The following is a 72,089-nucleotide window of genomic DNA, read 5'->3' as shown; positions in this document are numbered from 1 at the left end:
AATAATGATATAGTTTTAATAATAGCAAAAATGATAACTTTTGTAAAAATGATGATAATACTTTTTAATAATAATAATACTGATAAAGATAGTCATATTAGTAATAATAATAATGATAACATTAATAATACTTATAAATATAAAATGATACTAGTACTAATAATAATAATGATAACAACAATTTGTATTGTTAAAATAATAATAATAATAATTTTAATCATAATAATGATAATGATATTTAAAATGATAATAATAATGATAGTTTTAATAATAATACCAATAATTATAATGATAATACTAATAATTATAATAATAATATTAGTAATACTAATAATACTTTTAATACTAGTAACAATAATAATAATGATAATACTAATTAGATTAATGATAATAATAATAATAATAATAATAATAATAATAATAATAATAATAATAATAATAATAATAATAATAATGATGATAATAATGATAATAATAACAATAACAACGACAATAATAATAATAATAATAATAATAATAATAATAATAATAATAATAATAATAATAATAATAATAATAATAATAAAAAAAAATAGAAATGCTACCTCAAAAGATTAGGCTTTAAAAAAAATAAACGCCCACGCCGGGGCTCGAACCCGAGACCTCTCGCTACCCGACAACAACCTTAACCATTCCCTCTGCCTTGCTTATCTGTTTTATACCGATACTTATATTTATTTAACTCGATTTATGTGTTCTTCTTTCTTCTTCCTAGTAACAGTCGACCAGGGATGGAATTATCCACAACACTTAATTATTTAAACGATTTAGATTTCTTGAATGGAACAAAATTAATCAGTAATAAGTTTATGAGAAAAAGAAAACAAACGAGAAGAAAAAAATAAAAAAAATAAACCTGCTGCTGTTCGACGCATATATAAAAAAAATAAAACTTGATTTCGATTTTTTGAACGTTTGAGACCTTGATGTCAAAATGAAATATCTTTTAAATTATCAATATAATGTATTGGAATCATCAATTTAACTTGAAACATTAAAACGAACTCGAATTTAATCATGGAAAAATGTTTGACTTTTTACATAAAAAACTTTGACTCGCGAATTAAAGCTTGATATAATGAACTGGAATTTGAAAACTTGCAGATAGATTAAATACATGATTCCAAACATTACTGCAATTAAGGATTTTAAAATAGTTTTCGAAACTGGGTTTTTGGAAAAATGAACAAGAACGGGTTGCTTGAGCTGTTTTCATTATTTTCTGTTTTAATTTTAATCATTTAGCAGTAGTTAAATATAAGTATAGGAATGAAAATCGAACGTGTAAAGTATTAATCATGCTTGTTTTTTTAATGATAGTGATCGATAAATTACAAAATCAAAACCAGTAGATAATAAAAAATTAGATCACGATCCATTAGAATAAATAAAAAAATAATATAGCAGCTAAATAAACAAGAAAAATGGATCGTGGAAAAAATATAAAAAAATATAAAAAAACTTGCTGATTCATGATTTAAAAAAAATAAAAGCAGGTACCCTTTATTTGACTTTTCAATTTATTTATTTATTTATATTTTTTTATTTATTTATATTAATAATTAATAATAATAATAATAATAATAACAATTATATTAATAATAATACTTTTAATATTATTAAGAGTAATAAAAATACCAATAATAATATAAATGATAATGATAATAATAATTTTTAATAATAATGTTAATAATAATAATAATAATTATATTAATGAAAATTTTAATAAGTTGTTTTATAATGGTAATAATAATATTGATATTAATAATAATGATATTTCATTATATTAATATAAATGTTAAGTACTAATACTAATACTAATAATATTAATAATATATTAGTAATTATATTAATGATAACGATAATTATTAATAATAATAATTATAATACTGATAATAATAATGATTGTAAATGATGTATATACACACACATATATATTTACATATCTTTTTATAACCGGTTGTTCGTGAATCGTTGGAAACAATCGAAGTTAAATGAAATCATATATAGATTTTGTTTAAATTTTGTCGAAAATTTCCGGGTTGTCATAGTACCTACCCGTTAAAAGAAATTTCGTCCCGAATTTTAGTTGTTGCCATCAATCGGCGTTGTTCGTACATAGATGAGGATATTTAGGTTTTATTTGGTCTTCACGTTCCCAGGTATGCTCGAGGCCTTTCGTGAATTCCAACAGATAGAATATTGTTTTGTTTTAAGCGTTTAAGTCATACGAACCATAATTTCTACAGGTTCTTCTACGAAGTGCATTTTATCATCAATGCGGTGGTTATCTAAAGATTAACAAGAGTGTCATTTGACTAGGTTATCCTCAAAAGGGATCATTGAAATGTCCTGTTCTTATTGATTAAAAACGTTCCATATTAATTGATTTCGTTGAGAGGTTTTGACCTCTATATGAGACGTTTTCCAAAGACTGCATTCATTTTAAAACAAACCATAACCTTTATTTCATCAATAAAGGTTTAAAAAGCTTTACGTAGATTATCAAATGATGATAATCTAAAATATCCTATTTACACACGACCATTACATAATGGTTTACAATACAAATATGTTACAACGAAATAAGTTTCTTGAATGCAGTTTTTACACAATATCATACAAGCATGGACTCCAAATCTCGTCCTTATTTAAGTATGCAACAATGGAAGCTCTTAATAATCACCTGAGAATAAACATGCTTAAAACGTCAACAAAAATGTTGGTGAGTTATAGGTTTAACCTATATATTATCAAATCATAATAATAGACCACAAAATTTCATATTTCAATACACATCCCATACATAGAGATAAAAATCATTCATATGGTGAACACCTAGTAACCGACATTAACAAGATACATATAAGAATATCCCCATCATTCCGGGATCCTCCATCGGACATGATATAAATTTCGAAGTACTAAAGCATCCGGTACTTTGGATGGGGCTTGTTGGGCCCGATAGATCTATCTTTAGGATTCGCGTCAATTAGGGTGTCTGTTCCCTAATTCTTAGATTACCAGACTTAATAAAAAGGGGCATATTCGATTTTGATAATTCAACCATAGAATGTAGTTTCACGTACTTGTGTCTATTTTGTAAATCATTTATAAAACCTGCATGTATTCTCATCCCAAAAATATTAGATTTTAAAAGTGGTACTATAACTCACTTTCACAGTTTTTTTACTTCGTCGGGAAGTAAGACTTGGCCACTGGTCGATTCACGAACCTATAACAAATATGTACATATATATCAAATTATGTTCAAAATATATTTACAACACTTTTAATACATTTTGATGTTTTAAGTTTATTAAGTCAGCTGTCCTCGTTAGTAACCTACAACTAGTTGTCCACAGTTAGATGTACAGAAAATAAATCGATATATATTATATTGAATCAATCCACGACCCAGTGTATACATATCTCAGTATTGATCACAACTCAAACTATATATATTTTGGAATCAACCTTAACCCTGTATAGCTAACTCCAACATTCACATATATAGTGTCTATGGTTGTTCCGAAATATATATAGATGTGTCGACATGATAGGTCGAAACATTGTATACGTGTCTATGGTATCTCAAGATTACATAATATACAATACAAGTTGATTAAGTTATGGTTGGAATAGATTTGTTACCAATTTTCACGTAGCTAAAATGAGTAGTTTTTACCAATTTTGTTTTGCTCGCTATTTCTTCGTTTCTAATCCGTTTTGAGTGATTTAAGCGGCCACGGTTTCGTATTGAACTTGACTTTATGAAACTAAACAGAAAAGGTATAGGTTTATAGTCAGAAATACAAGTTACAAGTTATTTTTGAAAAAGGTAGTTATTTCCGTCGAAAGAACGACATCTTGATGACTGTTTTGAAAAACATACTTTCACTTTGAGTTTAACCATGATTTTTGGATATGGTTTCATGTTCATAATAAAAATCATTTTCCCAGAAGTATAGCTTTTAAATCAAAGTTTTTCATAGTTTTTAATTATCCAAACCAAAACAGCCCCCGATTGTAACTACGACGGCGTAAATTCGGTTTTATGGTGTTTATCGTGTTTCCGGATTTTAAATCATTAAGTTAGCATATCATATAGATATAGATCATGTGTATAGTTGATTTTAAAAGTGTAGTTAGAAGGATTAACTTTATTTGCGAACAAGTTTAGAATTAACTAAACTATGTTCTAGTGATTACTAGTTTACCACTTCGAATATGATAGCTTTTTATGTATGAATCGAATGATGTTATGAACATCATTACTACCTTAAGTTCCTTGGATAAACCTATTGGAAAGAGAAAAATGGATCTAGCTTCAACGGATTCTTGGATGGCTCGAAGTTCTTGAAGCAGAATCATGACACGAAAACAAGTTCAAGTAAGATCATCACTTGAAATAAGATTGTTATAGTTATAGAAATTGAACCAAAGTTTGAATATGATTATTACCTTGTATTAGAATGATAACCTACTGTAAGAAACAAAGATTTCTTGAGGTTGAATGATCACCTTACAAGATTGGAAGTGAGCTAGCAAACTTGAAAGTATTCTTGATTTTATGTAACTAGAACTTGTAGAATTTATGAAGAACACTTAGAACTTGAAGTTAGAACTTGAGAGAGATTAATTAGATGAAGAAAATTGAAGAATTAAAGTGTTTGTAGGTGTTTTTGGTCATTGGTGTATGAATTAGATATAAAGGATATGTAATTTTGTTTTCATGTAAATAAGTCATGAATGAGTACTCATATTTTTGTAATTTTATGAGATATTTCATGCTAGTTGCCAAATGATGGTTCTCACATGTGTTAGGTGACTCACATGGGCTGCTAAAAGCTGATCATTGGAGTGTATATACCAATAGTACATACATCTAAAAGCTGTGTATTGTACGAGTACGAATACGGGTGCATACGAGTAGAATTGTTGATGAAACTGAACGAGGATGTAATTGTAAACATTTTTGTTAAGTAGAAGTATTTTGATAAGTGTCTTGAAGTCTTTCAAAAGTGTATTAATACATATTAAAACACTACATGTATATACATTTTAACTGAGTCGTTAAGTCATCGTTAGTCGTTACATGTAAGTGTTGTTTTGAGACCTTTAGGTTAACGATCTTGTTAAATGTTGTTAACCCAAAGTTTATAATATCAAATGAGATTTTAAATTATTATATTATCATGATATTATGATATATTAATATATCTTAATATGAAATATACATTTAAATGTCGTTACAACGATAATCGTTACATATATGTCTCGTTTCGAAATCCTTAAGTTAGTAGTCTTGTTTTTACTTATGTAGTTCATTGTTAATAAACTTAATGATATATTTAATTATCATATTATCATGTTATATATAATATAACAATGTATTAATATGCTTCATATATATTTAGTAAGACGTGGTTATAACGATAATCGTTATATGTATCGTTTAGAGTTTCATACGTCAATAGTCTCTTTTTAAGTATATAACTTATTGTTACTATTTTTAATGAGATACTTGATGATCATTATATCATGTTAAACATATATATTTATTCATTTATGTATCATCATGTCATATACAACTTATAGCGTTCGTGAATCATTGGTCAAACTGGGAAATCAGACGTTTACAAAATTTCCGTTTCAATTAACCAAGTCTTAACAAGTTTGATTGCTTAACATGTTAGAAACATTTAATCATGTAAATATAGATTTCATTAAACATATAATCATAGAAAGGTTCAGAAAAGTTCAGGTCACTACAGTACCCACCCGTTAAATAAATTTTGTCCCTAAATTTTAAGCGATTGGAGGAGTTGGCTCATCTTCTGGAAATAAGTGCGGGTACTTCTTCTTCAACTGATCTTCTCATTCCCAGGTGAACTCGGGTCCTCTATGAGCATTCCATCGAACCTTAACAATCGGTATCTTGTTTTGTATAAGTCTCTTAACCTCACGATCCATTATTTCAACGGGTTCTTCAATGAATTGAAGTTTTTCATTGATTTGGATTTCCTCCAACGGAATAGTGAGATCTTCTTTAGCAAAACATTTCTACAAATTCGAGACGTGGAAAGTGTTATGTACAGCCGCGAGTTGTTGAGGTAACTCAAGTCGGTAAGCTACTGGTCCGACACGATCAATAATCTTGAATGGTCCAATATACCTTGAATTTAATTTCCCTCGTTTACCAAATCGAACAACACCTTTCCAAGGTGCAACCTTAAGCATGACCATCTCTCCAATTTCAAATTCTATATCTTTTCTTTTAATGTCGGCATAGCTCTTTTGTCGACTTTGGGCGGTTTTCAACCGTTGTTGAATTTGGATGATCTTCTCAGTAGTTTCTTGTATTATCTCCGGACCCGTAATCTGTCTATCCCTCACTTCACTCCAACAAATCGAAGACCTGCACTTTCTACCATAAAGTGCTTCAAACGGAGCCATCCCAATGCTTGAATGGTAGCTATTGTTGTAGGAAAATTCTGCTAACGGTAGATGTCGATCCCAACTGTTTTCGAAATCAATAACACATGCTCGTAGCATGTCTTCAAGTGTTTGTATCATCCTTTCACTCTGCCCATCAGTTTGTGGATGATAGGCAGTACTCATGTCTAGACGAGTTCCTAATGCTTGCTGTAATGTCTGCCAGAATCTTGAAATAAATCTGCCATCCCTATCAGAGATAATAGAGATTGGTATTACATGTCTGGAGACGACTTCCTTCAAATACAGTCGTGCTAACTTCTCCATCTTGTCATCTTCTCTTATTGGCAGGAAGTGTGCTGATTTGGTGAGACGATCAACTATTACCCAAATAGTATCAAAACCACTTGCAGTCCTTAGCAATTTAGTGATGAAATCCATGGTAATGTTTTCCCATTTCCATTCCGGGATTTTGGGTTGTTGAAGTAGACCTGATGGTTTCTGATGCTCCGCTTTGACCTTAGAACACGTCAAACATTCCCTTACATATTTAGCAACATCGGCTTTCATACCTGGCCACCAAAAATGTTTCTTGAGATCCTTGTACATCTTCCCCGTTCCACGATGTATTGAGTATCTAGTTTTATGAGCTTCTCTAAGTACCATTTCTCTCATATCTCCAAATTTTGGTACCCAAATCCTTTCAGCCCTATACCGGGTTCCATCTTCCCGAATATTAAGATGCTTCTCCGATCCTTTGGGTATTTCATTCTTTAAATTTCCCTCTTTTAAAACTCCTTGTTGCGCCTCCTTTATTTGAGTAGTAAGGTTATTGTGAATCATTATATTCATAGATTTTACTCGAATGGGTTCTCTGTCCTTTCTACTCAAGGCGTCGGCTACCACATTTGCCTTCCCCGGGTAGTAACGAATCTCAAAGTCGTAATCATTCAACAATTCAATCCACCTACGCTGCCTCATGTTCAGTTGTTTCTGATTAAATATGTGTTGAAGACCTTTGTGGTCGGTATATATAATACTTTTGACCCCATATAAGTAGTGCCTCCAAGTCTTTAATGCAAAAACAACCGCGCTTAATTCTAAATCATGCGTCGTATAATTTTGCTCGTGAATATTCAATTGTCTAGACGCATAAGCAATTACCTTCGTTCGTTGCATTAATACACAACCGAGACCTTGCTTTGAGGCATCACAATATATCACAAAATCATCATTCCCTTCAGGCAATGACAATATAGGTGTCGTAGTTAGCTTTTTCTTCAATAACTGAAACGCCTTCTCTTGTTCATCCTTCCATTCAAATTTCTTCCCTTTATGCGTTAATGCAGTTAAGGGTTTTGCTATTTTGGAGAAATCTTGGATGAATCTTCTGTAGTAACCAGCCAATCCTAAAAATTGACGTATATGCTTCGGAGTTTTTGGGGTTTCCCACTTTTCAACGGTTTCGATCTTTGCCGGGTTCACCTGGATACCTTCTTTGTTCACTATGTGACCGAAGAATTGAACTTCTTCCAACCAAAATGCACACTTTGAAAACTTAGCGTACAGTTTTTCTTTCCTCAATACTTCTAGCACTTTTCTCAAATGTTCTTCGTGCTCTTGATTATTCTTTGAGTAAATAAGTATGTCATCTATGAAAACAATGACAAACTTGTCAAGATATGGCCCACACACTCGGTTCATAAGGTCCATGAACACAGCTGGTGCGTTAGTCAATCTAAACGGCATAACCATAAACTCGTAATGACCATAACGCGTCCTAAAAGCAGTTTTTGGAATATCATCCTCCTTTACTCGCATTTGATGATATCCATAACGTAAATCGATCTTTGAATAAACCGACGAGCCTTGTAGTTGATCAAATAAGTCGTCAATTCTCGGCAGTGGATAACGGTTTTTGATGGTAAGTTTGTTCAACTCTCTGTAGTCAATACACAACCTAAATGTACAATCTTTCTTCTTGACAAACAAAACAGGAGCTCCCCATGGTGATGTGCTTGGTCAAATGAAACCACGTTCTAATAGTTCTTGCAGTTGGCTTTGCAGTTCTTTCATCTCGCTGGGTGCGAGTCTGTAAGGAGCACGAGCTATTGGTGCAGCTCCTGGTACAAGATCTATTTGAAATTCAACATATCGATGTGGAGGTAGTCCCGGTAATTCTTTCGGAAATACATCGGGAAATTCTTTTGGAACAAAAACATCATTGATGCTCTTTTCTTCAGTTTGTACTTTCTCGACATGTGCTAGAACAGCATAGCAACCTTTTCTTATTATTTTTTATGCCTTCAAATTACTAATAAGATGTAGCTTCGTGTTGCCCTTTTCTCCGTACACCATTAAGGGTTATCCTTCTTCTCGTACAATGCGAATTGCATTTTTATAACATACGATCTCTGCTTTCACCTTCTTCAGCCAGTCCATGCCAACTATTACATCAAAACTCCCTAACTCTACTGGTATCAAATCAATCTTAAATATTTCGCTACCCAGTTTAATTTCTCGATTCCGGCATATATAATCTGCTGAAATTAATTTACCATTTGCTAATTCGAGTAAAAATTTACTATCCAACGGCGTCAATGGACAACTTAATTTAGCACAAAATCTCTACTCATATTGCTTCTATCCTCACCCGAATAAAAAAAAACGTAAGCAGATTTATTGTCAATAAGAAATGTACCCGTAACAAGCTCCGGGTCTTCCTGTGCCTCTGCCGCATTAATATTGAAAACTCTTCCGCCACCTTGTCCATTCGTGTTCTCCTGGTTCGGGAAATTTCTAATAATGTGGCCCGGTTTTCCACATTTATAACAAACTACATTGGCATAACTTGCTCCGACACTAATTGCTCCACCATTACTCGTTCCGACACCATTTGTTCCTTTCGTTCTGTTAACCCCTGGTTTGTAGACCTCACACTTCGCCGCGCTATAACCATTTCTTTTACACTTGTTACAAAATTTGGTGCAGAACTCCGAGTGATACTTTTCACACCTTTGGCATAGCTGCTTCTGATTATTGTTGTTGTTGCGGTTGTTATTGTTGTTGGGATGATTGTTGTAGTTGTTGTTGTTGTTGTTGTTGTTGTTGGGCCATTTGTTGTAGTTGCGATTGATGTTGCGTTTGTTGGGATAGTTGTTGAGATTATTGTTATAATTGCTGTTGTTGTTGTATTGGTGATTCTTATCACCGTTTTCCTCCCACTTTCTTTTGACTTGCTTCACATTGGCCTCTTCAGTCGCCTGTTCTTTAATTCTTTCCTCAATCTGGTTCACTAGTTTGTGAGCCATTCTACATGCCTGTTGTATGGAGGCGGGCTCGTGTGAACTTATATCTTCTTGGATTCTTTCCGGTAATCCTTTCACAAACGCGTTGATCTTCTCTTCCTCATCTTCGAACGCTCCCAGACACAATAGGCACAATTCTGTGAATCGTCTTTCATACGTGGTAATATCAAATCATTGGGTTCGTAACCCTCTAAGTTCTATCTTGAGCTTATTGGCCTCGATTCTGGGACGGTACTTCTCGTTCATCAAGTGCTTGAATGCTGACCACGGTAGTGCGTAAGCATCATCTTGTCCCACTTGCTCTAGATAGGTATTCCACCATGTCAACGCAGTACCTATGAAGGTATGCGTAGCGTACTTCACTTTGTCCTCTTCAGTACACTTACTTATGGCAAACACCGATTCGACCTTCTCGGTCCACCGTTTCAATCCGATCGGTCCTTCGGTTCCATCAAATTCCAAAGGTTTGCAGGCAGTGAATTCTTTGTAGGTGCATCCTACACGATTTCCTGTACTGCTAGATCCAAGGTTATTGTTGGTATGTAGCGCAGCCTGTACTGCGGCTATGTTTGAAGCAAGAAAGGCACGAAATTCCTCTTCGCTCATATTCAAGGTGTGTCGAGTAGTTGGTGCCATTTCCTTCAAAATAGTCAAATGAAACAAGTTAATCATACAGAATATTAAGAGTAGTCAATAGTATCTCGTAGCATAATATGAACTCATTTATAAAAGCTTTTTCTTCATATTAGCGTTTTATAAGTTTAAATTCGGGTAGTACCTACCCGTTAAGTTCATACTTAGTAGCTAATATACAATTCAACTACTACAATTCTATATGAAAAACTGATTATAATAATATTTCGCGTTCAAACTTTTACACAATATTTTACAAACTTACAATACCGCTTATTTTACATATAGCATGAAATATAGCACACAATAAATTTGATACAAGATGGTTGTGAAGATAATTCTAGCTAGTACACAATTCGTTCAGCAAAGGCAATAAAGACACGTAATTCATACGTCCAGAAACAAGTCATGCATTCTGGTTTTACTAGGACTACTTCCCGTCCTTGGTCTTGTGGAACATAACCGTTATGGCCGTTGATAAGACAGCGTGTTGTAACGTCATCAAAGGGATGAGGGTTACGTAATGTCCAACAGTCCCGTAACAATCTAAAAACCTCATTTCTTACCCCAATTACCGACTCCGTCACTTGTGGGAACGTTTTGTTTAATAGTTGTAGCCCGATGTTCTTGTTCTCACTTTGGTGAGAAGCGAATATTACTAACCCGTAAGCATAACATGCTTCCTTATGTTGCATGTTAGCCGCTTTTTCTAAATCACGAAGTCCTATATTCGGATATATTGAGTCAAAATAATTTCTTAACCCGTTGCGTAAAATTGCATTTGGGTTCCCCGCAATATATGCGTCAAGGTAAACACATCGTAATTTATGGATTTTACAATGTGATATCCCCCATCTTTCGAACGAAAGCCTTTTATAAACCAAGGCATTCTTGGAACGTTCTTCGAATGTCTTACAAACTGATCTCGCCTTAAATAGTTATGCCGAGGAATTCTGACCGACTCTAGACAAGATTTCATCAATCATGTCTCCGGGTAGGTCTCTTAAAATATTGGGTTGTCTATCCATTTTGTGTTTTTATACTGTAAAATAGACAAGAGTTAGATTCATAAAAAAAATACTTATTAATACAAGTAATTTTTACATATATCATAAAGCATAAGCACACTATATTACATATATTACACCACATGAATACAACTATCTTATTCCGACTCGCTCGTTTCTTCTTCTTCGGTTTTGGTTCGTTTTGCCAAGTTTCTAGGGATATATGATGTTCCCCTAATACGATCCGTCGTTTTCCACATTGGTTTAGAAAAACCTGGTGGTTTAGAGGTTCCCGGGTTATTGTCACAACTTAAGAAATACGGGTGTTGACGATACATATAAAGTTCATCGGGTTTAGAATCAAATTTCTCTATTTTTATGCCCTTTCTCTTATTGTTCTCTTTTGCCTTATTAAATTGTGTTGGGGTAATTTCTATAACATCATCGGAATCCTTGTCGGGATCCGATTCATCGGAGAATTGGTAATCCTCCCAATACTTTGCTTCCTTGGCGGAAACACCATTGACCATAATTAACTTTGGTCGGTTGGTTGAGGATTTTCTTCTACTTAACCGTTTCATTATTTCCCCCACTAGTTCTATTTCTTCTTCCGGTTCCGATTCTTCTTCCGGTTCTGACTCTTCTTCCGGTTCCTCTTCGGGAACTTGTGAATCAGTCCACGAATCATTCCAATTTACATTTGACTCTTCATTATTATTAGGTGAGTCAATGGGACTTGTTCTAGAGGTAGACATCTATCACATAATATCAAACACGTTAAGAGATTAATATATCACATAATATTTACATGTTAAAAATATATAGTTTCCAACAAAATTTGTTAAGCAATCATTTTTCAAGTAAACACGGTCGAAGTCCAGACTCACTAATGCATCCTAACAAACTCGATAAGACACACTAATGCAAAAATCTGGTTCTCTAAGACCAACACTCGGATACCAACTGAAATGTCCCGTTCTTATTGATTAAAAACGTTCCATATTAATTGATTTCGTTGCGAGGTTTTGACCTCTATATGAGACGTTTTTCAAAGATTGCATTCATTTTAAAACAAACCATAACCTTTATTTCATCAATAAAGGTTTAAAAAGCTTTACGTAGATTATCAAATGATGATAATCTAAAATATCCTGTTTACACACGATCATTACATAATGGTTTACAATACAAATATGTTACAATGAAATAAGTTTCTTGAATGCAGTTTTTACACAATATCATACAAGCATGGACTCCAAATCTCGTCCTTATTTAAGTATGCGACAGCGGAAGCTCTTAATAATCACCTGAGAATAAACATGTTTAAAACGTCAACAAAAATGTTGGTGAGTTATAGGTTTAACCTATATATTATCAAATCATAATAATAGACCACAAGATTTCATATTTCAATACACCTCCCATACATAGAGATAAAAATCATTCATATGGTGAACACCTGGTAACCGACATTAACAAGATTCATATAAGAATATCCCCATCATTCTGGGATCCTCCATCGGACATGATATAAATTTCGAAGTACTAAAGCATCCGGTACTTTGGATGGGGCTTGTTGGGCTCGATAGATCTATCTTTAGGATTCGCATCAATTAGGGTGTCTGTTCCCTAATTCTTAGATTACCAGACTTAATAAAAAGGGGCATATTCGATTTTGATAATTCAACCATAGAATGTAGTTTCACGTACTTGTGTCATTTTTGTAAATCATTTATAAAACCTGCATGTATTCTCATCCCAAAAATATTAGATTTTAAAAGTGGGACTATAACTCACTTTCATAGTTTTTTTACTTCGTCGGGAAGTAAGACTTGGCCACTGGTCGATTCACGAACCTATAACAAATATGTACATATATATCAAAGTATGTTCAAAATATATTTACAACACTTTTAATACATTTTGATGTTTTAAGTTTATTAAGTCAGCTGTCCTCGTTAGTAACCTACAACTAGTTGTCCACAGTTAGATGTACAGAAAATAAATCGATATATATTATCTTGAATCAATCCACGACCAAGTGTATACATATCTCAGTATTGATCACAACTCAAACTATATATATTTTGAAATCAACCTCAACCCTGTATAGCTAACTCCAACATTCACATATAGAGTGTCTATGGTTGTTTCGAAATATATATAGATGTGTCGACATGATAGGTCGAAACATTGTATACGTGTCTATGATATCTCAAGATTACATAATATACAATAGAAGTTGATTAAGTTATGGTTGGAATAGATTTGTTACCAATTTTCACGTAGCTAAAATGAGTAGTTTTTACCAATTTTGTTTTGCTCGCCATTTCTTCGTTTCTAATCCGTTTTGAGTGATTTAAGCGACTACGGTTTTGTATTGAACTTGAGTTTATGAAACTAAACAGAAAAGGTATAGGTTTATTGTCAGAAATACAAGTTACAAGTCGTTTTTGAAAGAGGTAGTCATTTCCGTCGAAAGAACGACATCTTGATGAATGTTTTGAAAAACATACTTTCACTTTGAGTTTAACCATGATTTTTGGATATGGTTTCATGTTCATAAGAAAAATTATTTTCCCAGAAGTATAGCTTTTAAATCAAAGTTTTTCATAGTTTTTAATTATCCAAACCAAAACAGCCCCCGGTTGTAACTACGACGGCGTAAATCCGGTTTTATGGTGTTTATCGTGTTTCCGGGTTTTAAATCATTAAGTTAGCATATCATATAGATATATATAATGTGTATAATTGATTTTAAAAGTTTAGTTAGAAGGATTAACTTTATTTGCGAACAAGTTTAGAATTAACTAAACTATGTTCTAGTGATTACTAGTTTACCACTTCGAATATGATAGCTTTTTATGTATGAATCGAATGATGTTATGAACATCATTACTACCTTAAGTTCCTTGGATAAACCTACTGGAAAAGAGAAAAATAGATCTAACTTCAACGGATCCTTGGATGGCTCGAAGTTCTTGAAGCAGAATCATGACACGAAAACAAGTTCAAGTAAGATCATCACTTGAAATAAGATTGTTATAGTTATAGAAATTGAACCAAAGTTTGAATATGATTATTACCTTGTATTAGAATGATAACCTACTGTAAGAAACAAAGATTTCTTGAGGTTGGATGATCACCTTACAAGATTGGAAGTGAGCTAGCAAACTTGAAAGTATTCTTGATTTTATGTAACTAGAACTTGTAGAATTTATGAAAAACACTTAGAACTTGAAGTTAGAACTTGAGAGAGATCAATTAGATGAAGAAAATTGAAGAATGAAAGTATTTGTAGGTATTTTTGGTCGTTGGTGTATGGATTAGATATAAAGGATATGTAATTTTGTTTTCATGTAAATAAGTCATGAATGATTACTCATATTTTTGTAATTTTATGAGATATTTAATGCTAGTTGCCAAATGATGGTTCCCACATGTGTTAGGTGACTCACATGGGATACTAAGAGCTGATCATTGGAGTGTATATACCAATAGTACATACATCTAAAAGCTGTGTATTGTACGAGTACGAATACGGGTGCATACGAGTAGAATTGTTGATGAAACTGAACGAGGATGTAATTGTAAGCATTTTTGTTAAGTAGAAGTATTTTGATAAGTGTCTTGAAGTCTTTCAAAAGTGTATGAATACATATTAAAACACTACATGTATATACATTTTAACTGAGTCATTAAGTCATCGTTAGTCGTTACATGTAAGTGTTGTTTTAAGACCTTTATGTTAACGATCTTGTTAAATGTTGTTAACCCAAAGTTTATAATATCAAATGAGATTTTAAATTATTATATTATCATGATATTATGATATATTAATATATCTTAATATGATATATACATTTAAATGTCGTTACAACGATAGTCGTTACATATATGTCTCGTTTCGAAATCCTTAAGTTAGTAGTCTTGTTTTTACTTATGTAGTTCATTGTTAATACACTTAATGATATATTTAATTATCATATTATCATGTTATATATAATATAACAATGTATTAATATGCTTCATATATATTTAGTAAGACGTGGTTATAACGATAATCGTTATATGTATCGTTTCGAGTTTCATACGTCAATAGTCTCTTTTTAAGTATATAACTTATTGTTACTATTTTTAATGAGATACTTGATGATCATTATATCGTGTTAAACATATATATTTATTCATTTATGTATCATCATGTCATATACAACTTATAGCGTTCGTGAATCATTGGTCAAACTGGGTAATCAGACGTTTACAAAATTTCCGTTTCAATTAACCAAGTCTTAACAAGTTTGATTGCTTAACATGTTAGAAACATTTAATCATATAAATATAGTTTTCATTAAACATATAATCATAGAAAGGTTCGGAAAAGTTCGGGTCACTACAATGATGGTGTTATACAAGTATTTCAGTAAACTGGACACATGAAATGTGTTATGAATAGTATTGAGTTCATTTAAAACCTTGAGCGTTTATGCCACAATATTAGGGCAGACGAATAGAGAGATGTACGTGAAAATCACAGTCATGAAATTTGATGCGTCATTGTTTACAACAAGAATGATGAATATGAGTTGAAAAATAGAGTTTTATCAACATTGGGTAATATGGATGAAACGATTCGATTACAGGAAGAGTATAAACGAAGCTATCGTAAAAGAGTGAATGAGAAAATTAAATGTTCGCCTTAACTTTTGATGTAGTCACGATTGATTTCTGGAATTCAAGGGACTTAAAGAAATCTTCATAATCTTTATAAGATTTGATTCTCCGGTAATTAAGGAATTTTAGGATTTCTTTGATTAAATGCGGTGAATTTTCTCGATTGTTGTGTTTGGAATTTTGCTATAAATTAGCTTCTTCCATTTCATTATCTTCACCACTTCTATACTTTCTTCCTAAATTCATACTTCCAAAAGATTTGTTAATATGCTCAATCCCGTATTGATACTTGTTATTATATTGATCATATATGCAGTCATTCTTCTTTTTCATTTACCACCAGAGGAATCTGTTTACTTCTACTATGCTCTTGGTTTTATAGTATTTTTAGTTCTCCAGTGTCTTTATATTTCTATACACATTGATATACACGGTTTGTAATTTCGCTATCGTTATCGGGCTTTATATTTTCCCTTATATGTCGGAGCTCTATGCTCTTGTTTTCTCTTCTCGACTTTAAGTCAAGCGAATAATGGTCTAGAATTTGTAGGTATGAAGTTTCGAATGAACATAATGTTCTAAGTAAAAAGGAACGTAATATCACAATTTGATTTGTTAAATTACCAGAATCACTGAGGATAGAACTATCAAGAATATATGTTCTTGATATGTTCAGAAGTTAAGTAGAATGTAAGAGTCATGTAACATGGAAAATGATGATTATAAAGTCTATGAATCATCATCTTCCATTAAAAATTTAGCATGACTTACTGTAATATAATCACGTTGGCCTGACGTCGTTATATTATACTAACTCATGCTTCAATTCCCAACACTTCTTCAAAACATTTATAATTTAAACTTGAATTTTACAGAATATAGAAACTAATATAGTTTCCTTTATGATGTAATAAAGATATCACAAAGAGATAATTAATTGCGGACAAAAATCGTTATGAAGATATCTTCAGAAATATAGAGGATATTTATAACAAAGGGTACGATGATATCTTAGAATTTCTGAAATCGAAGAATAATGAAGAAAATTCTTCTGTACGGATTTAGAATACGTAAAGAGATCTTTTGTGGTTTTCATCAGAAATCGAATCATCTAGATTCTTTAAGTATAGGTTTAATCCTTGTGATTTGTCCACGGTTTCCTTCATGGTTTGCTCAATCCGGTTTTCAGTTCCAAATTTTCTATTGAGCTTTTCTAATGTATCATTCTTTATGGTTAAGCTTTTGGTCATTAAAACCATCTACAATTTTGCTGTTTCCTCTGCATTTAATGCAGCCATATTTGAATCATCAGTTATCAATCCGAGATGGTTTCAAGAAATTTCATTTTTAGATGGTTAAATGCTGATTGTAATCGTCAACGGATCTAATGGTTGACGAATAGGTGTTGTTGATTTCAAAAGTAATGAATGATAATTTTGGTGGTTTGATGTGATAATTCATCATAGAATACGAATGAATATAATTAATGAATGTAGTGATCTTTAGGAAGATAACACCTGCTAAAGCTTTACTTGGATTCTGATACATCAAAATCAGAATATGTAATTGAAAATGGTTGTTCTTTAGTGAATGGATACATATATCTTGTGATTATAAGTAGTATATTTACTGACTACTGAATCAGAATTGAAGAATGTACAATGTAATATATTTATGTGAGATATAAATATTTCTCGAGTTTTACCTACCCGTTAAAATATTTTCACAATTAACAGTTTGTACAAAAGAATTTTTAATTACAGTCTTTATGAAGATATACGTTCATATATGTCTTCTTCAGGTATAATATAGATTTAATGAGTTAATATAATATTAAATTCATTTGATTTTCAGTTGGAACGAGAATAAATAATCTCCAAAACCTTAGAGATTTCATAATTGTCGCGAAATATTTCGCTATGAAGTTATGAATCAATACTTCATCGTTCATTGTTATTGATATACCTCGGTATATGATGTTGATGCTCGTGGATTTCTTGTGAAATTCACAAGGCACGAATAATTTTTTCTAGAAAGTTTCGAGTACATCGAAAATGGAAGTGTAAAATCAAACATGTATTTGAATAATACACTTGATTTATTATGAAATTTTATTGTGCTGAAGCAGTGATTAACGATTGTTAAGTCATTAACGAAGGATATACATCATAGCATATTAGTGATATGAATTAACCAAGTAGTAACTACCAGTTAAGATTCACACGTAATAGCTTAGTATGAAAAGATTTATTATTGTTCCAAATCATATATATATATATATATATATATATATATATATATATATATATATATATATATATATATATACATATATATATATATATATAAAGTATACATATATAATTCTTCAAGAAGAATGAGTCAATACATCTTAACTCATTATTACTAATATTCCTTGGTATCTACGGGCGTATGATAATGATATCCGAGGTACCGAGTGTGATGTTGAGGCGTGGAATGCAGATGTTGTTGTTGGTGAAGCTGATGTTGTTGGTGGTGATGCTGATGGTACTGGTGGTGCTGGTTATGCTGCTGGTGCTGCTGATGCTTGTAGATATTGCACCATATTCTCCAGAGCCACCACTCGAGCGCGAAGCTCGTTAACTTCTTCTATTATACTGGGATGATTGGCGGTTCGGACAATGGGACGAATAAGATCTAGAATTCTAGATATTATATAATCGTGGCGAGATATCCTGGAAATGACGGTGAAAATAGTGTTTCGAATGGGTTCGCCGGTAAGCGCTTCAGGTTCTTCGCCAATAGGGCAATGTGGTGGGTGAAAAGGATCACCTTCTTCACTTCTCCATTGATTAAGTAGACTACGAACCCACCCCCAAATCATCCAGAAAAGGTGATGACTAATTGGTTGGTTCATTTCGGTTACGCTGCCATTGGAGCTCGAGGAATCAGATGAGAAATCCATATTATGTGATCAGATAAGGGTTTCGATATGAGATGAGTTGTTGAATAATGAATGATATATTTGTCTCCTTGAATATGTATATATAGCAAAAGATTTTCGTAATTTACGGAGGAAATTTAGGAAAAGTGTTAGACAAAGTCTATTGGGATAGATATGATAAGATATGATTTGTCTATACTCCAATAATGGCAGTATGACGTGTCAAGATCATAAAATGATAAGTATGTAATCTAATAATCTTTCGATTAAAGACTTTCAATTCGTATACTGTGATAACCCAATGACATTTTTCGGTTCGCAAACCGATGCATAAAGGCATAAGGCATATAGGTACGTGATATATAACAGGGAGTTATATACGTTTGAGTATGAATAGTAACAATTATAGGAGTTTCAAAAATCATGGATAATATTTTATGTAATACATATGTAATACACAAAACCATGATAAATGACATAGGAATGTCAAGAATTTCTGAAATCATGGTGTTGCATTTAAATGCGGTGGCATAATTGGATAGTACTTGGGAGAATGAGCAGAGTTCTCAGATTGGCTCGACATTCTAAGATAAGTAAAGTTTCTAAAGTATAGTGTAGCATTTAACAGTTAAAGGCAACAATTAAAGGCACTACGGTCAAGGAAAGTTGTAGTCCTACATTGTTAACGTACCTAATTGTATAAGGCACACATAAAATGCAATCATGGTTCTCTACAACAAACTGCTCTGATACCAATCTCTGTCACACCCCCAAATAGGGCCTGGGGTATTTGTGACTAATTATATCAAATCACAGTTGTATAAACGAGAACGACTCTATATGAGACTTTATATTGAGTTTTGCAGCGGAAGATAAATAGGTTACACTGTATATAATGAACAACGCATTAAATGTCTTTAATTGATATGATATGTAATGAAGACTCCAAGCATAGCAAGCAATCATCATCAATTTAGTAAGTGTAAGTCTTTCAAATTATCCATGAATGACTTGTTGAAATGTTGCTTTCAATTAGCAAATACACAGCGGAAGCATTATGTAGGACCTGAGAATAAACATGCTTTAAAGTGTCAACACGAGGTTGAGTGAGTTCATAGGTTTATCATAAATAATGATTTCAGTAATAGATATAGACCACAAGATTTAGTTTATAAAGTTGATCTCGCAGGGATCAAAAAGTAAAGTTGATCTTGCAGGAACCAAAAAGTAACGTTGATCTCGCAGGGACCAAAAAGTAAAGTTGATCTCGCAGGGACCAAAAAGTAAAGTTGATCTCGCAGGGACCAAAAAGTAAAGTTGATCTCGTAGGGACCAAAAAGTAAAGTTGATCTCACAGGGACCAAAAAGTAAAGTTGATCTCGCAGGGACCAAAAAGTTATGCCAGTTCGTGATATTTACACTAAACAGTTTCAAAGTTTGCCCCGTGATAAGTTGTACTGTCCTTGTCGGTTTGGGGACTTGCAGGACATAGCCAGATATAGCACAGTTTAATAGTTGGTACTTGTGTTTAACGTGTAAAACAGTTATAAAAGTTGCGCATGTATTATCAGCCCAAAAATATAGATAAAAAGGGAACTACGAAAACTCACAAAAATAATTTAAAAAGGGAGCAAATGAAACTCACGATACGATAGTTTGTATGATATGTGTATGATAGCACTGAACAAGTACAGAGGTGTCCTCGGATTCACGAACCTATATCAAGTATATATATTAACACATATACTCGTAATCGAATAAGTTTATATATATTATTATATATATTATTTCATTTGTTTATATATATATATATATATATATATATATATATATATATATATATATATATATATATATATATATATATATATATATATATATATATATATATATATATATATATATATATATATATATATATATATATATATACTTTTATGTATTCTATATATAAATATTTATTTGATAATATAATATTAATAAAGAGTTGTATTATTTTGTAATAATAATAATAATAATATTCATGATGATACTAGTAAAGATGTTAATAATAATAATGATATAGTTTTAATGATAGCAAAAATGATAACTTTTGTAAAAATGATGATAATACTTTTTAATAATAATAATACTGATAAAGATAGTCATATTAGTAATAATAATAATGATAACATTAATAATACTTATAAATATAAAATGATACTAGTACTAATAATAATAATGATAACAATAATTTGTATTGTTAAAATAATAATAATAATAATAATTTTAATCATAATAATGATAATGGTATTTAAAATGATAATAATAATGATAGTTTTAATAATAATACCAATAATTATAATGATAATACTAATAATTATATTAATAATATTAGTAATACTAATAATACTTTTAATACTAGTAACAATAATAATAATGATAATACTAATTAGATTAATGATAATAATAATAATAATAATAATAATAATAATAATAATAATAACAATAACAATAATAATAATAATAATAATAATAATAATAATAATAATAATAATAATAATAATAATAATAATAATAATAATAATAATAAAATAGAAATGCTACCTCAAAAGATTAGGCTTTACAAAATAAACGCCCACGCCAGGGCTTGAACCCGGGACCTCTCGCTACCCGACAACAGCCTAAACCATTCCCTCTGCCTTGCTTATCTGTTTTATAACCATACTTATATTTATTTAACTCGATTGATGTGTTCTTCTTTCTTCTTCCTAGTAACAGTCGACCAGGGATGGAATTATCCACAACACTTAATTATTTAAACGATTTAGATTTCTTGAATGGAACAAAATTAATCAGTAATAAGTTTCTGAGAAAAAGAAAACAAACGAGAAGATAAAAAATAAAAAAAATAAACCTGCTGCTGTTCGAAGCATATATAAAATAAAAAAAAACTTGATTTCGATTTTTAGAACGTTTGAGACCTTGATGTCTAAATGAAATATCTTTTAAATTATCAATATAATGTACTGGAATCATCAATTTAACTTGAAACATTAAAATGAACTCGAATTTGATCATGGAAAAATGTTTGACTTTTTACATCAAAAACTTTGACTCGCGAATTAAAGCTTGATATAATGAATTGGAAATTGAAAACTTGCAGATAGATTAAATACATGATTCCAAACATTACTGCAATTAAGGATTTTAAAATAGTTCGAAATTGGGTTTTTGGAAAAATGAACAAGAACAGGATGCTCGAGCTGTTTTCATTATTTTCTGTTTTAATTTCAATCATTTAGCATTAGTTAAATATAAGTATAGGAATGAAAATTGAACGTGTAAAGTATTAATCATGCTTGTTTGTTTAATGATAGTGATCGATAAATTACAAAATCAAAACCAGTAGATAATAAAAAATTGGATCACGATCCATTAGAATAAATAAAAAAATTAATATAGCAGCTAAATAAATAAGAAAAATGGATCGTGGGAAAAATATAAAAAAAAATAAAAAAACTTGCTGATTCACGATTAAAAACAATAAAAGCAGGTACCCTTTATTTGACTTTTCAATTTATTTATTTATTTATTTATTTATTTATATTAATAATTAATATTAATAATAATAATAATAATAATAATAATAATAATAATAATAATAATAATACTAATAATAACAATTATATTAATAATAATACTTTTAATATTATTAAGAGTAATAAAAATACCAATAATAATATAAATGATAATGATAATAATAATTTTTAATAATAATGTTATAATAATAATTATTATTATTATATTAATGAAAATTTTAATAAGTTGTTTTATAATGGCAATAATAATATTGATATTAATAATAATGATATTTCATTATATTAATATAAATGTTAAGTACTAATACTAATACTAATAATATTAATAATATATTAGTAATTATATTAATGATAACGATAATTATTAATAATAATAGTTATAATACTTATAATAATAATGATTGTAAATGATGTATATACACACACATATATATTTACATATATTTTTATAACCGGTTGTTCGTGAATCGTTGGAAACAATCGAAGTTAAATGAAATCATATATAGATTTTGTTTAAATTTTGTCAAAAATTTCCGGGTTGTCATAGTTATTCCAAATTATATATATAGATGCATCGATATGATATGTCAAAACCTTGTATACGTGTCCCGATATTTAAAGTGCGTAAAATAAATAACAGAAATTAAATGACGATAAATAAAATTGCGAGAATTAAAATTGCGATAATTAAATTGCGATAAATAAATGTAACAAGGAGTTAACAGTTAGCTAGGAACAGTTAGCTAGGATTTTGTTAGCGTGAATTCTTAACAAAATTTCTCATAGTTAATTTGTTTGTTTCTAACAAATTTTATTTTGTCCAATATTTTCTTCATTATGTCACTTGTTGGATTCTGATAGGTCAAAAACCAATTATGAAATTGAATGAAAATGGTTATTCTGCGGTGAATGGATACGTATATCTGTGAATGTAAGTAGGATAGTAAATGACTTGTTGAATCAAATTGGAAGAATGTACAGTGTAACTTATTAATGTGAAATCTAAATATTTCTAGGGTATTACCTACCCGTTAAAATATTTTCACCATTAACAGTTTGTACAAAAGAATTTTTAATTACAATCTTTATGAAAATATATATACATATATATTTTCTTCAGATGTAATCATGGATTTAATGAGTCAATATAATATTAAACTCATTTGATTTACCGTTAGAACTAGAATACATAATCTCTAAAACATTAGAGATTACATAATCGCCATGAAGAATGGAGATAATTGATGTAGAACGATACGTAGAACGATGATTATAGTCGAGGTACAGAATGAGATGTTGAGGCGTGAATTATTGATGATACTGGTGTTGTTACTGATGGTACTGTTGGTGCCGGTGATGTTGCTGAAGCTGGTAAATTTTGCACCATATTCTCCAAATTGATTACTCGAGCGTGAAGTTCGTTGACTTCTTCCATTATTCCGGGATGATTGTCGGTCAGAATGAGCGGATGAATAAGGTTTAGAATTTTTGATAGAATATAATTATGGCGAGATATTCGGGAAATGAGGGTGAAAATGGTGTTACGAATAGGTTCGCCGGTAAGTGCTTCAGGTTCTTCGCCAAGAGGTGAATTCGGTTGGTGGAAGGAATCTCCTTCTTCTTGTCTCCATTGATTAAGTCGACTACGAACCCATCCCCAATTTCTCCAGATTTGGTGATGACTGATTGGTTGATCCATTCCAGTCACACTGCTTTCGGAGCTCGAGTGAAACTCCATATCGGAATCCGAGGGACTTGAACTAGTGGCGAATTCCATTTTGTAAGATTGAATAAAGGATTTTTTGATATGAAATAATTTTCGGCTATCGGATGGTATTCTAATTACATAGAATATATATATATATATATATATATATATATATATATATATATATATATATATATATATATATATATATATATATATATATATATATATATATATATATATATATATATATATAGAACAAAAGATTTCGTAGATTACGGAGGAATTTACGGAATATGCCAGGCACAGTTTACAGTAACAGATACGCTAATATATGAATTAACAGATATGCTAAGATATGAATTTTGTCTATACACTATTCATGCAATCAATGCAGTAAGATGTGTCTAGACTAAGATTGATAAGCAAGTAATTCCCTAAGAATGATAAGCAGGTAATTTTCGACACGAAATGATAAGCAAAACTTTTGACATGCAGACACGGTCGAAGTCCAGACTCACTAATGCATCTAAACAACTATCAGTTAGACACACTAATGCAAGACATGATTCACTAAGACCACCACTCTGATACCAAATTTAATGACCCGTCCTAATCCATCTGGACAAATACATTACATTTGGTTACATCGCGAGGTACATGACCTCTATATGATACATTTTACAAACATTGCATTCATTTTTAGAAGACACACTTTCATTTACATCTTTTGAAATATAATTGACTTAATAATAATCTTGATGAACTCAATGACTCGAATGCAACATCTTTTGAAATATGTCATGAATGACTCCAAGTAATATCTCTAAAATGAGCCAATGCACAGTAGAAGATTTCTTTCATACCTGAGAATAAACATGCTTTCAAGTGTCAACCAAAAGGTTGGTGAGTTCATAAGTTTATTGTAAACAATAAAATTCATCATTTTTATAGACCACAAGATTTAAATACAGTACACCTATCTCGTGTACAAAACCATTTTCATAATGCTTAGCAGAGTAGGTTAGTATCTTTTTCTCCCCCGTAGGTTGCCTCACGATTTTTAATAATCGTACACATATCTCGTGCACAAAACTAATACACATAACCTGTGTATAAAAATCATTCTCTCGATACATAACATTCATAATGATTTCATTGCTCAACATGGTAACCGACCTTAACATATAATGCGCATCAATAATATCCCCAAAACAGAACATCTCGTCTGTATAACATATAAAATTCGAAGCACTAAACACCACGCCCACTAGCTCTTCCGTCTAGTGAACATTCTGGGTGGGGGTGTTAAACCCGGTAGCTACCTTTAGGATTCGCGTGAATTAAGGCCATACTCGTTTCTAATTCTTAGGTTACCAAGCAATATTAATCAGGGAAAAAATATTCACATCAATTGGTGGCAATTATCATGTCCACATAATTCAATAATAATCCACAGAACTTCTGTCTGTATAATAATTCATTCAAGGAATGTTTTGCTTGTGTCTATCTCGTCAAACATTTATAAAAGAATTTCATGCATTCGCAGTTCAAAATATATTTCAAAAGCATTTAATAAAGCAGTTATAAAAACAGCGCATGTATTCTCAGTCCTAAAAATATAAAGAGTAAAAGGAAATCAAATGAACTCACTATACGATATTTTGTAGTAAAAATATGCATACGACGGAACTGAACAATGCATGGCTGGCCTCGGATTCGCGAGCCTATATCATTTGTATATATATTAACACAGGTAATTACAATCGAACCATATATATATTATTACTAGTGATGTAATTTATATATATAATAAATTAATAAGTTTCATTATATATATTTTCATTTTATATATAGAAATATTAATATCGTTAGGTTATGTGTATTAAATATATATTTATACATAATCTTTATTTTTATGTTTATAACTTTAATAACTTTATTAAAACTTTTATTTTCATAATCATAATTATTAATAATAATGATTTAGATAATACTGATAACAATAATATTGATAGTTTTAGTGATAACAAAATAATAATTTTAGTAAAAAAAATGATCATAATGATTATAATTTTTAATAATAACAATGTTGATAGTGATAATCATACTAACAATAATAATGATAATATTAGTAATAGTATTTATGATAATAATAAAAATTCTAATATTTATAAAATGATATTAGTACTAATATTTATGAAAATAACAATAAATTGTTTTATTTTCATGATAATAATAATAATACTAAAATGGTAAAAGTAATAAGAGTAATAAAATTAGTAATGCTTATAATAATACTAATGATAATATTAGTAATAATACTACTTAATAATAATACTAGTAGTGATAATAATATTAGTAATAACGATAATAATAATAATAATCCTACTTGTAATTATAATTATGATAATAATACTAAAAGGGTAACTACTACTTTTATCGGTAAAAATAATAATACTAATAACTAATATACTAATAATAATAACAATAACTAATAATAACAATAATATTAACAATAATAATAAAAATGATAATAATAATAATAATAATAATAATAATAATGATAATAATAATAATAATAATAAAAATAGACTACCTCTTAGGGTTTAAAAAAAAACAGTCCTTGCAGGGACTCGAACCCGCGACCTCACGCCCAAACACTAACACCCTTAACCATTCAAGCACCTTCTGTTTTTCTGATGTATTACCATTCTATTAGTTCATAACCCCTATAACTTTCTGACTTCCTTTCCTTCTTCTTCTTCACAATTTCAAGTCGACTTATCCTCATTTTAATCTTACAACAATTACTAAATCGATTTTAGGATTCAATGGCCAATATAGAAAACAATTACATGTAATTAATTTGATTAACAAAAAATAAAAAATAAAAAAAAATAAAGAAAAAAAAGCTGCTGTATTCAGCGACTGCACAAAACAAAAAAAAATTGATTTTGATTTCTAGATGTTTTTAGATAAAGGCTACAACACGAAATACGTTTAAAATCACTCCTAGAAACTTTACAAATCCTTAATTGAACCTTAAACATCAAAACAAACTCGAATTTTGAGAAGAACAATTTAGTTGACTTTTATTTCAAAACCTTTGACTTCGAAATTCGAATTCAATTTAAGGAATTGGAACATGAACTTTTGCATTTAGTACGATTAGATGATTCCTCACACAACTGCAATTTTAGATTTTTAAAAATGATAAAAAATTGAGTTTTTGATAAATAAAAAAATGACACAACAGAGGGAGCGGTTATGTTTCTCCTATTTTTGGTTTAATTCATTCGATTAATAGCAGCTTATATGTAGAGTATGATAATAATGATAATAGTAATTGAATAATTGTTGCAGTAACATGATTAGATCGATACTTGTTTGCTTGTAGTAAATTAGTCGCCATGAATGGGACGTTAAACAGATAAAGAAGAAAAAAATTTATAATCTGATATTGACTCCTAACAGCATTCGTTTGATTCTGATTATATAATATTTCCTATTAAAAATAAATAAATATAACTACATTTATAATACTAAAAAATAAAATATTAATAATAATAGAAATAATCATAATAATATTAATAATAAAATTCAAATTATTACTAATAATAAAAATGATATCATTATTAATGATCTTTAATAATAATAAATATAAAAATTTTGAAAATTTATAATAATAACTAATAATTCATTTAAATCATATAAATTTAATAAAATTAGTAAAAATCTTGATTTCCAAATAATAAAATTAGTAAAAATCTTGATTTCCAAAATATTAATAATAATGTTAGTGATTATTAATGATAATAATAATAATAATAATAATAATGATATTAATAATAATATCAATAATATTATTAATGATAATAATAATAATACTTATATTAATAATGATAATATCAATAATAATAACAATAATTATATTAATAATAATAATACTAACATTAATAAATAAATAATAAAAACTATAATAATAATTATAACAATGATAATAATAATCTTATTAATGATAATATTAATTATTTTTAATGTTCAATATAATATTTATATCTAATAATATTACTAATATTAATCATAATAATTAAAATTGCAACTTTACTACTAATTATAATAATAATAACAATGATAACAATAATATTAGTAAATATAATAACTCAAATGTATCAAATTTCATATTATAAGTTTTAATAATATTATTAATATTGAATGTAATAATGTAACAACTATACTTGTAATTACATTTAATATAATATACAATATTATATTATGTGATAACATTTATTTAATATTTATATATTACAAATAATTATAAATTTTATACATATTTATATATATTTATTTTAATAGTAACTTAATTATTTTATTTATTATTTTACATTCTTAATTTCAATTGATTATAGTGTATTTTATTAATTCAAATTATTATATATACACTTTCATATATATATATATATATATATATATATATATATATATATATATATATATATATATATATATATATATATATATATATATATATATATATATCTACATAATCATTTACACACAATTGTTCGTGAATCGTCGGCAGTAGTCAAAGGTCAAATGATTTCATGAAATAGTTCAAAAATTTTGAGATTCAATGAAATAGACCTTGCTTATCGTGTCGAATTCATATGAAGATTAAATTTAAATTTGTTTGGAAATTTTCGGGTCGTCACACCACAGTCTGAGACCTACTACCCAACATAATTATATTATCACTCGAAGAAGCTGATGAATCCACTGTAGACTGTTGCTCTTGACTTAACGCTCTAAACAGCTCTCTTTCGGGTTCGTCAAATGGTCGAAGAATCGGAGAATCTGAAGAACACGTATGTGGCATGCACTACCTGTTATCTGCAAAATCACAACTAACAACTGATTAAACGCACCGATTCAATTGAGAATAAACGAAAAATAATAAAAACTACAATTAAAAGAAAACTAAGAACAATTAGATAACAATCTAAATTTTCAACACAAGTGTCCCCGACAACGGCGCCAAAAACTTGATGTGTAAAATCTAGTATATAAATTATCTCTGGAAAATGTCGGTTTAAAAGATTACTACACACTAACGGGCAGTGTACCCGATCGTGCAATAGTATAAAGTTGGTAAATCCGAAATCGTTCCAAAAACAATTAAATCGTGAGAATTAAGATTGCTACTAATGAAAATAAACTAAGTTAATCTATTAAAATGGAAAGTACGAGATAATGTTTTGTGGCTATTTAACGATTAGCCAAATCAAGATTTGATTTGAAAACAAAAAAGAACAATATTTTTGGTATTTTAATATTTAAGCTTTAAAGCAAACGAATAAAAATAAGAAAGTTTTAATCAATAAAAGAACAAATGTTCGTCCAGACCTTTTACACCTAGTATTGGATGCATTAAGATTAAGCCCCCGTTATAATCTAACATATGTGAATTACCTAGTCGGTTCACCTGGAATTCCCCAGCGCAAATTCTTCAATTATAATTACATGACACGGAATTCCCCGTAGCCTAAGACCTCCTAATTGTGACCAAATATCTCAACTGAGATGAAGACTAGAATTGCAACCACACCAACTCTCGTTGTGTGTGATTCATCCTTATTTCGTCTAGCCTTTTGAATTCAATTTACTCTCATCTCCGAGTAAGCAAACAACCAATTAAGACAAACCAATTGTAAATTAATGTATTAAATTAATGAACTCTCGTCCTATCAAACAAATACACAACCAATTGAATCGAAAAGTCTAGCTTCAATAAGAATCGATCTTTAATTCAAACATCAAATCATCATAAATTAAAATAATAACTGACAAGTAGCATCCAATACATAGGTTTATAAGTCTAGACAAACATTAAATAACTAGCCAATAATCATGGCAACAATAAAAATTAAACTAATAAATAATAAAGAAAACATTGTTTGATAATTAAGAATCAACCTAACACGATGAATCTTGGTTAGTGGTTGGATTGATCCTCGAAAATGGAATGATTGGAGCGTTAGAGTGACCTTGGAATTCCCCAAAAGTGACTGAAAATCGCCCCTAGTGCTCTCAAATTCGGCTGCCAAAAAGATAAAACCTTGGGATAAAAACTGCTCCCTATTTATAGTAAAACAAATCTGTCCGACCTAACAATTATGCGCGGCGCGCAGTTGTAAAGGGAAATTGCTGCACAAATTGAAAGCTGACTGATCTCTCTCGTAGTTATAAAGCGCGGTGCGCAACCCTACGCGCGGCGGACACCACTGAGACTAGCTTTTCTCCCTTGTTTTCGCGTATAACAAACCTTGGTCGCACCCCAAATCAACCAAAATCAAATAAACTGCTATAAACTCGCCATAAACTCCAAAAATCACTCAAATGAATACTTCTCGACTCTCAAATCATAATCTTCAAAATAATCGCGAATAATAACCAAAACCGTATCCGAATGGACTATAAATGACGGATATTGCCATTAAAATATATGAGAAATGTGCAATATCACTTGTTTTTTAAAACGTCCTCATTTCAATTTAAGTATTGTTATTCTTTTTGCTTGGAAAAAAAAAAGATTTTTACTGTTATAAAATATCTAGATTGTGTTATAAAATATCTAGATTGGATGTTAATTTTATTATTATTATATTTCTTGCATAGTAATATTTTATACTATAAATAGACATGTATGGTAACCATTTAAGGTGCACCATTTCTCTTGAAATATCAATATCAATATTTCTTCTCTCCTTCTTCTCTCTTTTTCTCTCTTTGTTCTTATAACCATTAAAGGTAGTTATAAGCCTACTGAATTATAACACGTTATCAGCACGAAAAGCTTAGTGTAATTAAAAGATATCTCAAACGATCACGAATCACTAATCAAGGTATGAAATTATTAATAATTTTCAGACTCGAATATATCAAATTTTGGACTACTAACATTTATATTTATGTTATTTAAGTTATATATGGTCGGTTATACCACCTGAATTATATTTCTGTAATCTAACTTTTACTAACTTCACTAACATTTATATTTATGTTATTTAAGTTATATATGGTCGGTTATACCACCTGAATTATATTTCTGTAATCTAACTTTTACTAACTTCACTAACATTTATATTTATGTTATTTAAGTTATATATGGTCGGTTATACCACCTGAATTATATTTTCTGTAATCTAACTCTTATTAACTTCACTAACATTTATATTTATGTTAATAAGACCTCATGATTGTACGCAACACGTCATTTGACAACACGGTACTTTATGTACGCAACACGTCATTTGACAACACGGTACCATGGGTCGAGATTAATTCCGATCAATACGAATACGACGGGGTCTTTATATGTTATCTAACATTTATGATTACTTATGCAATTAATCATTATTTATTTCATGCATACTAATGTTTATTCTTAAATTTATAATTTTAAAAGTTAAAATAAAAAAATAGTTTGTATTTTTATTAAAAGTAAATCTTAAAAGTTAAAATAAGAAAAAGTAGTTTGTACTTTTATTAAAAGTAAATTTTAAAAGTTAAAATACAAAAAGTTGTTTGTATTTTTATTAAAAGTAAATCTTAAAAATTAAAATAAGAAAAAGTAGTTTGTATTTTTATTAAAAGTATATCTTAAAAGTTAAAGTAAGAAAAAAAAGGGATGGTAAAATGGAATAGTTTTTTGTCAAAAATGAAGTATTGAAAATGAAGTGGTCTCCTTCTATAACTAAAAAAAAAATATATACTTTTATCAAATGAATTTTTTTGTGGCCGACAATTTCAAACACGAGTCCGTGTTTAGTTTATCAAGAATATCTCTTGCTTTGGTGAAAGGTCACGATCACGATATCAGGTGTTGTGAAAGAATTAAAAAATTGGTCAAGTGGCCTTTTAAAAACTAGAAAAAAAATTTAAACAAAAAGTTTTTTTTATATATTTATAATTTACGGGTAACGTAAAAAAAAGGAAGTTTTTTTAAAAAAAAAAAAAACAAAGAAAGTGTTTAAATGAGTTTTACAGAAAGGGGGAAAGCAAATTAAAAAAAAAAAATTTTCCAAACAAAGGTAAATGAAAGTAGGACTTAATACAAGAAAAAAGTAAACATCTCCTAGACGTGATAAAATCTATCAATGATAAGTATTAGACTTGATGAGCTAAATGTGACAAAAATGTTTCAACATGTCTTATGTTAATTTTCTAAAATAAGTTATTATTATTCCGAGTTTAACACATATACATATGTTAATTAAAAACAACCTTTTTGTTCTTATGTAGTGTTGGGTTGCAATTTTGGTTGTATGCCATAATTCCATCCAGTAGAGTGACAATAGAAAACTTTTGATGATAATCAATAAAAAACTTTTTTTCCAAACTTGTCAAATGTTTTGTTAAAAACGTGACCGTTGAAAAAAGGAGGTTGAATAATAAAACTTAAAAAACAAATTATTTTTTTAAGAGTGTGCATCAAAATGGCCCGTTTAATAATGGGGAGTAAAAATATAGTCAAATTGTTTCAACGAACAAGGGTTCAATTGGATGTCTCTTAAAAAAAATCCGCGGGTACGGGTGATGGATCCAATGGATCCGCATCCACGACCCGCGGGTGCTATCCCTAATTGTGACAAGTACAAATCAACTAAAAGTCTAAAAAATAAATGCTCTTATAGGGACCAAATGTTCACAATAATTGCCTAAGCTAGATATGAAACAAATAGTTCATAAAAAAAAAAAAAAGTCGTTGTGCGTTTTCGGGATGATAGCCGAAATACACTTACAAAAGTAGGTCAGCCGTCAATTCTTTATGGCCATATCAACGTAGATCAATAAAATCATTTATGGTTTTGATAAAAGATTAATTAAAAATTAATTGTTTTTTTGGTCTTGGATTCTCGGTAACAAAAGCAAAGGTTGTTTTTGGTTGCCACAACAAACAAGACAGAGGTTGTTGACTTTTGTTGTTAAACATGGCACAAGTGAACAATAACAATAGATTATTGTTTTTGAAAAGAATAATGATGCGTTAATTTTATTGTATAAAATAAAATTAAAGAAAATGGTTTTCATTGATGACTATGAACAAACGCAAACAAAGTGTTTGTGGTATTTGGTGATTAAAAAAAAATGCATCTAAAGCTTCTACTGAAAATAATATGCATCTAAAGCTTCTACTGAAAATTAATGTGCAAGGTACAACGTATAACTATATGGTCAAATTCATTTGAGCCTTCGGAGTCACAAGTATATGATGTATATATATATATTAACAAAATAGTAAATCTAAATTAATTCATATGAATAGTAAAACGAAATTAATTAATTTACTATTCACATAAAAAAGCGCATATGATAAAAAGCGCATCGCATATGATAAGCGCATATGATAAAAAGCGAATATGATGAAAATCACAACGCTTATGATGAAAATCGCATATGATTAAAAGCGCATATGGTGAAAAACACAGCGCATATGATTAAAAGCGTATATGGTGAAAAGGATATATGATAAAAAAAAAACACATATGGTGATTTATAAAAAAAAAAAACACATATGGTGATTAATGGAAAGCACATATGGTGATTAATGAAAAGTATATTGTGAAAAAGAATCACAAATGTTTCTTGAAAGAATTCAAGGTAAGATATATGAACCAATTCATCCATCATGTGAACCATTTTGATATTTCATGGTTCTAATAGACGCATCTAGCGGATGGTCTCATATTTGTATGTTATCAAGCCGTAATATGGCATTTGCAAAGTTTCTTGCACAAATTATTAAATTGAGAACACATTATTCTGATTACACCATTAAAAGGATGAGACTTGATAATGCTGGTGAGTTAACATCTCAAGCATTTAATGATCATTATATATCTACAGGGATTGTTGTTGAACATCCAGTTGCTCATGTGCATACACAAAATTGGTTTAGCTGAATCAATAGATAAACGCTTACAGCTAATAACTAGACAATTGATAATGAGTACAAATCTCTCAATATTTATATGTGGACATGTAAATTTACATGCTGCGACATTAATTCGCATTATACCATGTGGAAGTCGTAAATATTTTCACTTAATACTTGATTTTGGCCAAGAGCCAAATATTTTCTACCTTAAAACATTGGTTGTGCAGTGTATGTTCCAATTGTATCACCACAACACAATAAAATGGTTCTTCAAAGAAAGATGATAATATATTTTGGATATAAAACATCTTCAATCATAAGATATATTGAACCCATGATGGGTGATGTTTTTACAACACGTTTTGCTGATTGTCATTTTAATAAAACATTGTTCCCTAGATTAGGGGGAGAAATAAAAAATAAAAAATAAAATGATGCTTCATGATGTGAACATCAATTAAGGTATATTGAACTCGCACAAAAGAATGTGAAACGAAAGTTCAAAAATAATGCATATGCAAGAACTTGCAAATTAATTACTTTATGCATTACAGATATAAAAAAGTGACTAAATCATATATACCAGCGATAAATGCTCCAGCTCGAACTGAAATTCCAAAAGCTGGCAATAATGTCACTGTTGAGTCTTTGTCACGCATCAAACGTGGAAGATCAATTGGTTCCGAAGATAAAAATCCTCGAAAAAGAAAATCAGCTGATAATGAGGTAAGAGAAAGTGTTCAAGAAGAACCACAAATCAATATTCCTTCTGCAGAGGATATTGATAAATGTAAATACTAAAATTGCGATAAATTATGCAATATTATGGAACCGAAATGAAACTAAAATCTCTATGAGATATTTTCATATAATGTTACAATGACATCATGAATAAAGATGATGATCTGGAACTAAAATCTGTCATTGAATATACAAAATGGACATGATTGAGCTCAATGGAAAGGAGCAATAAGAGCTGAATTAGAATCGCTCGATAAAAGAAAAGTTTTCGGATCAATCGTTATCACTTTTAAAGATGTGAAACGTATGGGATACAAATGAATTTTTATCCGAAAAGAAATGTGCAAATGAAGTTACAAGGCAAAACTAGACTTGTAACTCAATATTTCCCACAAAGACCAGAAATGAATTAGGAGGAAAAATTATCCTCCTGTAATGGATACAATTACTTATTAGATACTTAATCAACCTGGTAGTTATTTAAATGCATCTCATGAATGTTGTTACTACTTATCTGTATGGATCACTTAATAGTGATATATATGAATATACCTAAAGGGTTAAGGTATCATAAGCATCTAATGTAAAACTCAAGGGAATATATTCCATTAAATCACAAAGATTTCTAAGTGGGTTTATACAAACGGGACGTATGTGGTATAACCGATTAAATGACTACTTGATAAAAAAAAGGGTATAAATATAAACTTATTTTGCACGTATGTTTTATAAAAACAATGTTCGGATATGAGATCGTAGTTGTTTATGTCAATGTTCTTAACATCATATGAACAAATAAAGAGATCTATGAAATCATTCAACTTCTAAAGAATTATTTTGAAATGAAAGATCTTGAAAAAACCAAGTATTACCTTGGATTGCAAATTGAGCATATGCCTAATGGTTTACTTGTACATCAAACAACTTATACCGAAAAGATTTTAAAATATTTTTTTTAAAGACAAACTCATTGTTGTTAGATCACTCAATATTGACACTGATCTATTTCATCCCTGCGAAGATCATGAAAATTTTAACAGATCGGAAGTTCTATATTTTAGTGCAATTGAGGTTCTTATGTATCTTATAGATTATACAAGATCTGACATTTCTTTTGCAGTTAATTTGTTGACAAGGTTCAGCTCAGCCCCTACCAAAAGACATTGGAATGGGATCAAACAAATAGTTTGATACCTTCGGGGAACTACTGATTTATAATTATTTTATTCTAACAACTCGAAACAAGATTTGTTTGGTTATACAGATGCAGATTATTTATCCGATCTACATAAAGCTAAATCTCAAACTGGATATGTATTCCTAAATGGAGGCACCGCAATATCATGACGTTCTCAAAACAAACACTTGTTGCAACATCATCAAATCATGCCGAAGTGATTGCATTACATGAAGCTACTCGGGAATGATTTTAGTTAAGATCAATGATACAAATCATTATTGATTCTTGTGGACTAGAACGCTATAAAAGCGTAACAACTATCTATGAAGATAATACAGCTTACATAATACAAATGAAAGAAGAGTATCAAAAATGACAGAACAAAACATAAATGCTGACGAGGCGCTAAAGCTATAAACGGTCTTAACGGTCATAAGTTTGATGGAAAAGAATGGTATATTGGTAAGGCTCAGAAAAAGACTGAAAGGGAATAGGAACTGAAACAACGGTTTGAACAAACCATGAAGGAGACTGTAGACAAATCACGAGGGCCAAACTTGTACATAAAAGATTTAGATGATACAGTTTCAGATGAAAACCTCAGATTTTTCTCATATACTCAAGATATCGTAAAAGACAACCAGATTAAAATGAGATACGTTCAATCAACAACTCTGCTGATCTTTATACCAAAGCACTGCTAACTGCTATTTTCAGAACACACGTTCATAATATTGGCACGAGGCATGTTCAGAAGATGTAACAACTCAGGCGTTGCCTACTTGAGGGGGAGTCAACTTTATGCTGCACTCTTTTTCCCTTAGCTAAAGTTTTATCCCAATGAGTTTTCTTTAGCAAGGTTTTTAACGAGGCAGTACTAGTTATTCTCTAATAAAATTGTCATCCAAGGGGGAGTGTTATAAAATATCTAGATTGTGTTATAAAATATCTAGATTGGATGTTAATTTTATTATTATTATATTTCTTGCATAGTAATATTTTATACTATAAATAGACATGTATGGTAACCATTTAAGGTGCACCATTTCTCTTGAAATATCAATATCAATATTTCTTCTCTCCTTCTTCTCTCTTTTTCTCTCTTTGTTCTTATAACCATTAAAGGTAGTTATAAGCCTACTGAATTATAACATTTACAAGATTTTTACCAGCTACTTCTACTGTTCCACTAACACAAGATTTTGAGTTCAAATTTGTAGGCCCGTTATGCTTAATTAATAATAAATTCATAAATATAATTATTAGTCAAAAAAGTAAACACTTATCATTAATTAACAAATTTATCACTTAAATAATACTACGTATTAGTACAAATTAAACACGGGAACCATGGGAACACTATGCAATTACAGCTATTTTTTGTGTACGATCTTGATCATTAATCACAATGCTTGCCTTTTTTTCGACTTCTTTGCTGTCTCCTGATTTCCTCTGAACAATAACAATGCATGTATCTTATATCGTTATTTTATTCAACAATAGTGTAACTAAAAACACCTTAATCATACACAAATCTTACATGCAGTAATTAAAAGCAAAAAAGGCATCCATGAAAAACTGAAATTGTGACTTTAATTTATTATATCATTCTCATTTATGAGATAACTTTATGAGGAGTGATATGTACACAACCTTAATTTGTTATATACACAATCAAAATGATTTACAGTATTGTACTGTACAACACTGTAAATCATGATGGTTGTTTACATAACAAAAATAGGTTGTGTACATATCATCACTCTAACTTTATATTAAAACTGATTGTTACATCAATGTGTACTTTCGTCTATCAATAAAGAATAGCTAATCAATATCATCAATGACACATTTACCCAACCAATAAATTAATTTATTTAACCTTAATACAAATATTAGTGCATAGTGTACAATCAAATTTTATAAAATAAAGCACATGATTCCGTTATTCAGTATGTGTTCCAACCACCTCTTCTATCACCAAAATTGGATAACTAATGGCTCGGGAATGCCATTGGTTGTGATGGATGGCGATACAATAACGGATCAACCACTTAATTAACCGATGAGAATGGTCTTATAATCTAATACTCCCTCCGTCTCAAATCTATTATTTCTGGACAAAAAACAGACAGTTTACAAAAAAGTACCTGACACATGCACTTTTCTGTTAATTTTTTAATTTTACCCCTTACGTTTACCTGTATTTTTGTCTTACATGTATAAAGTAGGGGCATAAAAGAATTTAATCACATTGTTCTTTTCTATTTATGGAAGTAAAAAATTTATTTGAAACATAAAAAAAAAAATACTTGACAATCGATATGGTACGGAGCAAGTAAAATGTTTGTAGTCAACTACACGTCTACACATGTATGTTATCCACGCTAATTACTAAAACGCTTATTTAATACTCCCCGTATGTCTTTCTTTTTATCAACATATACATATATATATATATATATATATATATATATATATATATATATATATATATATATATATATAGAGAGAGAGAGAGAGAATTAAACAAATTGAATATGAGTATGAGAAAGGAACACAAACCTTGAAGGTAACAGCAACGGAAACATCGCCGGTGTACGATTTGTCTTCCCGGACTACCCTATATTTTCGACTTCCAAGCTCAGCTTCCCCATTCTCCATTCCCGTTAAAATTACATCCTTAACGTAAATCCTACATCCATATGTTCGATCCCAATTTAACTTAATTGTAATTTCACAAAACCATAAACACTTTGATCTAATTAAGTAAATTAATGTAACCACATTCATTTCATTTCATTATTTTCTGGACTATATATGCGTGCTAGCTATATATGATTCAATAAGTTAACTCATGAGATTAATAATAGCAAAAATGCAAGCTAATTAACCACCGAGGCATTTGCCTGAGTGGTATCGCGGCGGTGTTTAACACTCTCGCCGGGTAAGAGGTCCAGGGTTCGAACCTGGCTTCTGAATGACCAAATTAAACATGGACTGAAATAGGCTCCATTGAGGTCAGCCCAAAGGGAAGGTTTTACCGACTCGATCCGGGACTAAGGTCCGGCCCGCCTGCCCCTCGGGATGGTTTAAGGGTTCGGATCCCTGTGATCGTGGTTCGGGTTTCCTGCCCGAACGTGTGTGTGTGCGTAAATGATGACTAGGCTTCGGTCCGGACTGATGCAATCTTGCCGTTCAAAAAAAAAAAAAAAAAATGCAAGCTAATTATATAACGACGTTCTTAATCTCTTTACGTACGTGGCTTCACCAACATATCCGTCATCGGAAAGTTTGTGTTTGTCCATCACACGAAACACGAGCTTCTGATGTGACTTCTTTTCTTCTGTAGGATCAAACTGATCAATCTCGAACTCAAATTTTTGGTCCCATATCGATTTCTTCCCCTTTCCTACATTCATTCGATTCACTCATTCATTTCATTTCAATTCAAATCTAACAACACAAATAAATTTAAAATTTATACGCTGCAAAAGTTATTAGTATATATGTACATAATATATTCTTACCTTGAGCAACTTTGCTTATACGTTTTTGATCCCCATATTCGACACATATATATGGCCTATTCACAGCCGATGTAGTACAACACATGATGCAACCTTAAAAAACATTCAATAAAACACAACGCCATGTTCATTAATATGAATGAGTTAGTTGTAACATGTAACTTACGCACGTACCTACTATACGTCACACACAAAAAAAAAAAAAAAAAAAAAAAAAAAAAAAGGTCGGTATATGGCTTATACCCAAGAACTTTTTATCTCTTATTCCTTCGGATTCAACCAACACGACTTGTAATAGTCCGCTACTGGTCATCTTATTTGTGGTTCGTCGTTCAAAATGTTTTACGAGAGGATATAAACTGATTATATATAGGCGGATCTGTTTTTCAAAATGGGTAGAAGAAATTAAAGATGGACGTAATTATTAATTATTTATTTATTTTTAATATATATAATGTCAAAGATAAACGAGGAACTCACGGAGACAGTTCTGTTAACGTGTTTGACGTTTTATCAAAGTCGTGGCATTGAATGAAGAAAAGGACAGCCATCGTAAACTTGGCTCGTTAATTAATTAATGTTTAATTATTAGTGTACATTTGTTTATAGTTTATTTGTAGGAATGTCTTTAAAGTATATAAACTTTTAAAAGAAACATACTTGCCATCGCTATAAAAACTTTTGATGGTACGTTTACTTGTAAATACTAGAAAAGAATATGCTTTTTCATTATTTTAATACTATATGCCACAAGTGAGTTTTTTTAATACCTTTTAATTTGTCTTAGTACTTGATACAATCAAAATTATATATGAATAAAAATGTAACATAATAATTACTTAATAATAGGAATTAACAATAGAAAATAGAAATTATATGAGGTTTGGAAAGAATGGTTAAACTCCTATGATCAAAGGGTGGCTTAAAAAAATGTGAAGAATCGTTTTTATGTAATTGTGGCGACTTTAATTTGGGTTGTATGATAGTTCCGAAATAGAGTAATTTTTTTTGAAAAATTGTATGATGAAAGTTAGATCTTTGATTCTTTTAGAAATTTTTCTTTATCATGATTATCTAGTAGATGTAAAGATCCATTTAATTTGAACAATTGGCTTTTAAAGTCAATAAGCTTATAATCTTTCCTCTTTTACTACTACTTTTGAGACGACCCGTCCTAATTCATAAGGACGAATACAATAACATATGATTACATTGCGAGGTATTTGACCCCTATATTATACATTTTACAAACATTGCATTCATTTTAGAAGACAAACTTTCATTTCATCGAAAGTTGATATGCATGCATACCATTTCATAATATCCAACTATAAATGACCTAATATGTCATTTGTTTAATCATAATCTTTAATGAACTCAACGACTTGAATGCAACGTCTTTTGAAACATGCCATGAATGACTCCAAGTAATATCTTTAAAATGAGCAAATGCACAGCGAAAGATTTCTTTCAATCTTGAGAATAAACATGCTTTACAGTGTCAACCAAAAAGTTGGTGAGTTCATTAGTTTATCATCAATATTCATTTCCATCATTTTTAATATACCACAAGATTTTCATTTGCATTTCTCATAAATATCATGCATGCATATAGCCATCTGCATAAAAATCATTCATATGGATTGAACACCTGGTAACCGACATTAACCATAATGCATAGAATATCCCCACAGACATCGACCTCTGTATAATAATAATCTCGAAGTACTAAAGCCATCCATAGACATGAATGGGGGTTGTTAGGCCCAATAGACCTATCTTTAGGATTCGCGTCAATTAGGGGCCATTTCCCTAATTCTTAGGTTACCTGACTTGAAGGCGATATTCGATTTCGATAATCCAACCATATAATGTAGTTTTCGATTACTTGTGTCTATTTCGCCAAACATTTATAAAAGCGCATGTATTCTCAGTCCCAAAAATATATATTGCAAAAGTATTTAAAAAGGGAGTAATTGTGACGATCGCTCCAAATCCATATGGACGAACACGTCATTCATCGATTTCATTGCGAGGTATTTTACCTCTATATGATATGTTTTGAAAATATTGCATTCTTTTGAAAAGACACACCATAAATGAATATTTAAATCAAAGGTTTTCGACATCTGATGATTTCTACATATAGACAATCACCGTAAATAATAGTTTACAATAGTACTTTCGTTGACAATGCAGTCAAAATAAGATAGATGGTGATGATTTGTGAATGCAACGTTTTCTCGAATAAAGCATATATGACTCCATGCACATATCTTGTATAACATATAAGCAAACAGCGGAAGACTTCTAGGGAACCTGAGAATAAACATGCTAACAAGTGTCAACACAAAGGTTGGTGAGTTCATAGTTTTAATGTTGCGCATAATCTGTATATAATGGTGGATCACAATTTTTTAGTTGTTTCATCCAGAAACGTTTATCAAAATATTCTACGAAATTGAGCACCCTGGTAACTAAACTTAACGTATATATAATTTGTACCCTTTGTATAATCATCTTAATAATACACGCAAACCAACGTGTACGCTTCTCAAATAGCATACGTCCGTTAAAAGGCTAGCGCTCTAGCTCGGACGGGGATATCAAGCCCTATGGATCCATATACTACTACCCGCGCCAACCAGTTCTTATAACTGGCAGTTACTAGTTACCAAAGCTAAGGGATTTTCGGTTCAAACTCAGTGTAGAATTTAGTATGTACTTGTATCCATTGTGTTTAAAATAAAGTGCATGTATTCTCAGCCCAAAAATATATATTGCAAAAGCAATTAAAAAATGATCAATGAAACTCACCTTAGTAGCACATAAAGTTGTTCACCGAAATGTGACCGAAACTCGGAATACCCAAATAACCGTAGATCTCAACCTTGAGAACATATGTTGGTCAATAAACGTTTAACAAGCTATGTCTGGTCATAGTGTATCACAATCCTAATGCTCGAGATCGACATACAAAAGTTATCCAAAGTCGTTTCAAAAGGTCAATTTTGACAATAGTTCAACAAAACGAGACGTACCTTATATAAGGATTCATTTACTCGGTTGGTAATATTCAAAAATCCAATTTCTCAATCTTACAAACAAGTTGTTTAAATATTAATTGCAGATTCAAAAGCAATTCCAATTAACGTCAATCATAATTCAGTTGACCATATCTTTTGATTCGTTCATCGAAATTACGCGATTTCTAAATGAAAAGTTATTGATTTTTCTCCAGCTTTCCAAAAACATGCATATCATATACCTTTTATCAGTAATATATGTATTTAATTCGTGATTCATCATAAACTGTTTAACGATAAAATTTAGCATACAAACATGCATAAATATATATACTCGAGCACTAGACATGGATACACAAATAATATATAAAAGATAAGATATGAATGCTCACGTATCAATATTGTGATTCAATATTGCAGGAAAGTACGTAGACGCAACAGAGATGATAAACACTAGGTTTGACTTGCGAACAGTACTCATGAATATTACCCATAACATCCATAGTTATAACCCATAGTTTTCTTAGCTCTATCCCGCTTGAAAACCCATTTTGAAATCATTCGGACATCACTCCGTCGTAATATTTTATGTATATTATTATTTTTGTATCGTAAAAATAATAATACTAATACTATTAATAATAAGAATAATAATAATAATCTTAATAATAATAATAACAATAATAATAATAATAATAATAATAATAATAATAATAATAATAATAATAATAATAATTAATAATAATAATAATAATAATTAATAAAGTAAATACGGAGTAAAATGAATTGAATCAGAAGTAGAAATGGTCGAGATTTTATAGTGTTGGCCTGAAATTGCCTGCCATGCGATCGCATTGTTTTCTAGGCTTTTCGCCATGCGATTGCCTGTCTCCAGCTCACATCTTTTTGTTTCTTTGTTCGTCGACATAATTTTATAATATATATAATATAAATAATTTAAATTAATTAATTATATATTATATTATATTCTCGTGTATAGGTGACTTGTAATTTTTATTCCGATGTCTTGTACGTTTACGGTCGACTTATGTCCCGCTTCCGGTTTCTCGAACGCATTTTCGTACGCTTAGAAAAAAAGTACTTTTCGTTACCCGACGTGTACCTTTATCAAAAATTAAACTTAATCATTGATAAACTATGTCACTCGAAGTGTAGCTTTAATCAATTAAGTGTTTTGGTTATCTGCTTCTATAAATCATCATCTCGTAGTATATACATATACATATATACATTTTCATTTTGAAATAGTGTTTACTGTAGCAAAGTTATTGTAGAAAAAAGTGATTTTCGAAAATACTGTAGCTTTTCGGGTACTGTAGCAATTCAAAAATACTGTAGCAAATTAGTGTTTTACTGGTTCATCTTAAACGTTTTAGTTAACTTATCTAAATATCAATCGAATCAATAATCGAATGTTACTATTGTTTACTAAATAACTTGAAATCATATATATATATATATATATATATATATATATATATATATATATATGCACATTAAGTTATATATATATATTGTTCGTGAATCTTCGAGAACAGTCAAAGAATAATTGATTACATGAATATAGTTCTAAAACTTTCGTGACTCAACATTACAGACTTTGCTTATCGTATCGAAAACATTAAATCATTTAAAGATAAAGTTTAAATTTGGTCAAAAATTTCCGGGTTGTCACAGTAATGAAACTCACAATACTGTATTCCGTAGTAAAAATACATATGACGTCATTGAACATGTGTAAAGTTGGCCTCGGATTCACGAACCTATATTAAGTATATACATATATATATATATGTATATATATATATATATATATATATATATATATATATGTATATACATATGTATATATATATATATATATATATATATATATATATATATATATATATATATATATATATATATATATATATATGGGCAGGATCAATGGGGAAGTAACCAATCGGGGGGAAGCGGGGGGAAGCAAATTTTTTTTTTCATTTTTTTTGGAATTTTTTTTTCCGGCATCAAGATCACACGAAAATATGAACATTTAGAAGAGGTACTTCGTGATGAATGTTATTATTTAGGCGGGAAAACGATCGACAAAAATAACATTCAAGATAATATTGTTCGTGAAGAATATGAACGTTTTTTTTTCATGTTTTGTGAAGTAAAATTTAGCCCGATTTAGAGTTTAGGGTTTAGGGTTTAGGGTTTAGGGTTTAGGGAATAAACCCAAAACACCAAACCCTAAACCTAAACCCTAAATCCTAAACTCTAAACCGTTCGTGTTAAAAACTCAATCTAAATCCTAAATCTAAACCCTAAATCTAAACCCTAAACCCTAAATTTCTAAACCTAATATCTAAACCCTATAAACCCTAATATCTAAACTTTAATATCTAAACCCCAATATCTAAAAGCTCAACATACGCTCGAAAAACACGATAATTGTTATATATTACTTCTTCGAGCGTTTTCCCGCCAAAATAAAAACATTTATCACAAAGCGTCTCTACTAAATGTTCATATTTTCATCCCATCTATAATGTTCGTGAACAAAGTTTTTTCAAAAAACGAAAAAAAAGTTTTTGCTTCCCCCCGATTGGTTACTTCCCTCTTGATCCTGCCACTATATATATATATATATATATATATATATATATATATATATATATATATATATTGGTCAAAATTTGTCTAACAATTTAGGTCAAACTGTAGTGTATCACAATCCTAATGCTCGAGACTAATATGTAAAAGTCAACAAGAGTCAACTTGACCCAAAATGACTTCCAAAATCTATACATGGTTATTATATAACTTAAATATAGTCGTTTTATATATTTAAATATATTTAACAGATTTTATTAGAGTAAATAATTAATATAGATCATTTATTAATAAATAAAATTTGTATTAAAATTTATATGTAATAAAAAATATACTATTATATATCTTAAGTAATAAAATTTATAAAGTTCATTTAATATCATAAAAATATAGTAGTATGTATTATTAACGTAATTATATTACATGTGGTAAATTACCTTTGTATCACATATTCATTTGATAAAATAATATTGATAATAATAATAATAAGTAAAAGTTGTATTATTTTGTAATAATAATAATAATTATTATTATTACGTTATTTTGTAAAAGTTGTATTATTTTGTAATAATATTGATAATAATAATAATAACAATGTTTATATTTACTAATGATGATATTAATTATGATAAAATGATAATTCTAATTATGATAATTTTAATAATAATGATACTTTTTAATTTTAACAGTAATAATAATAATAATATTTGATAAAATAATAATTCTATTCAAAATGATAATTTTTAATAAAAATAATACTAAAATGATACTAATAATGATATTTTATAATAACAATGATACTGTAGCAAAGTTTTTTTTACTGTAGTAAATAGTGATTTTCGAAAATACTGTAGCTTTTTGGGTACTGTAGCAATTCAAAAATACTGTAGCAAATTAGTGTTTTACTGGTTCATCTTAAACGTTTTAGTTAACTTATCTAAATATCAATCGAATCAATAATTGAATGTTACTATTGTTTACTAAATAACTTGAAATCATATATATATATATATATATATATATATATATATATATATATATATATTTAACAGATTTTATTAGAGTAAATAATTAATATAGATCATTTATTAATAAATAAAAATTTATATTAAAATTTATATGTAATAAAAAATATACGGTTATATATCTTAAGTAATAAAATTTATGAAGTTCATTTAATATCATAAAAATATAGTAGTATGTATTATTAACGTAATTATATTACATGTGGTAAATTACCTTTGTATCACATATTCATTTGATAAAATAATATTGATAATAATAATAATAATAAGTAAAAGTTGTATTATTTTGTAATAATAATAATTATTATTATTCTACTAATAATAATAACAATGTTTATATTTACTAATGATGATATTAATTATGATAAAATGATAATTCTAATTTTGATAATTTTAATAATAATGATACTTTTTAATTTTAACAGTAATAATAATAATATTTGATAAAATAATAATTCTATTCAAAATGATAATTTTTAATAAAAATAATACTAAAATGATACTAATAATGATATTTTATAATAACAATGATACTGTAGCAAAGTTTTTTTACTGTAGCAAATAGTGATTTTCAAAAATACTGTAGCTTTTCGGTTACTGTAGCAATTCAAAAATACTGTAGCAAATTAGTGTTTTACTGGTTCATCTTAAACGTTTTAGTTAACTTATCTAAATATCAATCGAATCATTAATCGAATGTTACTATCGTTTACTAAATAACTTGGAATCATATATATATATATATATATATATATATATATATATATATATATATATATATATATATATATATATATATATATATATATATATATATATATATATATATGCACATTAAATTTTATATATATATTGTTCGTGAATCTTCGAGAACAGTCAAAGAATAATTGATTACATGAATATAGTTCCAAAACTTTCGTGACTCAACATTACAGACTTTGCTTATCGTGTCGAAAATATTAAATAATTTAAAGATAAAGTTTAAATTTGGTCAAAAATTTCCGGGTTGTCACAGTACCTACCCGTTAAAGAAATTTCGTCCCGAAATTTGGTTGGGATGGTCATGGATGACAATAAGTATGTTTTCATGACTCATACGAGTTGAAAATTAGAGTTTTATCATCATTGAGTAATATAGATAAAACAATTCGATTTTGTGAAGAGTACGAGTGAAGTTATCACAAAAGAGTGAAATGAATAAATATAGATTCGTCATATCTTTTGACGTAGTCACGATTGATTTCCAGAAATTAAGGAATTGAAATTTTCATAATCTGAATAAGATTTGATTCTTCGGTAATTGCGGAAATTAGGATTTTCTTTGATTAAATGCGTAATCTGCCTTGATTGCTATGTCTGATATTTTGCAATAAATTGACCTTTTCCGTTTCATTTATTTTCATCACTCCTATAATCTTCTTCCTTATTTCATACTTCCTAATAGATTGTGAAAATGCTTAATCCAGTTCTGATTCTTGATATTTTCCTGGCTATCGTATCCTTCATTCTTCTTTTTCATCTACCACCAGAGGAAGTTATTTTCTTCTACTATTATCTTGGTGTTATAGTGTTTTTCATTCTCCCGTGTCTTTATATTGCTATACGCATTGATATACACGGTTTGTAATTTCGAGGTTGTTATCGGGCTTTATATTTTCCATTATATTTCGGAGATTCATGCTTTCATTTTCTCTTCTCAACCTTAAGTCAAGCGAATAATGGTCCAGAATTCGTAGCTATGCATTTCGGAATGAACATAGCTAATGTTCTAAGAAAGAAATTGTAATGGCACGATCTTGATTTGTCAAATTACCAGAATATCTGGAAAAGACCGAATCATCAAGAAAAATATTTTATTGATATGTTTAGAGATTAGATAGAATGAAAGAGTTATGTAACATGGTTTATGATGAGGGTGTGATCTATGAACCTTTATCACGTTCCATTAGAAACTCAGCATGACTTACTGTAATATAATCACGTTGATCAAGTGTCATTATATTATACTAACTCATGCTTCAATTCCCAACACTACTTCAAAAACATACATTTTTTTCGAAATTTTCAGAATTTAGAAACTAAAATAGCTTCTTTTATGATGTAACACAGATAGCGCGAAGAGATAAATAATTTCGGATAATAATAGTTACGAAAATATCTTCAGAAATATCGAGGATATTTATAATGAAAGATTCGATGATGTTTTAGAATTTTTAAAATATCTGGAATCAAAGGATGATGCAGAAAATTTGTCTGTGAAGGTTTAGAATAAGGAGTAAGGTGTTCGCTAACGATTTTAGCAGACACTGAATCATTTGGATTCTTTGAAGGTAGATTTCGTGTGACGATCGCTCCAAATCCATATGGACGAACACGTCATTCATCGATTTCATTGCAAGGTATTTGACCTTTATATGATACGTTTTGTAAACATTGCATTCTTTTAAAAAGGCACACCATAAATGAATATTTAAATGAAAGGTTTTTAACATCTGATGATTTCTACATATAGTCAATCACTGTAAATAATAGTTTACAATAATACTTCCGTTGACAATGCAGTCATAATAAGATACATGGTGATGATTTGGTGAATGCAACGTTTCCTTGAAAAATATGTCATGTAAGACTCCATGCACATAGCTTGTCTAACACATAAGAAAACAGCGGAAGACTTCTAGGAAACCTGAGAATAAACATGCTAACAAGTGTCAACACAAAGGTTGGTGAGTTCATAGTTTTATTGTTTCATATAATCTGTATATAAAGGTGGATCACAAAATTTCAGTTGTTTCATCCAGAAACGTTTATCAAAATATTCTACAAGATTGAGCACCCTGGTAACTAAACTTAACGTATATATAATTTGTACCATTTGTATAATCATCTTAATAATACACGCAAACCAACGTGTACGCTTCTCAAATAGCATACGTCCGTTAAAAGGCTAGTGCTCTAGCTCGGACGGGGATATCAAGCCCTATGGATCCATATACTACTACTGGCGCCCACCAGTTCTTATAACCGGCAGTTACTAGTTACCAAAGCTAAGGGATTTTCGGTTCAAACTCAGTATAGAATTTAGTATGTACTTGTGTCCATTGTTTAAAATAAAGTGCATGTATTCTCAGCCCAAAATGTATATTGCAAAAGTATTTAAAAAGGGAGCAAATGAAACTCACCTTAGCAGCATATAAAGTCGTTCACCAAAATGTAATCGAAACTCGGATTACCAAATAATCGTAGATCTCAACCTAGAGAACATATGTTGGTCAATAAATGTCTATCAAGCTAGGTCAGGTCATAGTGTATCACAATCCTAATGCTCGAGATCGACATATGATAGTTATCCAAAGTCGTTTCAAAAAGTTAATTTTGACAATAGTTCAACAAAACGAGACGTGCCTTATATAAGGATTCATTTACTCGGTTGGTAATATTTAAAAGTTCACTTTATCAGTCTCGTAAACAAGTTGTTTAAATCTTAATTGCAGATTCAAAAGCAATTTCAATTAACGTCAATCATAATTCAGTTGATCATATCTTTTAATCCGTTCATCGAAACTATTCGATATCTAAATGAAAAGTTATTGATTTTTCGCCAGCTTTCCAAAAACATGTATATCATATACCTTTTACCAGTAATATATGTATTTAATTAGTGATTCATTATAAACTGTTTAACGACGAAATTTAGCATACATGCATATATAAATATATATACTCGAGCACTAGACATGGATACATAATTAATATATAAAAGATAAAATATGAGTGCTTACGTATCAGTATTGAGATTCAATATTGTAGGAAAGTACGTAGACGTAACGGAGATGATAAACATTAGATTGGATTCACAAATATACCCCCGAACATTACCCATAACCTCCTTGGCAATAACCCATAATTTCCTTAGCTCTTTCCCGCTCGAAAACATATTTTGAAATCATTTGAACATCACTCCGTCGTAATATTTTATGTATATTATTATTTTTGTATCGTAAAAATAATAATACTAATACTATTAATAATAAGATTAATAATAATAATCTTAATAATAATAATAATAATAATAATAATAAAATAAATAATTAATATATATAGAGAGAAGTCGGGATAGATGGATAAATAAAATGGATCAGAAACAGAAAACGAGTTCAATTTATAGACTTGGCCTGAAAAAGTACCCCATGCGATCGCATGGGGTTTAGCCTTCCTGGCCATGCGATCGCATGGCTAAGGAATCCAGCTCACATATTTTTGTTTCTTAGTTCGTCGACATATTATTTAAATATATATATATATATATAATATATTTAATTTATATAATTAATTATATATTATATTAAATTCATGTGCATAGTTGATTTGTAATTTTTGTTCCGATAAGTCGTACGTCATCACGCGACTTATGTCTCGGTTCCGATTTTTCGAATGTCCCTTCGTACGCTGAGAAAACTTGTACATTACATTTTGGGACACGTACCTTAGTCAAAATATAGCCTTAAATTATCCCTAAATTATATCACTCGCAATATAACTTATACATTTGTGTGTTTTGGTCATTTACTTCTATAAATCATCGTCTCACTATTTGTTAAAATACATTTTAAAATAGTGTTTTACTATAGCAATGTTACTTTACTGTAGCAAATAGTGATTTTTGAAAACACTGTAGCTTTTCGGGTACTGTAGCAATTCGAAAATACTGTAGCAAATTAGTGTTTTACTGGTTCATCTTAAACGTTTTAGTTAACTTATCTAAATATCAATCAGATAATCAAACCAATAAGGTTAATGCACAGTATCATTTTCATAACACTTTGTTACGTTTTCAAGTTATAGCATATGTATCTATTTACATATAATTGTTCGCGAATCGTTGAGAACAATCGAAGGGTAATTGAATAGTTTAAAATTTTGAGATTCAACTTCATAGGCTTTGCTTATCGTGTCGGAAACGTTAAAGATTAAGTTTAAATTTGGTCAAAAATTTCCGGGTCATCACAGTACCTCCCCGTTAAAGAAATTTCGTCCCGAAATTTGAGTGAGGTCGTCATGGCTAACAATAAAAATGTTTTCATGACGAATATGAGTTGATAAATAGAATTTTTATCATCGTTGAATAATATGGATAAAATAATCCAATTACTCGAAGCGTATGAGGGAAGTTATCGTAATAGAGTGAAATGGAGAATAGAGATTCGTTTTTAACTCTTGACGTAGTAACGATTGATTTTCGGAATTTAAGGAATAGAAAATCTTCATTATCTAAATAAGATTTGATTTTTCGGAATTTGCGGAAATTAGGATTTTCTTTGATTAAATGCGTAATCTGCCTCGATTGCTATGTCTGATATTTCGCTATAAATTGACCTCTTCTGTTTCATTTATTTTCACCACTCCTATAATCTTCTTCCTTATTTAATACTTCTTAATAGATTGTGAAAATGTTTCATCCAGTTCTGATTCTTAATATACTCCTAACTTTCATATCTATCATTCTTCTTTTTCATCTGCCGCCGGAGGAATCTATTCACTTTTACTATATTCTTGGCTTTATAGTGTTTTTAGTTCTCCCGTGTCTTTACGTTGCAATACTTATTGATATTCATGTTTTGTAATTTATGTGTTTTTATCGGGCTTTATATTCTCCGTTATATTTCGAAGCTTCATGCTTTCGTTCTCTCTTCCCGCCTTCAAGTCAAGAGAATAATGGTCCAGAATTCATAGGTATGGAGTTTCGGATGAACATAGTTAATGTTCTGAGAAAGAAATTGTAATGGCACGATCTTGATTTGTCAAATTACCAGAATATCCGGAAAAGACCGAATCATCAAGAAATATATTTTCTTGATATATTTAGAGATTATATGGAATGAAAGAGTTATATAACATGGTTCATGATGAGGGTGGGATCTGTGAACCTTTATCGCGTTCCATTAGAAACTCAGCATGCCTTACTGTAATATAATCACGTTGATCAAGTGTCATTATATTATACTAACTCATGCTTCAGTTCCCAACATTACTTCAAAACATCCATTTTTTTCGAATTTTTCAGATTTTATAAACTAAAATAGTTTCTTTTATGATATAACACAGATAGTGCGAAGAGGTAATGATTTCAGATAAGAATGGTTTCGAAAAATATCTTCAGAAATATGGAGGATATTTATAATGGGAGATACGATGATATCTTAGAATATTTAAGATAAGATGATGATGAAGAATATTGTCCGCAAAGGTTTTAGAGTAAGGAGCAAGGTATTCGCTAATGATTTTAGCAGACACTGAATCATTTGGATTCTTTGAAGGTAGATTTAGTCTTTGTGATTTGTCCACAGCCTCCTTCATGGTCTGCTCAATCGTTTTTCAATTCCAAACCTTCTCTTTTTCTCAGCTTTACCAGCATACTATTCTTTATCATCAAACTTTTGACTGTTAAAGTCGTTTACCATTTTTGCTGCTTCATCAGCATTGTTCTAATTTCAGAGAACTAGTTCATAGTTTGGGATGTTTTTCAGAAACTTCACATTCGGAGTAAATAAGTCCAGGAGATAGACATTATATGTTTATATATAACTGTTGTCGTAGAAAATGCTGCGAGATTCAAAATACTGATTGCTAATTCCCGGTAGTTGGTATGGCAATTACCGTTATGAGATGTGGATGAGTACATGATAGGGTTTCAATGAGTATAAGTATTTTTCGGAAGGTCAAGGATTAATGAGGTTGTTGGTAAATTTACTGCTAATGTGGTGGAACATAAAAGGTTCCCCGGTAACAAAAACGTATATGTCAAGGTTACAATAAGGTTAATCTGAAAAGTCGAAATTGACTGGTTGAAAGTGTGATAAAACTGGATACTTTGAAAAGGATGGCAAGATTATTTTCAGTAATAACAATGCTAAAGGATCTTTCACATTTTTGAAGTCAAAGTATAGCTTTGAAAGATGTAGAGATCTAAGAATGATGTCACCCGTTAAATCTTGACTTGGATTCTGATCCGTCAATATTAGAATATGTAATTGAATTTGTATGGAAACGATTGTATATCGCTGTGAGCATAGTTAATAATTTTTGAATCAAAGTTGAAGAATGTACAGTGTAACATGTAGCGACCCGACCAAATCGTCATTGACGGCGCCGTCTACTTAGGTCCTGTTACGTGGTCATAAGTCTTTAAAACAACGTTTGACCAAAAGATATGTCGCATTCATTTCAAATGTAAAGGTTGTTCAAGTTTTACAAGAATAGTTCCACCACGAGTTACGATACCAAGTTTTAAGTACAACAGAAACTTATGCGACACAATTTAAAAGTATCCAAAAGACGCTCCATGTATGCATATATACTCGACATCCAATGCAAGTATCAAAATAATGAGCGGAAGCATGTATCATGTATCGTTCAAGGACCTGAGAAAAACATAGAAATCTGTCAACGAAAACGTTGGTGAAATCATAGGTTTAAGTAAGTAAGTACAAGTGAACCACAAGATTTGCATCAATGAAATAATAGTAATACATTCCAAAAGTTTGTTTCACGAGCACCCAATTATCAAAGCTTAACATTCCTTCCATTGTATACCCCATCACTTAGTGCTAGAACAAACACTGATTCTCGAAAATATATTTCATCCGTAGACGGTAGCGAACCGTCAAAGATGAGGGTTGTCAACCCATATGGCCATATAACATAAGTTCTCGCTTACACCCGGCAAGTGTAACTAATGATAATCGAATTGAGGATTTTGTTCTAAACTCGTATGTAGAATGTTTGTTTTCCCGTTCTTGTGTTCACTTAGTTCAAAAGAATCGTTTATGTTTTCTCATCCCAATATAAGTTCAAAAGAGTAAGAGTGGGACTATGATCTCACCTTGAGTGCAAGAGTTAATAAAGTACTTCAACAAGTAGACGCGTGCAAAGACAAAGCTAGTCTTGACCTAAACATATAGGTTGTATCAATAACGGTAAACACGATAGGTCAAAGATGTTCAATTAGTCCTATGGCTCGTTAAGACTCGATCATAATAGCATGTGAATCAAATTGTCATGTTTCATGCAAGGTACAAGTATAAAAACATGTTAGAACGATTGCACAAATATTTGGTTAAGTTTGATTAAAAGTCAAACTTTGGTCGGTCAAAGTCAACGAAAGTCAACACATTCGGGTCGTGTCCCGAACTATTTTTCTGAGGTTTTTAATCATATATGAGTATGTTAGAACAAGTTTCATGTGAATCGGAGGTCCATAGTATGCCAAACATTTTTCGTAATTTGGACATGGTGGTCAGAGCCTGACCACGGCTTATGTCGCGCCGCGACATAGTCTGGCCGCGCCGCGGCATTTGCCGTGCGCTGGTACCTGGTCAGTCTCAATTGTTCAAGTCCCAAATTAAAACTCTTTCAAGCATAAATTACAAACCGCTAACATTTAGAACTCGCACCTTATATCGTTGGAAAGGTAATTTGACAAAGAACACAACTAAACACATTTCATCAATCAATCTACCTATTATAACAACCAAAACCGCATCTAATGCTCAACATTAATCGCATACAAGTTCATAAATGCAATTCAATGATTCGGGCAACCAATTTACATGAATGATATGCCGTTTCGAAGGTAATCAAACATACATTCTAACTAAACACTTACCAACCATAATCCATGGCATTCAATGCATCAAAAGTCCATTTCAAGTTCATCAAACCCTAACCCAATTTCACCAAAATCAATAATCAAGTTCATGAAGTTTTCTAAGGCAACCTACACATCAAATTGAAGCTAGTGATGCTAGTAACACAATTAAAACACCAACTTTTAACATCTAACAACATATGATCATCCAAAATTCAAGAACAACACACCAAAATTCAAGTTCATGCTAGTTACACTAAAACAACGAGATCGAGCATATAAATCATATATTCATGTTAGACTTGAGCCATAGACACTAATTAACACTTTTATAAGTTAAAAACATCAAGAACACAAAATCTAGTGATTTTAGAAAGTTACCCAAATGAGATGAAGTTGGTACCAAAACGAAGAGGATGAAGAGAGGATCACGAATATGTAATTTATTTGGTTGCTAGCTCCCTAATCCGGATTTAGATGATGAATGAATGAGAAAGGAAATTGGGTGTGTTCTTGCTAGAGAGAAAGAGAGAGAGATAGGGAGATGGTAATGAATGGGTGAAAGGGGTTTGACCCTTTGACCTAGTCAAGGGTTTGATCCCTTGTCAAGTTTAGTCCCTCAACTTTCGTTCGGGTGCGGGAATTACCTAAACGAGATAATTTAAAACGCGTATCAACGGGAGATGTTATAAACATATAACGGAGTTTAAATTAGTATAACGGAAAAGTAAATGGAAAAAGGCGGGATGTTACATTACCTACTCCTTAAAAGAAATTTCGTCCCGAAATTTAAGTAGGCGTAGTAGTCGTTGTTTCTTCCTCGAGATCTTGCGTTTCCGAATTCACGAATAGATGAGGATACTTCCTTTGCATTTGATCTTGTCTTTCCCAAGTAAACTCGGGTCCTCTTTTGGCATCCCAACGAACCTTGACAATCGGGATTCGGCTTTGTTTCAATGTCTTGACGGAGGTGTCCACAATTTCAACCGGTTCCTCCACAAAATGAAGTTTGTCATCAATAGTAAGTTCCTCGAGAGGGATGACGATATCGGGTTCGGCAAGACACTTTTTCAAGTTAGATACATGGAAGGTAGGATGAACGGAGTTCAATTGAGGCGGAAGATCTAAACGATAAGCAACGGTTCCAATACGCTCCAAGATTTCGAAAGGACCAATATACCGCGGATTTAGCTTCCCGCGTTTCCCAAAACGGATTACACCCTTCCAAGGTGCGACTTTTAACATTACTCGGTCACCGACTTGAAATTCAAGATCGTTGCGTCGTTTGTCGGTATAGCTCTTTTGACGACTTCGGGCCGTCCTAAGCCTATCTCGGATTTGAACGATTTTCTCGGTGGTTTCGTGAATGAGTTCGGGTCCGGTGATTTGCACGTCGCCTACCTCGGCCCAACAAAGAGGTGAACGACATTTGCGGCCATATAGCGCTTCAAAAGGTGCGGCTTTAATACTCGCGTGATAACTATTGTTGTAAGAGAACTCGGCGAGAGGTAAGTGCTTGTCCCAAGCTTTTCCGAAATCAACCACGCAAGCTCGTAACATGTCCTCTAAGGTTTGAATTGTACGTTCGCTTTGTCCATCGGTTTGAGGATGATATGCGGTGCTCATGTCTAAACGCGTTCCCAACGCTTCTTGCAATGTACGCCAAAATCTAGAAACGAAACGGCCATCTCGGTCGGAGATAATCGATAAAGGTACACCGTGTCGGGCTACGATCTCCTTAATGTAAAGTTGTGCAAGTTTCTCCATTTTGTCCGTTTCTTTCATGGCAAGGAAGTGTGCGGATTTGGTGAGACGGTCAACAATAACCCAAATGGTATCATAACCGCCCGTCGTTTTTGGTAGTTTGGTGATAAAATCCATCGTTATCCTTTCCCACTTCCATTGCGGGATCTCGGGTTGTCGAAGTAGTCCGGACGGTCTTTGGTGTTCGGCTTTGACTTTGGAACATGTCAAACACTTGGAAACATAAGTAGCTACGTCCCTTTTGATGTTCGGCCACCAATATAGCTGTTTAAGGTCGTGGTACATCTTATTGGCACCGGGGTGAATCGAGTATCGTGACTTATGGGCTTCATCTAAAATAAGGCTTCGTAGGTCCCCATAACTAGGCACCCAAATTCTTCCGGCGAAATATCGGAGTCCGGTTTCTTTAACTTCGAATCGAGAGGTGAGGACGTTCAAGTGTTCGAGAGAGATGTTTTCATCCTTGAGAGCCTCATCTTGGGCTACCCGAATTTGGCTATTAAGGTTGGTGTGAATGGTGATGTTTAAAGCTCGGACACGGAGAGGCACCGCTCTTTCTTTTCGACTTAAGGCATCGGCTACTACATTTGCCTTCCCGGGATGGTAACGAAGCTCGCAATCGTAATCGTTTAAGGTTTCAATCCACCTTCGTTGTCTCATGTTTAGTTGCTTTTGATCGAAAATGTGTTGAAGGCTTTTGTGATCGGTGAAGATAGTACTCTTGGTTCCATAAAGATAGTGTCTCCACATTTTAAGTGCAAAGACAACGGCTCCGAGTTCGAGATCATGTGTCGTATAGTTTCGTTCATGAATTTTGAGTTGTCGAGAAGCATAAGCAATGACTTTCGTTCGTTGCATCAATACACACCCAAAACCATGTTTTGAGGCATCGCAATATACAACAAAGTCATCATTGCCTTCGGGAAGTGACAAGATAGGAGTGGTGGTTAGCTTCGTTTTCAAGATTTGGAATGCGGATTCATGTTCGGTCGCCCAAATGAATTTCTTTCCCTTGTGAGTCAATGCGGTTAGAGGACGTGCAATCAAAGAGAAATTTTCGATGAATCTACGATAGTACCCGGCGAGACCCAAAAATTGACGAATGTGAGTAGGAGTAGTAGGAGTCTCCCATTTGCTAATGGCTTCGATTTTCGTTGGATCGACTTTAATACCTTGGTCACTTACAACATGACCAAGAAATTGAACTTCCTTTAACCAAAATTCACACTTGGAGAATTTGGCATAGAGTTGTTCTTGTCTTAAAAGTTCAAGCACAAGTCGGAGATGTTGTTCGTGCTCTTCTTCATTTTTAGAATAAATCAATATGTCATCGATGAACACAATAACGAATTTATCGAGATACGGTTTGCACACGCGGTTCATAAGATCCATGAACACCGCCGGTGCGTTAGTGAGACCAAATGGCATGACAAGGAATTCATAACTACCATAACGAGTTCGGAAAGCGGTTTTGGAGACATCTTCCCCCTTAACCCTCAATTGATGATAACCCGAGCGGAGATCGATTTTCGAATATACACAAGACCCTTGTAGTTGATCAAAGAGGTCATCGATGCGAGGAAGAGGATATCGGTTCTTAACCGTCAATTTATTTAGTTCGCGATAATCAATGCACATTCGTAGGGATCCGTCTTTCTTTTTAACAAACAAAATCGGAGCGCCCCAAGGTGAATGGCTAGGTTGGATAAAACCACGATCAAGTAGTTCTTGGATTTGACTTTGCAATTCTTGCATTTCAGATGGAGCGAGTCTATATGGTGCACGCGCTACGGGTGCGGCTCCCGGAATAAGATCGATTTGGAATTCAACCGGTCGATGAGGCGGAAGACCCGGCAATTCGTCGGGAAATACATCGGAATAGTCACTAACAATTGGCACATCATCGATGTGCTTCTCATCGGACTCGACTTTCTTAACGTGAGCAAGGATCGCAAAACAACCCTTACGGAGTAGTTTTCTAACTTTAACACACGAAACGAGGTTGAGTCCGGTGCAACTCTTATCGCCATAGACGATCAAAGGTTCACCATTCTCGATAGGAATTCGGATTGCGTTAAGATCACAAAGAATGTGAGATTTCGTTTTGACTAACCAATTCATACCGATTATTACATCAAAGCTTCCTAATTCCATGGGTATCAAGTCAATTTCAAATTCCCTACCCAAAATGTTTAACGTACACCCCCGGTAATATGTGTCGGCACTTAATAGTTTTCCGTTAGCCACTTCAATGGTATAAGTGGTATCTAATGGAAGAGGTGGAGTGCTAAAAGAATGAGTCAAAGTCTTGGATACAAAGCATTTATCGGCACCCGAATCGAATAAGCAAGAGACATAAGAATTGTTGAGAAGAAACGTACCCGTGACTAGTTCAGTGTCATCCCGGGCTTCCTCGGTGTTTATGTTGAAAGCTCGGCCGCGCGTATTGGGGTTATCTTTCCTCTTCGGGCATGCATTTCTATAATGGCCCGTTTGGCCACATTCATAACAAGTGCCCGTCTTTGGTGCATTGGGCCATTTTCGAGCGACGGGAGTGGCACTTTTACAATCGTTGGCCTTATGACCAATTCCTTGGCACCGGTGGCAAATTAACTTACTACATTCGCCAAAGTGATGTTTGTTGCATTTGTTGCAAAGAGGTAGGTTCCCGGCATAACCTTTCTTGCCGTCGGAGGTGTAAGGCTTCTTAGCAAAGTTGTTGTTGCTTGATTGGGAGGGTTCCCACTTTCTTTTGTTGCCGCCCGATTTATCCTCGGCCTTAGGTGCCGGAACTACGATTTCATCAACCGTTTCAATTAGTTGGCGAGCCATGTTCATAGCGGCTTGATGAGTAGTGGGTTTGGATGACATCACCCCTTGTTTGATGCTTTTTGGAAGACCGAGCATGTAGAGCTCAATCCTTTGAGATTCGGGGTTAACAAGATTAGGACACATCAAGGATAGTTCGGCGAAGCGTTGATTATAAGCTTTAAGATCGTTTCCGACCGCTTTCAAAGCTCTTAGTTCTTCCTCAAGCTTTCGGGTTTCTTCGCGCGGAAAATATTCAACAATCATCTTTTCCTTTAGATCGGCCCAAGAGAGGGCATGAGCTTCATCGGTACCCACCGATTGTACATAAGTATTCCACCATGTAAGAGCGACACCGGCGAAGGTGTGAGTGGAGTATTTGACCCTGTCTTGGTCCCGACAACCGCTTATGCTAAAGACGGCTTCCGTTTGCTCAAACCATCGGGTGAGCACGACCGGTCCCCCGGTTCCATCAAAAGTGTGAGGTTTGCACCCCATGAAAGCTTTATAGGAGCATCCCTCGTTTGAGTTTCCGGCTCCATTGTTGTTGTTGTTGTTGTTGTTGTTGTGGTTGTTATTATTATTGTTGTTGGATGAGTGACCGGCCATGGCCACATCTACGGCGGTGGCTATCATCCGTTCGAGAGCTTGTTCGGGAGTTTCATTGCGGCGTACACGACGAGGAGCCATTGTTCCTTCAAGACACAAGAATATCATTGATTAGTATTCTCAATAATACTAACCGTGATATAGAATAAAGATAAAGAGAAGTTTTTCCTCGACTCGCCTTAAATTCTTTATGTCATAATGTCGGAACGTTCATATGAGTCACCGTAATATAATCCCGGAAATTATATTACCCTGATTCATATGTGCATTCGACATTATTCTATAAAGTCAAGGTGGCGTGTCAATCAAATTAAACAACGTGAGATTAAGATGAACTAAGAGTAGATATGAGTAGAGCGTTCGAGTATAAATGCACAAGTAGTCAAGTAATTCCTACTTCAAGTCTATATGCCGGTTGTAGTTTAGACTCATCAATGTACCCTATGACTCGGGGTTGACACTAATGAACTCTAAATCCCTACAACCAACGCTCTGATACCATCTGTAGCGACCCGACCAAATCGTCATTGACGGCGCCGTCTACTTAGGTCCCGTTACGTGGTCATAAGTCTTTAAAACAACGTTTGACCAAAAGATATGTCGCATTCATTTCAAATGTAAAGGTTGTTCAAGTTTTACAAGAATAGTTCCACCACGAGTTACGATACCAAGTTTTAAGTACAACAGAAACTTATGCGACACAATTTAAAAGTATCCAAAAGACGCTCCATGTATGCATATATACTCGACATCCAATGCAAGTATCAAAATAATGAGCGGAAGCATGTATCATGTATCGTTCAAGGACCTGAGAAAAACATAGAAATCTGTCAACGAAAACGTTGGTGAAATCATAGGTTTAAGTAAGTAAGTACAAGTGAACCACAAGATTTGCATCAATGAAATAATAGTAATACATTCCAAAAGTTTGTTTCACGAGCACCCAATTATCAAAGCTTAACATTCCTTCCATTGTATACCCCATCACTTAGTGCTAGAACAAACACTGATTCTCGAAAATATATTTCATCCGTAGACGGTAGCGAACCGTCAAAGATGAGGGTTGTCAACCCATATGGCCATATAACATAAGTTCTCGCTTACACCCGGCAAGTGTAACTAATGATAATCGAATTGAGGATTTTGTTCTAAACTCGTATGTAGAATGTTTGTTTTCCCGTTCTTGTGTTCACTTAGTTCAAAAGAATCGTTTATGTTTTCTCATCCCAATATAAGTTCAAAAGAGTAAAAGTGGGACTATGATCTCACCTTGAGTGCAAGAGTTAATAAAGTACTTCAACAAGTAGACGCGTGCAAAGACAAAGCTAGTCTTGACCTAAACATATAGGTTGTATCAATAACGGTAAACACGATAGGTCAAAAACATGTTAGAACGATTGCACAAATATTTGGTTAAGTTTGATTAAAAGTCAAACTTTGGTCGGTCAAAGTCAACGAAAGTCAACACGTTCGGGTCGTGTCCCGAACTATTTTTCTGAGGTTTTTAATCATATATGAGTATGTTAGAACAAGTTTCATGTGAATCGGAGGTCCATAGTATGCCAAACATTTTTCGTAATTTGGACATGGTGGTCAGAGCCTGACCACGGCTTATGTCGCGCCGCGACATAGTCTGGCCGCGCCGCGGCATTTGCCGTGCGCTGGTACCTGGTCAGTCTCAATTGTTCAAGTCCCAAATCAAAACTCTTTCAAGCATAAATTACAAACCGCTAACATTTAGAACTCGCACCTTATATCGTTGGAAAGGTAATTTGACAAAGAACACAACTAAACACATTTCATCAATCAATCTACCTATTATAACAACCAAAACCGCATCTAATGCTCAACATTAATCGCATACAAGTTCATAAATGCAATTCAATGATTCGGGCAACCAATTTACATGAATGATATGCCGTTTCGAAGGTAATCAAACATACATTCTAACTAAACACTTACCAACCATAATCCATGGCATTCAATGCATCAAAAGTCCATTTCAAGTTCATCAAACCCTAACCCAATTTCACCAAAATCAATAATCAAGTTCATGAAGTTTTCTAAGGCAACCTACACATCAAATTGAAGCTAGTGATGCTAGTAACACAATTAAAACACCAACTTTTAACATCTAACAACATATGATCATCCAAAATTCAAGAACAACACACCAAAATTCAAGTTCATGCTAGTTACACTAAAACAACGAGATCGAGCATATAAATCATATATTCATGTTAGACTTGAGCCATAGACACTAATTAACACTTTTATAAGTTAAAAACATCAAGAACACAAAATCTAGTGATTTTAGAAAGTTACCCAAATGAGATGAAGTTGGTACCAAAACGAAGAGGATGAAGAGAGGATCACGAATATGTAATTTATTTGGTTGCTAGCTCCCTAATCCGGATTTAGATGATGAATGAATGAGAAAGGAAATTGGGTGTGTTCTTGCTAGAGAGAAAGAGAGAGAGATAGGGAGATGGTAATGAATGGGTGAAAGGGGTTTGACCCTTTGACCTAGTCAAGGGTTTGATCCCTTGTCAAGTTTAGTCCCTCAACTTTCGTTCGGGTGCGGGAATTACCTAAACGAGATAATTTAAAACGCGTATCAACGGGAGATGTTATAAACATATAACGGAGTTTAAATTAGTATAACGGAAAAGTAAATGGAAAAAGGCGGGATGTTACATAACATATTAATTGTGAACTTATATATTCCCGAGTATTACCTACCCGTTAAAGATTTCACAATTAATATTTTGTACAAAAGAATTTTCATTACAGTCTTTATGAAAATATATGTATGTATATTTCTTCAGATGTAATACAGATTTAATGAGTTAATATCATATTAAGCTCATTTGATTTTTAACTTGAATTAGAAATGAATAATCTCTAAAACATTAGAGATTACATAATCTTCGCGGAGTATTTCATTAATGAAATCAATACTTCATTATTTATTCTTATTGATATTCCTTGGTGAAGGGTGTTGATATTCGTGGAATTCTTGCAAACTTCGCAAGGTGCAAATGATGTTTTCTAGAAAGTTTCGAGTGTATCGAAGATGAAAGTGTAAAAATAACCATGTTATTGAATAATACACTTAGTTTATTATGAAATGAAATTCATTGAATTGAAACGGAGATTGTAGTTATCGATGATTAAGCCGTTAATAAAGGATGTACATAATTGCATATTAGTAATATGAACTAACCGAGTAGTACCTACCAGTTAAGATTCACACGTAATAGCTTAGTGCAAAAATATTTATTTTGATTTCAAAATTCATATATATTAAATATACATAAAATTTCTTCAGGGGAAATGAGTTAATACTTCATCGGTTATTGTTGCTGGCATTTCTTGGTAACTACGGTGCGTATGACGTTGATGCTCGTGGAACAGATTGTGAAGTTGAGGTTTGCGATGCAGATTTTGTTGGTGGTGGTAATGGTACTGTTGGTGTTGTTGTCGGTGGTACTGTTGATGCCGGTGATGCTGCTGGTGTTTGTAACCTTTGCACCATATTCTCCAAAGCCACTACCCGAGCACTAAGCTCGTTGACTTCTTCTACTACACCGGGATGATTGGCGGTTCGGACGAGTGGATGAATAAGATCCAGAATTTGAGATAGTATATTATCGTGACGAGACACTCTGGAAATGGGAGAGAAAATGGTGTCTCGAACAGGTTCACCGGTAAGTGCTTCAGGTTCTTCGCCAAGAGGGCAATGTGGTGGGTGAAAGGGATCGCCTTCTTCTTGTCTCCAATAATTAAGTAGGCTACGAACCCATCCCCAATTCATCCAGAATAGATGATGGCTAATTGGTTGATCCATTCCGGTTACACTGTCTTCGAAATTCAGGTGAATATCCATATCGGAATAGCTGTCAGAGTTTGAACTAGATACGGGACCCATCTTGTATAAATAGGGAGATGATTTTTGATATGAATTAGATTATAGAATTTAGTTTGGTATTCTTCAATACATAATTTACATATGTATATATAATACCAAATTCCATAAATCACGGAGAAATTTTCGGAAGATATCAGGAAAAGTTTACAGTAACAGATACGCTATGATATGAATTTTTGTCTATACACTATTTATGTAATAAATGCAGGAAAATGTGTCTAGACTTAAGAATGATAAGCATGTAATTTCTGACAAGAAATGATAAGAAAAACTTTTAACTTGCAGACACGGTCGAAGTCCAGACTTACTAATGCATCTTAACAACTATCAGTTAGACACATTCATGCAAGACCTGATTCGCTAGGACCAACGCTCTGATACCAACTGTGACGATCGCTCCAAATCCATATGGACGAACACGTCATTCATCGATTTCATTGCGAGGTATTTGACCTTTATATGATACGTTTTGTAAACATTGCATTCTTTTAAAAAGGCACACCATAAATGAATATTTAAATGAAAGGTTTTTAACATCTGATGATTTCTACATATAGTCAATCACTGTAAATAATAGTTTACAATAATACTTCCGTTGACAATGCAGTCATAATAAGATACATGGTGATGATTTGGTGAATGCAACGTTTCTTTGAAAAATATGTCATGTAAGACTCCATGCACATAGCTTGTCTAACACATAAGAAAACAGCGGAAGACTTCTAGGAAACCTGAGAATAAACATGCTAACAAGTGTCAACACAAAGGTTGGTGAGTTCATAGTTTTATTGTTTCATATAATCTGTATATAAAGGTGGATCACAAAATTTCAGTTGTTTCATCCAGAAACGTTTATCAAAATATTCTACAAGATTGAGCACCCTGGTAACTAAACTTAACGTATATATAATTTGTACCATTTGTATAATCATCTTAATAATACACGCAAACCAACGTGTACGCTTCTCAAATAGCATACGTCCGTTAAAAGGCTAGTGCTCTAGCTCGGACGGGGATATCAAGCCCTATGGATCCATATACTACTACTCGCGCCCACCAGTTCTTATAACCGGCAGTTACTAGTTACCAAAGCTAAGGGATTTTCGGTTCAAACTCAGTATAGAATTTAGTATGTACTTGTGTCCATTGTTTAAAATAAAGTGCATGTATTCTCAGCCCAAAAATATATATTGCAAAAGTATTTAAAAAGGGAGCAAATGAAACTCACCTTAGCAGCATATAAAGTCGTTCACCAAAATGTAATCGAAACTCGGATTACCAAATAATCGTAGATCTCAACCTAGAGAACATATGTTGGTCAATAAATGTCTATCAAGCTAGGTCAGGTTATAGTGTATCACAATCCTAATGCTCGAGATCGACATATGATAGTTATCCAAAGTCGTTTCAAAAAGTTAATTTTGACAATAGTTCAACAAAACGAGACGTGCCTTATATAAGGATTCATTTACTCGGTTGGTAATATTTAAAAGTTCACTTTATCAGTCTCGTAAACAAGTTGTTTAAATCTTAATTGCAGATTCAAAAGCAATTTCAATTAACGTCAATCATAATTCAGTTGATCATATCTTTTAATCCGTTCATCGAAACTATTCGATATCTAAATGAAAAGTTATTGATTTTTCGCCAGCTTTCCAAAAACATGTATATCATATACCTTTTACCAGTAATATATGTATTTAATTAGTGATTCATTATAAACTGTTTAACGACGAAATTTAGCATACAAGCATATATAAATATATATACTCGAGCACTAGACATGGATACATAATTAATATATAAAAGATAAAATATGAGTGCTTACGTATCAGTATTGAGATTCAATATTGTAGGAAAGTACGTAGACGTAACGGAGATGATAAACACTAGGTTTGATTCACAAATATACCCCCGAACATTACCCATAACCTCCTTGGCAATAACCCATAATTTCCTTAGCTCTTTCCCGCTCGAAAACATATTTTGAAATCATTTGAACATCACTCCGTCGTAATATTTTATTATATTATTATTTTTGTATCGTAAAAATAATAATACTAATACTATTAATAATAAGATTAATAATAATAATCTTAATAATAATAATAATAATAATAATAATAATAATAAAATAAATAATTAATATATATAGAGAGAAGTCGGGATAGATGGATAAATAAAATGGATCAGAAACAGAAAACGAGTTCAATTTATAGACTTGGCCTGAAAAAGTACCCCATGCGATCGCATGGGGTTTAGCCTTCCTGGCCATGCGATCGCATGGCTAAGGAATCCAGCTCACATATTTTTGTTTCTTAGTTCGTCGACATATTATTTAAATATATATATATATAATATATTTAATTTATATAATTAATTATATATTATATTAAATTCATGTGCATAGTTGATTTGTAATTTTTGTTCCGATAAGTCGTACGTCATCACGCGACTTATGTCTCGGTTCCGATTTTTCGAATGTCCCTTCGTACGCTAAGAAAACTTGTACATTACATTTTGGGACACGTACCTTAGTCAAAATATAGCCTTAAATTATCCCTAAATTATATCACTCGCAATATAACTTATACATTTGTGTGTTTTGGTCATTTACTTCTATAAATCATCGTCTCGCTATTTGTTAAAATACATTTTAAAATAGTGTTTTACTGTAGCAATGTTACTTTACTGTAGCAAATAGTGATTTTTGAAAACACTGTAGCTTTTCGGGTACTGTAGCAATTCGAAAATACTGTAGCAAATTAGTGTTTTACTGGTTCATCTTAAACGTTTTAGTTAACTTATCTAAATATCAATCAGATAATCAAACCAATAAGGTTAATGCACAGTATCATTTTCATAACACTTTGTTACGTTTTCAAGTTATAGCATATGTATCTATTTACATATAATTGTTCGCGAATCGTTGAGAACAATCGAAGGGTAATTGAATAGTTCAAAATTTTGAGATTCAACTTCATAGGCTTTGCTTATCGTGTCGGAAACGTTAAAGATTAAGTTTAAATTTGGTCAAAAATTTCCGGGTCATCACATTTCGTCTTTGTGGTTTGTCCACAACCTCCTTCATGGTTTGTTTAACCGTTTTTCAGTACCAAATTTTCTCTTTTTCTGTGTTTTTCCAACACACTACTCTTTATTATCAAACTTTCGACTGTTAAAGTCGTTTATAGTTTTTGCTGCTTCATCAGCATTTTTCCAAAATTCGGAGAACTAGTTTCGCAGTTGGGGTGTTTTTCAGAAACTTCACATTCGAAGTAAGTAAGTCTAGGAGATAGATATTATATGTATATATATAACTGTTGGCGTAGAATTGCTGCGAAATTCGAAATACTGATTGCGAATTCCCGGTAGTTGGTATGACAATTATTGTTACAAGATGTGGATGAGTACATGATAGGGTTTCAATGAATAATTATAATGGTTTTTCAGAGAGACTTAAACCAATGAGTAATGAAGTTGCTGGTAAGTTTACTGCTAATGTGGTGGAACATGAAAGGTTCCCCGGTAACAAGAACGTATATGTCAAAGTTACAATAAGGCTAATCTGAAAAGTCGAAGTTGACTGGTTGGAAGTGTGATAAAACTGGATACTTTGAAAAGGGATTGCAAGATTATTTTCGGTAATAACAATGCTAAAGGATCTTGCACAGTTTTGAAGTCAAAGTATAGCTTTGAAAGATGTAGAGATCTAAGAATGATGTCACTTGTTAAATCTTGACTTGGATTCTGTTATGTCAGAATATATAATTGAATTTGTATGAAAACGATTGTATATGGCTGTGAGCATAGTTAATAATTTTTGAATCAAAGTTGAAGAATATACAGTGTAACATATTAATTGTGAACTTATATACTTCCCGAATATTACCTACCCGTTAAAGATTTCACAAGTAATATTTTGTACAAAAGAATTTTCATTACAATCTTTATGAAAATATATGTATGTATATTTTCTTCAGATGTAATACAGATTTAATGAGTTAATATCATATTAAGCTCATTTGATTTTTTTTTGGCTTGAATTAGAAATAAAAAATCTCTAAAACATTAGAGATCATATAATCTTCGCGGAATATTTCTCTAATGAAATCAATACTTCATTATTTATTCTTATTGATATTCCTTAGTGAAGGATGTTGTTGCTCGTGGAATTTTTTTTTTTGTGAACCTTACAAGGCACAGATGATGTTTTCTGGAAAGTTTCAAGTACATCGAAAATGAAAGTGTAAAATCAATCATGTATTTGAATAATACACTTGATTTATTATGAAATGGAATCTATTAAGTCGAAGCAGAGATTATAGTTAACGATTGTTAAGTCATTAACGATGGATGTATAGCATATTAGTAACATGAACTAACCGAGTAGTACCTACTAGTTATGATTTACATGTAATAGCTTAGTACGAAAAGATTTATTTTGATTTCAAATTTCACATATATATATATATATATATATATATATATATATATATATATATATATATATATATATATATATATTTAAAATATACATATAATTTCTTCAGGGGAAATGAGTTAATACTTCATAACTCGTTGATACAATATACTCGTTGTTGATTTGTGATGATGTTGGTGATTATGAAATTGGTGGAACTTGTAGTGCTACAGGTTTTGCCGGTGTTGGTGATACTGACGGTACTGTTGATGCTGCTGGTAAAACAAGTCTAGCTTGTAAATCGTGCACCATTTCGGTCAGGGTTTCTACTCTTCCTTCTATCATTTCGGTCCACTCATCTGATTTACGGTTACGGTTAGAATATATTATCTCTAAGACTTTAGAGATTACATAATCGCCGCAGAATATTTCTCCAATGAAGTTATGAATCAATACTTCATCGGTTATTGTTGTTGGTACTCCTTGGTATCTATGGTGCGTATGACGTAGATGTTCAAGGTACATATTGTGATGTTGAGGCTTGCGATGCGGATGTAGTTGGTGGTGGTATGGTACTGTTAGTGTTGTTGTCGGTGGTACTGTTGATGCCGGTGATTCTGCTGGTGCTTGTAGCCTTTGCACCATATTCTCCAAAGCCACTACCCGAGCACGAAGCTCGTTGACTTCTTCTACAGATGATTGGCGGTTCAGACGAGCGGATGAATAAGATCCAGAATTTGAGAGAGTATATAATCATGACGAGATATTCTGGAGATGAGAGAGAAAAATGGTATTACGAACAGGTTCGCCGGTAAGTGCTTCAGGTTCTTCGCCAAGAGGGAAATGTGGTGGATGGAAGGGATCGCCTTCTTCTTGTCTCCAATGATTAAGTAAGCTACGAACCCATCCCCAATTCATACAGAATAGGTGATGGCTGATTGGTTGATCCATTTCGGTTACACTGTCTTCGGAATTCAGGTGAATATCCATATCGGAGTAGCTGTCGGAGTTTAAGGAATTTGAACTAGATGCGGGATCCATCTTGTATAATTAGGGAATTGATTTTTGATATGAATTAGATTATAGAACTTAGATTGATATTCTTCAATACATAATTTACAAATGTATATATAATACCAAAATCCCATAAATTACGAAGAAATTTTCGAAAGATGTCAGGAAAAGTTTACAGTAACAGATACGCTAAGATATGAATTTTTGTCTATACACTATTTATGCAATAAATGCAGGAAAATGTGTCTAGACTTAAGAATGATAAGCATGTAATTTTCGACAAGAAATGATAAGCAAAACTTTTAACATGCAGACACGGTTGAAGTCCAGACTTACTAATGCATCCTAACAACTATCAGTTAGACACACTCATGCAAGACCTGGTTCGCTAGGACCAATGCTCTGATACCAACTGTGACTATCGCTCCAAATCCATATGGACGAATACGTCATTCATCGATTTCATTGCGAGGTATTTGACCTCTATCTGATACATTTTGTAAACATTGCATTCTTTTGAAAAGGCACACCATAAATGAATATTTAAATCAAAGGTTTTCGACATCTGATGATTTCTACATATAGACAATCACCGTAAATAATAGTTTACAATAGTACTTCCGTTGACATTGCAGTCAAAATAAGATAGATGGTGATGATTTTTGAATGCAACGTTTTCTCGAATAAAGCATGTATGACTCCATGCACATATCTTGTATAACATATAAGCAAACAGCGGAAGACTTCTAGGGAACCTGAGAATAAACATGCTAACAAGTGTCAACACAAAATTTGGTGAGTTCATAGTTTTAATGTTGCGCATAATCTGTATATAAAGGTGGATCACAATTTTTTAGTTGTTTCATCCAGAAACGTTTATTAAAATATTCTACGAAATTGAGCACCCTGGTAACTAAACTTAACGTATATATAATTTGTACCCTTTGTATAATCATCTTAATAATACACGCAAACCAACGTGTACGCTTCTCAAATAGCATACGTTCGTTAAAAGGCTAGCGCTCTAGCTCGGACGGGGATATCAAGCCCTATGGATCCATATACTACTACTCGTGCCCACCAGTTCTTATAACTAGCAGTTACTAGTTACCAAAGCTAATGGATTTTCGGTTCAAACTCAGTGTAGAATTTAGTATGTACTTGTATCCATTGTGTTTAAAATAAAGTGCATGTATTCTCAGCCTAAAAATATATATTGCAAAAGCAATTAAAAAGGGAGTAATGAAACTCACCTTAGTAGCACATAAAGTTGTTCACCGAAATGTGACCGAAACTCGGAATACCCAAATAATCGTAGATCTCAACCTAGAGAACATATGTTGGTCAATAAATGTTTAACAAGCTAGGTCTGTTCATAGTGTATCACAATCCAAATGCTCGAGATTGACATACAAAAGTTATCCAAAGTCGTTTCAAAAGGTCAATTTTGACAATAGTTCAACAAAACGAGACGTACCTTATATAAGGATTCATTTACTCGGTTGGTAATATTCAAAAATCCAATTTATCAATCTTACAAACAAGTTGTTTAAATATTAATTGCAGATTCAAAAGCAATTCCAATTAATGTCAATCATAATTCAGTTGACCATATCTTTTGATTCGTTCATCGAAATTACGCGATTTCTAAATGAAAAGTTATTGATTTTTCGCCAGCTTTCCAAAAACATGCATATCATATACCTTTTATCAGTAATATATGTATTTAATTAGTGATTCATCATAAACTGTTTAATGATGAAATTTAGCATACAAGCATGCATAAATATATATACTCGAGCACTAGACATGGATACACAAATAATATATAAAAGATAAGATATGAATGCTCACGTATCAATATTGTGATTCAATATTGCAGGAAAGTACGTAGATGCAACAGAGATGATAAACCCATTTTGACTTGTGAACAGTACCCATGAATATTACCCATAACCTCCATAGCTATAACCTATAGTTTCCTTAGCTCTATCCCGCTTGAAAACCCATTTTGAAATCATTTGGACATCACTCCGTCGTAATATTTTATGTATATTATTATTTTTGTATCGTAAAAATAATAATACTAATACTATTAATAATAAGATTAATAATAATAATCTTAATATTAATAATAATATTAATAATAATAATAATAATAATAATAATTAATAATAATAATTAATAAAGTAAATACGGAGTAAAATGAATTGAATCAGAAGTAGAAATGGTCGAGCTTTTATAGTGTTGGCCTGAAATTTCCTGCCATGCGATCGCATGGTTTACTAGGCTTCTGGCTATGCAATCGCATGGCCACCTGTCTCCAGCTCACATCTTTTTATTTCTTTGTTCATCGACATAATTTTATAATATATATATAATATAAATAATTTAAATTAATTAATTATATATTATATTATATTCTCGTGTATAGGTGACTTGTAATTTTTATTCCGATGTCTTGTACATTTACGTTCGACTTATGTCCCGCTTCCGGTTTCTCGAACGCATTTTCGTA

General features: G+C 31.5%; 1 protein-coding gene across 1 annotated transcript; it reads right to left on the bottom strand.

The window, feature by feature from the left end:
• Positions 1-37,420: 37,420 nt before the first annotated feature.
• Positions 37,421-40,109, bottom strand: LOC139877909 (elicitor-responsive protein 1-like). The gene is made up of 5 exons (XM_071865313.1): positions 39,949-40,109; positions 39,706-39,798; positions 39,437-39,587; positions 38,741-38,870; positions 37,421-37,627 (listed from the first exon to the last, which is right to left on the bottom strand). Exons 1-5 carry the CDS (start codon positions 40,016-40,018, stop codon positions 37,535-37,537), a joined length of 537 nt encoding a protein of 178 aa, XP_071721414.1. The 5' UTR covers positions 40,019-40,109; the 3' UTR covers positions 37,421-37,534.
• Between the last annotated feature and the right edge of the window lie 31,980 nt (positions 40,110-72,089).

This window comes from Rutidosis leptorrhynchoides, chromosome 11 (assembly GCF_046630445.1).
Source record: "Rutidosis leptorrhynchoides isolate AG116_Rl617_1_P2 chromosome 11, CSIRO_AGI_Rlap_v1, whole genome shotgun sequence".
Taxonomy (NCBI): Eukaryota; Viridiplantae; Streptophyta; class Magnoliopsida; order Asterales; family Asteraceae; genus Rutidosis; species Rutidosis leptorrhynchoides.
This window is presented reverse-complemented; position numbering and strand designations above follow the sequence as displayed.

Bases quoted from the DNA above. Each gene is read 5' to 3' on its own strand.
- LOC139877909 (XM_071865313.1), bottom strand. From the start codon at position 40,018: ATGACCAGTAGCGGACTATTACAAGTCGTGTTGGTTGAATCCGAAGGA. The intron at 39,799-39,948 runs GTATAAGCCATA...ATGTTTTTTAAG, and splicing joins AAGAGATAAAAAGTTCTTGG to GTTGCATCATGTGTTGTACT. The intron at 38,871-39,436 runs GTACGTAAAGAG...ATATGGATGTAG, and splicing joins GGATATGTTGGTGAAGCCAC to GATTTACGTTAAGGATGTAA.